Source organism: Apodemus sylvaticus, chromosome 12, assembly GCF_947179515.1.
Source record: "Apodemus sylvaticus chromosome 12, mApoSyl1.1, whole genome shotgun sequence".
NCBI lineage: Eukaryota > Metazoa > Chordata > Mammalia > Rodentia > Muridae > Apodemus > Apodemus sylvaticus.
In genome coordinates, this window is record NC_067483.1 from 38,642,093 (window position 1) to 38,712,913 (window position 70,821).

Sequence of the window (70,821 nt, forward strand, 5' to 3'; positions counted from 1 at the left end):
TCCCACCCTCTCTGTGGAGGCCGGTGCCAGGGTCAGGTGGACAGAGCTGGGAAGCGGGTGGGGGATGGGGGGAGGCCACACCAGCCCCAGAGAGCCATGTTTACCCTGGTACCAGCGTCAGAGTGACCTTGCATATCTGGGTGCCAGCCTCAGGACCCTGAGACAGGGGTGACTTATCAGCCCTCAGGGATGATAACACCCACAGGGAAAAGGGACATAGGGGCTAGGTCAGAGTTCCAAAGACAGAGCACACTCCACCACCTGCCAGTTTAAGGCAACCCTTTCCAGATGGGGGGGATGGGCAGGGGGCTGGCTGAGGCGGCAGGAGTACATCTTGGAGTAGCAGACCACTTCCGGATGCAGTCGGACACAGGCAGCATGCTGGTGCTTTTTAGCCTTGGTTCAAGCCAGAGGGTACAGGGCTTCTGGCAAGGAGGGGACAATAGCATCGCGGGGGTGGTGACAAGAGGAGGCACTACTTTTTCTGATACTCCAGGGATGCCTGCCTTTGGGTGGGGGTCAGCACACACGTGGACACAATTCCAGGGTCCCAGGTCGGGTGCCATATTCCTCGTTCTCAGAGGGGAAGAAGATGAAGTGACGGCCCAAGCAATAAGAAGGGGGTTTGTCCAGCCAATGGGACTGCAGGAGCGGGGAGGGGGGCACACTCTCCTGCACTGCCGCTGGGAAAGGGTCCCAGGGACCTCCTTGGCCCCACCTTCCTCTCAGGGAAGCAGCTCACGGCCCATCCCACAGTGGGTGACAAGGGGAATGGTGTCCGGTAGAGGCCACCACAGAGCTGTGTGGCAAGCAAGGGAAGGAGGCAAACGCTACCAACAGGGCTGCCGAGTGGTCCTCCAGACTGGCCACAGGCATTCATTGTTCAGCCCTCTGATGGCCACACAGGCCCCATACTTCCTGAATTCATGTTCCGTGTGGCCTCTCATCCCTCAAGGTGCAGCAGGGTGGGCGTGGCTCAGAAGATGCTCTGCCGCCGGTTCTTCCCTCGCCCTGGAGAATGGAGGGAGCTGGGAAACAACAGAGGACTGGGAAAGGGACCGAAGGGACACCTGTCCTTCACGTGCTCTGATCCAGGGAGCAAGGGCATACACATGATTCAGGTCTCATCTCTGTGACTTGTGTGTGAGCTTCGTGAAGTTGTGACTTACCCTCCAGGGCCCTCAGGTTCACTGACATGGAGACCGTGTGTGGTGTGAACCCCACCGAGTGTTTTAAAGACTACACGAGACAATGCATTGGAACTGTTGTGCTAGGGACACAGTCTAGACTGTCCGGGAGCTGGGGTCTTCACAGAGTGCACACCAGGAACAGGGTGTGCCCTTGCCAGGACTACCGTGAAAGGCAGCACCCCATCTGGGCGGGATGGGGTGGGGGAGGAACCTCCCATAAGCTCTATTTGGGGAGGGGGTGTTGACTTCCCATCCCAAGGGCAGACTCTGGGCCCATCTCTTTCTCAAAGAAGAGTCTCCACTGGGGAAGACTGGGGAAAGGTGGTCTGCTTGGCTGCTTCTAGCAAAGGACACGGAGCGGGGCGGGCATGTGGTCCTACCTGGGTGCTGGAAGCCCAGGCCACGATAGCCTGGGTCCTTTTGGAGCTGGATCTCCTTCAGGGAGAAGATGGAGGCAGCTAGGCGAGAGAAAGGGGTGGGAGAGGCCTGGGTGGAACCACACGCCCATACCTACCATCCCCACAGAGCCGAGGCACCCTCCAGTCAGGACCTGCCCGGGAAGATCCACCATCTCAAGTGGAATCCACCCCCTTAGCTCCAAATGAGAACTAAATGGGAAGCCACGTGCCCAAGACACTCCGCTGAACCCAAGGCTCTGTTACAGCTCCCACCTGTACTGGCTGCCCCCTTTCCTGCTTCTGGCCGGTCCCTTGGCCACTTACTGTCATCGAGCTGGTGTACTCGTTCTCCCAGAGACTGGAAGTAGGGGTGATTTAGGGCCGCCTCTGCTGACATGCGACTCTTGGATTCATACTGAAAGGCACAGGGTAGGCTCTTGGGCCCTGCTGGAGAACCTTCTAGAAAATGGGACTGCCGTGCTAACTTAGATGGCTGAGGCGGGAGAAACTCCTATCTGACCCAAACCCGGCAGTCTCAGGCCTTAGGATACCAGGGTTTAGACACCAGCGCTTCCTGAGTGAGTGATTACATCTTGGGATGAACACCCGTGAAAGGCCATGGCTATCATCTCCTGAGCATCAGCTCTAGTAGATGGCACCGCTAACTGCTTGCTCTAAAGGATGAACTGATATCCGACACGGAAGTTGAGAAAACTGAGCCATCTGTCCCTTGAAAATGCCGGACCAGGTCTTAGGCGCCAAACACAGAAACTAGTGCTTTGGCATCACAGGAAGTGTCTGAACTACCATGGCTTTCTTTAGTTGCCGCTCCCACAGTAAGGATGGGAGGAAACTCACCAGGAGGAGGCTGGTCAGGAGGTTGATGCCTTCAGTATCCAACCTGCAAGGAGGAGGCGCTGGCACAGGCACAGCCAGGGGCAGGCTGGGGGCCCAAACTTCTGGGAGGGAGATCACAGCGCGGGGCGGGGGCGGGGGCGGGGGGAGCAAGGGGCCTGGCAAGGGACTACCTGGGGGCGTGGCTGAGCAGCGGCTGTGGCAGGTACCGGGGAAAGTTGTAGGCTCGAAACTCGGAGATGGACGTCACACCCGGCCACGACTCTTCTGTAGGTGTCCCTAGAGACATGGGACCGGGTAAGAAGTACGAGTGAAGGGCTGAGGCCGATATGGCGAGGGTGCAACATTAAAGAAGACAGCAGAGTAGCCAAAGCTAGCAGCCCCCATCCCCCCACCTCGGTTCTCCTGGGTGGACAGAGTTCTAACGCCCCCTGGTGGCGAGGTGGAGAGTACAGAAAGAAACTAACCCAGGAGACGGAAGATGAGGTGCAACTCCTCCTTGACAGTAGAGCCGGGGAAGAGGGGCTTGCCGGTGGCCATCTCATAGAGGATGCAGCCCACGCCCCTGCGGAAGCAAGGGCAACAGTGAGGCCAGGCAGCACAGACACGCCTCCGAAGGCTGCTGTGTGAGGGATCCAATGGTCACATCTGGGCTTGAAAGGCTTGTAAAACCAACCCGGCTCCCACTACAGAGACCCTGTTTGCAAGGCCTGAGTCCCCTTAACTGCTGGGCAGAAGGAGAGATTCAATACTTAGTCTGAGGGGTCTGGGGCTTGGCCAGACACCTGTGCTGGCTTTAAAGGTGAGTTGGTTTTCATTTTACACCAAATCATACATTTTAACAATAAAATAGTATGTCCCTTCCAAGATGTTCCAGGGGAAGACGCATCTAGCTACCCTCTGGTAAGTCCCACCTCCACCCCCTGGGAAGCAGCATCTCAGATGTATAGCATTAGAGGCTCTATAAGCTCAGAGAACCTGATGTATTCCAGACTTAGTTTGCTAACAGCAGTACGGCAGGGAGACGTGAGGCCTAATTCACTCCTGTCTGCAGCTCACTCACCACATGTCAATGGGAGTGGAGTACTCTGTGGATCCCAGCAGCACATCTGGAGGCCTGTACCAAAGCGTCACCACCTCATTGGAATAGGTCTTTGTAGGCACTGATTTGGCCCGGGCCAGGCCTAGGAACAGACATGTCACTGAACCTCCGCTCAAGGATCCTGAGGAGTCACATGCTCAGACATCCCCCAGAATCCCTGCACACTGAGGCCGCGCAGCCCAGTGGTCAGACCCACCTGCCAACCCTCACCCTGACCCTGGCATCAGCCTCACCGAAATCAGCCAGCTTCAGCTCCCCCCTCTCATTGATGAGCAGGTTCTGGGGCTTCAGGTCACGGTGCAAGATCTTGCGGCGGTGGCAGTAGGCCAGGCCCCGGAGCAGCTGGAACATGAAGATCTGGCGAAGAGAGGAGAAAGGAGAAGTTTGGTGGGACTCAGTCCCATGTGGGAGACCCTGCACCTCTGTCTCAGGCTGGAGAGGAATCGGAAACCAGAACAAGTCTCTAGAAAGGCTCCCCGGTCCTGTCACCCCCTGGGGGACCTGTAGACACCAGGGATGGAGAGGAGGTTGGAGCGCTCCCAGGACATGAAGGGAGCAGAGTGAGCGAGGGTCCCACAGGTGGGGATGTGTGTGCTCAATTTTCAGTCACTGGGACCGGCCACCCACCCTCCTAGCGTCTCATAAGCCTCTCGTCACCCTGGCAGGTAAACTCAGGCTTGATAGTCAGTTAGAGAGGGATCTGTATCGGTCGCTAGACAGAGAGGAGGGTAAAGTCTGGGTACTTGGCTGGGGTGCTCAGAATGGCTTCTAGACTGACCCTTTCCTCCTCCCTGCATCTGAAACTCCAAGTGACCTCAGCATCGGGTGACAAGGGGAGCGCCCCAAACTGGGCTTCCTGGCAGACGGCTGCCACGGTAGGTCTCTACAGGCCCTCACCTTGACGTTGTGCATGTTCATGAGGTTCCCACAGTGGTCTAGGTACTGCTTCAGGTCACTGTCCTGGAACAGACAGACAGGTTCAGCCCTGTCCTCTGCCTACCTGGTGGTCCAGGCTCAGGCTGAAAGGAAGAAAGCCCTGTCCAGTCTGGGCCCATGCCTGCTGGCGGCACAGGGCCCTGGCTCTGAACCCTTGGCCCACTTCCGCATGAGAACTTAATTGGCAAACAAAGGCTTGGGTCCTTCCCTTGCCCCTCCCAGTCCCTCCCTCCCTCCCTCCCTCCCTCCCTCCCTCCCTCTCTCCCTCCCTCTCTTCCCCACCCCACTTCATCCACCCCCACGGGAAGAGGCCGCCAGTCCCAGTCCAGCTCACCAGGTACTCAAACACCAGGGTGAGGGACCGATCTGTGTGAATGAGGTCATGCAGGGTCACAATATTGGCGTGTTTCAGGTCCTTCAGCAGAGACACTGGGGAGACAGGACCACCTGGGTCCCCAGGCCCACCAGTACCTCCCACTATCCCTTCCTGGGGCCAGCAATGGCCCTCCACCCAGGCTCCCGCCAGATGCAGGTCTCTGAGCCCTTCGTCCCAGAGGCCCAGGGCGCAGACCCGGACATTGTACCCTCTCGAATAGCAGTGCAGGGCGCCCCTTCCTCGTGCTCCAGCCGGATCTCCTTCAGGGCCACGAGGTTCTCTGTCAGTTTGCTGCGCCCCTTGAAGACGGTGGCATAGGTACCCTGCGGCAGGGCATCCCTGGTCAGCGCAGACCATCCTGCTCACGCTCTCCCTCCCACCCCTTACACTTCTGCTTGGGCTAGGATTCAAACTGGGGGGCCCTACTCCAATTCTGTCCAAATTCTGTTTGCTCCAAAGTCTGCTTTTTCTTGAAGTAGCCCTATTAAGTCCCCGGCTGGAATGGACTGTGTTTGTTCCTCAGTTTCCACGATGCCATTTCTCTGTTAGTGTAACTCTGTCTTGTTCTTAGATTATGGTGATGTAGCCCTCAAGACACAGACCATTCTTCCCCCTCATAAACCTGTACCCACTCCAGGCCACAAAGCCTGATGCTGAAGCAGTTTAGTAACAGTGTCCTTGCTGTGTGCCAGGCACTAAGAACCGTACACAAGCATCCTCTGGTATCCCTCAGTAATTACTTTCGTCCTTTGACAGAGATTGAAACCGAGGCATGAAGAGAGACCATGGGATATGCTAAGGTCATGGAGTTAGCAAGTGGAAGAAATAGGATTCAAATCCAAACCATAACTACTTGAAAGGAGGAAGAAAGACTAGAGTCTCTGCAGAGGCCTCTGTCCTCAAGGGCAGGGCCTTAACAACAGCTCTGGAGGCTGCTTGGCCAGGTTAGTGTGGCTCCGTGGGCCAGGAACCATGAGGGACAGAACAGAGTCAAGACCATCCTACCTGCTGCCCAGAGAGAGCGACATGGGCCTCTTACCTCCCCCAGTTTGTCCAGTTTCACGTATGTTTCCAGTTTCCCAAAGCCGATATCTGACTGGGAAGGAGACACAGGAGACTGTGAGATTCAAAGCCCCGGCAGACCTTCCTAGTCAATGTGAAGAAGTGAGACGCCCCCATTGTACAGAGAGGAACCAAGGCTAATAGCTCAAGCAAGGACAGCTTCAAACCCTTCATTTTCTTCTTTTCCCTGTTCCTTTGGAAAGGGGGCCCCTTCTTCCATGAGTCAGAGATGGGTACACTGAGCTGCCCAACCTGCGACAGCCTCCCAAGGAATGCTGGGAGTACAGACATGAGTCACAACACTGATTTATTGGTCTTAACTGGGAAGACTCTGGAGCTCCCAGCGGACTTGGGAGGTAGCTACTTGGCTCTATACATTGACTTAGAAAGACCCCATATTGAAATTCTCAGGGGGCCAGCAGGTGGCGCCAGAGGCATAGGAATTTTTCTGGAAACCACTGTAGGCTTCAGCTGGGTGGGTGGGTGGGTGGGTGGGTGGGGTCTCACACTCTTGGACTCACCAGGGAGGCACGACGGGACATGCGGGTGAGTGGTTTGGGCAGCCCTGGGTTCTCCAGCTGTAACTTCTGCAGGAATTCCTGGGGCAGGCGGATGTCCACGGGCAGAGAGAGCCTCTTGTTGAGGTCCTGAGGTGGCAGATGGGATGAGAACATCATGTTGGCCCCCAAAAGGCTCTTGCCTCTCATTTTGGTTCTATCTATCACAGGCCATGTGACCTCAGGCTCACAGCTACGTGAAGGGCATACATTTGTGAACCTGTAAAGATTACTGTGTGAACCTTTAGAAGGTTCCTCCCCCTCTCTAGGCCCCAGTAGAACAGCAATCTCATGCCATCACAGACAACGTAATTTTGTAAGCACATTTTTTTTTCTATACTTGGCATGGGTATGTGGGCTATAAAAACAGTCAACTGTTTAACCAAGAGTGTTTTAGCACCTGACATACATTCTCACTGAATCCCCACAACAAGCTGCAGCAGTTTGAGCCTCAGTGACAGGGTCTCCAGCCACCGCCCTGCTAGGTACGCTGCTGTGGACGAGCCCAACCCGTGGAGCCCGGGAGGGGCACCCTCACCTCCATGGAGAATCGGCGCTGGCTCTGCCGGTGTTGATACTGCATGCCAGGAGACAGCTGTCCAGGCGCCTCTCTGCCATCTGTGGGGTAGACCATGCCTGGTTACAGCCCACAGGACTGAGTGGCACGTCTGAGTGGGAGGAGTGGCAGTCCCCACCTCCCACTCCACAGTCTGTGTTCAGCCCAGAGCGTCCCACCCCTTCCCCCTAATGTCAGTTAGTCAGCAGGGGTCACGGGGAGTCTGGGCGGCCTGACCCTCACCCTCATTCCTCTGAGTGTGGAGCTGGTTAAACTGCTCAGTGAACTCAGCCAACGACTCCTCAATGGTCTCTGGGCGGGGCACGGACAGGGAAAGCCTTCGCTTGAAGTTCTTCATCTTGTTCATGATCAGCAGGGGTCCAAGATGGGTCCTGGGACAGAGAGAACAAGGCAGTGTGGACAGTCTGGACCCATGGGGGTCAGGCTCTGCACGTGGCAGGCTTAGGTCACCCCTACCAGGGCCACACAGTTCCACGACTGCAGGATCTAACCCTGCTTTCTCCAGTGACCCTCAGCTATCTTCTGACCATGACTGCACCCTCCCCTGCCGCCACAGCGTCAATGGCTAGAACTGCAGGGTTGCAAGAGGCCACCACTCCAGACTTTCAGCCTCCAGCTGGAGGCAGGCGTTCTGGAGATCCCTGGGGCAGGATGTGGGAACTGCTTGCCCCTCGGGCCATCTGCTCTTTCTGAAGGAGCCTAAGCGACTGGTGGCTGCCAGGCACCAGCCAACTGGTTCTAACTCCGAGATCCCTTCTACTGATACCAGAATGTCCCCTCTCTGGAGATCCAAGGACAGCAAATGCATGGCCCGGCTCCACCTCTGCTCTAGAAGCAAGTCGGGGACAGCATGGGAAACTCAGGCAGCCCAGGAAAGGGGCAGCCTGTGTCGCTGGTCCCTCTGTCACCTCAGTCCTCTGAGCAGACCTGGGTTCCCTGGACTAAAGGAACAGTGGGGAGGGAGCTGCCCTGTTCTATGGCCCTCTGTAAGATGGCCTCTTCCGGAGGACACCACTATTAATGTTAACAATCTCTCCACGGGTGGGTACTTCATTCCCCTCTCTCTTTCTCCCTCTCTCTCCCGCTCCTCTCTTTTCTGAGATAGTCTCACTATGTATCTCTGCCTGGCTTGGAACTCATTATATAGGCCGGGCTGGCTTAGAACTTACAGCGATCCACTCGCCTCAGCCTCCTGAATGCGTGGATTAAAGACACGGACCACCACGCCTTTCCTACAGGCTCACCCTCCACGGGCTTCATAAGCTCTCTTTCACAACCCTATCTCCATCCCGCTGGGCCCCACAATGCCTTCACCTAGAGTGGGGCTGCAGGGGCCAGAGGCTACATAACCCCTTTTACCTCTCCATCCTGGCCAGGAAGGCTAACCCTGCTTGGGAGGGGCCACCTGCACTCTTCCCTGGGCCTACTTATAACCCACTTCTGAAGGATGCTCAGGCCTGCGGCTGGCTAGTACCCAGTTGCCAAGGCAACCAGGCCCCTCCTGAATCCTCCTGGTTTAAAGGATTATGGGTCAGTAACATGTTTGCTTTGCTTAACGATCATATCCTCCATCCTCTGTGAGCCTTGAGAAGGTCTGCTCGCTCCCCGGCACCCCACACTCCTGGCTGCCTCTACCACAACTGAGCTGGGCCCTCAGGCTCTCCTGACCCAGGCCTGTGCCTTTCCAGGCAGAAGGCTCTGGTCTGCGCCAGCAGCTGAGCCCTCCTCTCTGAGCAGCTTGCAGTGCAGATCAGTTGAGCACACACCACTGGTGGGGCATCTCCTGCCTACAGCGTGGCGCCGGACACTAGGTTACAGTAACTACACAAAATCCCGGCTCCCAAGGTGACTCTGGCGAATGATGGCACACTGCTGAGGGCTCTTCCCAGCTTCCCTGACTTCCCCACCTGGGTCCCCCCACCCCCCGCCGAGTCCTACTAATTTCATTTCTTCTTACAGCCTCAGCCTGCTTTCTGCAGAACTCTGGGGGAAGGCTCCCGGAAGACAGCTACCCTGCTACATGCCCGTATGTGTGGCATCTAGCTGAAAGGGCCCATGGAGGCTCTGTGGAGGTAACAGGACAGATGGGCTCAGTGACGAGAAGACTTGTCATACCCTGCCTGGTAACTCTCATTCCCCGCAATACCGGAGGGAGGCGATCTCTCCAGGTACACGTCCATTGTTGTCCGAGTGTGCTGGGTGCTGGGATGACCAGAGACACCAGAAAAAAAAATAAATCCAAACTACCAGCTTCTGGAACTGGGGCCTGAGCTGATGCTTGGGATTGAGCCCAGGGCCTTGCAAATGGTAGGCAAGGAAAATGCCACCTTCTGCTCACCGTCAAGATTTTAAAAAAATATGTATGTATGTGTATATATGTACATGACACATGTATGGAGGCACCCCTGGGGTCCAGGGGAGGGAGGTGCATCCTCTGGAGCTGGAATTACAGGCATCTGTGAGATGTCTGATATGGGCTCTAGGCAGAGGACTTAGGTCCTCTAGCAGCCCTGCAAGCACCATCAACCACATTCTCCAGTCCATTCTCCTTTTGCAATGGGTATTTTGATAGAGCCCTGGCTAGCTTTGAATTTCCAGTCTTCCTGCCTCAACCTCTCCAGTGCTAGGATTACAGGTTTGTCCCTCCAAAACAGGCAGAAAATATACTTTTTAAGACAGTGTCTCCAATAACCGGCACGTAGAGACACGGTTGGCAGGATCAGGGGTTCAGATGTTCGAGTGAGGGCTGACTCTCAGCCCACCTTTCCAAACTGTCATGTGTGTCGGGAGGGGAGCCCCAAGAGCTGTAGAGGACACAAGAAGGAGACAGACACTATGGCAGGAGTCCCATAAAAGGGGACCTGCTCTGACTGACAGGAGAACACATTTACAGTCTAGGAGTAAGCCGAGAGGAACAGGGTGTGTGTGTGTGTGTGTTTGTGTGTGTGTGACCACAGCTGAAGGGACATGGGGCACACAGATGGCCAAGGCCATTCTAGGGGATGCAGGGGACACATGCACTTAGCTGCTCATGGCTTCAGCTCTAGCAGGAGGAACCAGAGCTGTCTTAAAGAAGCTCTCTCTACAGTCATCCTACGGTGTGGGCTTATGGGATTGTGTGATGGATTGCCAGCTCAGGGAATCTCCCAGTAGCTGCCATGATTTATACCCAGGCTTTTGTTCCAGGTGGATGACCTCTTCAAGACAAGGAGCAAGCCAAAATTCCATCTGCTCTAGGGTTCAGTTAGGAGCAAGGAGCCAATAGCTAGCTGGCTTAGGACAGAGCAGGGGCTGGAAAGGAGAGGAGATGCTGGGAATGCAGGACGGGGCCCAGGCTCTAGGCTCAAGGCGTGACCTGAGCAGTGTGCCGGGCTACTGCACAGCGATAGCAACCAGCTGTTCTCTCTGCTGGAGTAGCGGCCAAGAGGAAATGGCTGTCACTACAGCCTGAGGAATGGAGGTTGGACGTAAGGATAGACTTCCTGACGGTGACATGAGCACAGGCAGCGGGAATGGTGACCAGAGCAGAAAGCGACTACTTCTCTCTGCTCGGGACAATTAGGGCATTGAACCCAATAGGGTCTTGGGTGTGACAGGGCACTCGGGGCAGTGAATGGCTTGTTGTTCCCAACTCAAGACACAAGATGCTCTGATAGAAGATGCTCTGTCACTGTCGCCTTGGGAGAATCAGCTCCTCAGATTTGGGGCGGAGGGGGAAGGGAGACAGGAAAAGGGCCTGTCACCTTGGTGCTGTCTGCCCCTCATCCCCAACAGAAAGGGACAGAAAGGCTCAGTGTGACCCAGCCTGAGGCCCGCCCAGGGCCAGGCACAGTGTGGCCTTTGTCCCCAGGCCAAAGAGCCATCTGGGTCTGTCCCCGTGCAACTGGTGCCAGGGAAAGAGAAGTGTGGTGCAGGGGTGCCACCCAGCAGGGTGTCATGGGGGGAGGTCACAGCAGAGGCCCCTCTAGAGCTGTAGACTGGGCAGGCAGACCCTAGCCAGCCTGCCTCCTACCTCCGGCCCAGGTAAACCCTCCTTATCTCCTAGACACACACCAGCTGCCAGCACTTCCTGTTGGTGCCAGAGACAAGGGTGTCACAGGGGAGGGGAGGAGGAGCTAGGCCTGAGGGAAAGAGAGGCCTTGCTAGGCCACTGTACACCATGAGAACACAAGAAAGGCCAGACTCTGAGGCCAGCAGGGAGCCAGGGAGGAGGAAAACTGTTTTTGAAGAACTTTTAGCACCCACAATCTACAAGAAGGGATCGACCTATTCAAATTGAGGTAGCAATTTCTGGGGCGTCGAGTGCATCACGGAGACCATATTGTTCCCCCCTTCTAGCTGAGGTCCTCCCTAGTCCTGTCCCCTCCCTGAGACCTAGGATGCAAATGATCTTTCCTACCTCAATCCTACCACTTGTCTTGTACCTTTTAAGGGGGGAAGGGTGTACAGCCAGTCAATTGAGCAGGGTTGCAGATGCCAAGTGCAGTAAAGGAGAATCCAGTAGGAAGGAGGGAAGAGCAGAAGAGGTATGAACTTAACCAGGGTGTTCAGAAAGAGCTCCCTGAGGCTGGGAGGGGGGTAGCTCAGTGGTTAGAGCACTGGTCACTCTTCCAGAGGACATGGGTTCAGTTCCCAGCACCAACATAGCAGCTCATGATTCCAGTTCTAGGGGATCTGATACACACACACACAGACATACGTGCAGGCAAAACAGCAATGCATATAAAATAATGTGAAGGGAGCAGGCCAGTGTGGGAAGAGCAGATACAAAGGTCCTGAGGCAGAGCTGAGGGCTAGAGAGAGAGTCTGAGGTTGGGCTGGGGTCAGGGAATGCAGAGCAAGCCGTGCTGGGAATCTCAGCGTACAGGAGGATGGGAGCGGATGAGCGGCCAGATCCTGCTGACGTCTGAAAGGACTCTCTCGGACTGCCGTGTTAATTACAGACCGTGCGTGGGCAAGCAAGAGACACAGGACTCCCGTAGAGACCCAAGTGAGAGACACAGGACTGGGCCCGGCATGGCAGCAGTGGGGGAGGGAAGTAGTGGCTGAGAGAAGTTTTATGTAGGGGTGAGAAAGCGGTCCAGGGCACGCGCACGGCCTAGCAGTCAGAAGCAGGGAGCAGTCCTGGCCCCCTGGGTTAGGGTGGAAAGACCAGAGGATGGAGGAAACCGTCCAGTTTTGACATCGGATGACCTCTGAGTCTGACTTGGCGTCTCACACGTAGCATCAGCATAGCCCACGATGGTGGCTCTTGGTCCCGCTTCAACACAGCCCTGCCCACTGCCTCTCCCCACTGGACTGCTGTCCCACAGCCCAGGACCACCTCAGATGTTGTCTATCTGCGTCCTGGGTCTGGGACCCTATCCTGAAGAACATGGAGGCCGAGGAGGTTGGCGGAGCACACAGGGCACTGGGAAGGAGCCAAAGGCAGGGCGAATGTTACTTCATAACTTCGGAGGCCAGCCCCGAGAATCCTTCCGGGCACCCTGGGGCCTCCTACCTGAACTTGACTGCAGTTACCTGGCCTGCGCCAAGAGCTGTCAGGATCTGGGCCTTCCTGACCGACCTCCCATCCCACTGAGCCATCCTGCCTCCAGCAGGCTTGGTGCGTGTACTTTGGGTCTTTTGGATCTTCAGTTTTGTCAACTTCAGGCCCAGGACAGCTGGATGCCCTGCCTCCAGTGGGGCCTAATTTAGTGCCTGTCCCCTCACCAAGCCCCCCACCCCCACCCCCACCCCATGATTCCTGTATGTGCCAGCACCATACTGCAGGCACACGTGAACACCTGCTCCGTTCATGGCAATGGGGAGGGGGCTGTTTTGACATCAGTCCTGGCCTACAGCCAGAGACTGAAGAATATAATTCGGGGCTGCCCCCTTTCTGAAGTTCAAGGTTTGACCCTCAGTCCCAAAGGCAGACCAACAACTGGGGACTTCCTGATGCCCTCTGCTCCCTCCTCCGGTCTCCATCTCAGGCGCTTAGCCACTGTGTGCCTCGGGGGAATTTTCACGAACTAGAGGCAACGGCTGACCAAGTCTGCAGACGTCATAAGCAGGGCCTCAAACGCATTCAACCTTCAGGGAAAGCTGTACTTCTGGGAGCTGGCAGATCCCACAGCCGCCACCTGACCCTGACAGAGGATGAGGCACAGGGAAGTTGGCTACCCTTGCTGCCTGGAGCAACAGCAGCCGCCAGAACTCTCCTCACTGACACCCTGTCCCAGCTGGATGAGAAAGGCTATAGGCCTGGGGCCTTCAGGGTGGCCAGAACCGAGAGGGACAGATAGGCCTAAAGTCACGCTACTAAAGAACAGAGGCTGTGGACAGTGACTGAACTCAGAGAACATTCCTACAGATTCTGGAATGCAGGAAGCAGGAGAAGGTCTTCTGGGGCCAAGCTGGGCAAAACCTACAGGAAGTCAGGTCAAGAGGCTACGTGTTGGGCCCTGGACCCTTGCAGAATCTTTGGTTTTGGTACTGGGATGTGGGTCAGCGGTCAAGGGTGTGCAGCATTTCATTGTGGCCAGAAAGACCTATGGTGAGAGCCACATGCTCTGAGCCTTACTCACCAAAAGTCCCCATTGGTGTCTAAGAGCAGCCTGGCAGCGCGGCCTGGAAGGCACCTATGTCTTAGTCTTGTCTGGAAGCAGAGGTGACGCCTAGCCTCTAATCAAACTGTGATGGGCACCTGTGCTCAACCTCAGCATACTTCCATGACGCCCAGACATGTTAGACAGCTCTCAAGTGAGCACAGACCTCACAGGAAGCGCAAACTCCAGGGGACAGGACACAGGCCGCTGGCCCTGCATCCCGTCTCCTCCTCAAGCCCTTTTTCTTTTAGTGGTGTTTTTGAGACAGGGTCTCTCTAAGCCATTATGGAGGTCATTATGTAGACTAGGCTGGTTTTGAACTTTCAGAGTCCTGCCTCTGCCTCCTGTGTACTGGAATCAAAGGTGTGCGCTACCATGCTTGGCCTTCCAGAAGGGTCCTATTCAGTTGACTCTACTTGCCACACCCATGCCCTTCTGCTCTGTTGCTCTGTACGTGACACCCTTCTGGAATGTCCTTCCTCATGTTCCCCCTCACCCCCATGGAGTTGCCACCTGGGAATGGAAAAATATACACAGGCCCACCTTCGTCCCCCAGGTAAAGCGAGAGGTGCTCTCCTGTCGCCATCAGAGCAGCCTGCAGACTCTCAGAACCAGGCACGCTATACTTCAGGACGGGAACAGGACCTGAGTCATTGTCCCTACTGCCTTATACACAGCAGCGCCCAGACTCCGCAGCTCCCCAGAAGGAAGATCACTGAACCACCGACTCACAGCTTGAAGCTTTTTTCTTCTTAGATATACACAAATTTTAGACTCCTCAAGGACAGAGACTGTATACCATGGCCGACTGTGAGCTCCAGGACCTTCTGCCGTGGGTAGTCAAGGGCTGGTGCCCTTCCTATTTCTTTCGGGCAGCTGGAGAGCTATTCCTAGGTCAGCTTCAGTACAGGAGGGTTGATCTAGTCCTGCTCTCCCTGGGTGCCCTAGCACAAGCTGTACAGCCCCCCTCCTGCCCCCAACACTGGACTCTCTTTCTTGACTCTCTTTGGCTTAAGAGGGGCCTGGACTGCAGTGACGGGCAGACCAGGTACCAGAGGAGAGCCAGCTACTCGTCCTCCAGAGGTAGAGTATGACCTTTCCCCCCAGCATCCCTGACATCTCCAGCCTGGGACTATAGTGTCCCCGGCCATGCATTGTGGCACACCTAACAGAACACCTGACTCTGCACAGTAGCTGTCTGCTCCTTCATTTCCTTGCTTGCCTGTGCATAGACAAGGGCTGGGTCTACCCACTGCATCCCTCCACGACCATGGTCTGCCCAGAGCCACCTGTGAACATGCAAAGGCTGGCTCAAGCGCTCCATTATGCCCTAGCTCTCCTCGTCTGCATCAGGGGCAGTGGGGAAGGGAGAGTGGAGCAGCAGGGACAACTTCCTGGCCAGCAGAAAGTCTCACAGGAAGTCCCATGTGGAAGCTTCCCAATGAGGGTGTGCAGTGAAAAGAACCACATGCATCTGGCAGTCTCCGGGGCTGCGGGAAGGGGCTGGCACTGCCCTGGCCTCTTCCTGGACTCCTGTCACTTACAGGCAGATAATACCAGAGGCTCATGGGGCAGTTGCTCCACTGGGCACCAGAAGGAGGAGGAGCAGGGGCAGGAGCACCAGCAGGAGCACCAGCAGGAGGAGGAGCAGGAGCACCAGCAGGAGGAGGAGCAGGAACAGGAGCACCAGCAGGAGCAGGAGGAGGAGGAGCTGGGGTCAGAACAGGAGGAGCCAGAGCTGGGGCAGGAGGAGGAGAAGGAAGAGGAGAAGTAGCAGGGGCAGACGCACCAGTAGGAGCAGGAGGAGGAGCAGGAGGAGGAGCAGGAGGAGGAGCAGAAGCACCAGCAGGAGCACCAGCAGGAGCAAGGTAGGCCCAGCCCCCAACACCCACAGCCTCCGCTCCCACTCAAAGCTCTCTTCTTCCTCTCCTGCTCCTCTTGGCGGTCCACCTTAAAGAACCTCTTTGACCTCACCCAAAAGAGTCCCCAAATCTGTGACCCAGCAACCTTGTTGTGGGGTGTATATACCCAAAAGGAGGGAAATCTGTCTGAAGAGGTACTCCACCACAGCAGTTACTCCAAATGCCCAAGGACGCAGGAATGGATTTAACATTGGGATTGCTATTCAACCGTTAAGAAGGAAATCTTGCCATCTATGCAAGTGGCTATGCTTACGGCTGGTGGAGTAAGTCAGACGCACAGGCAAACGGGAAGCTGCTCTTACCAAGGAGAAATAGAATGGGGGGGGGGAGTGGGCTGGGGCAGGGGGATGGCAGGAGAAAGGAGAATCAATGGGACAGAGTTAGACCGGGGACAGGTAAATCCTACTGCTGTGCACAGGACGGAGACTAGAGCTGACGAAGAGAGACTCTGTAACGTGTTCCCACTGCAAGGCAATGCTAATACCCAGGCTCGATCACTATCTGACACGTATGTGTAACACAACATCACACTGCGTCCTCAAAACACTCCTAATTCGGGGCTGGAGAGATGGCTCAGCGGTTAAGAGCACCGGCTGCTCTTCCAGAGGACCTGAGTTCAATTCCCAGCAACCACATGGTGGCTCACAACCATCTGTAATGGGATCCAATGTCCTCTTCCGGTGTGTCTGAAGACAGCTACAGTGTACTCATATAAAATAAATAAGATAAATAAATCTTTTTTTTAAAGGGAGGCAGGGCTGGAGAGATGGCTCAGGAGTTAAGGAGCACTGGCTGCTCTTCCAGAGGACCTAAGTTCAATTCCCAGCACCCACATGGCAACTCATACCTGCCTGTAGCTCCAGTTGCAGAAGATCTGACGTCGCCACACAGACACACACAGGCAAAGCACACGTACGTAAAAATTTTTTTAAATCTGAATTCTGCAACCTTATCTAGGTTTTCTTAAGAACATCTCTGCAGACAGTATCACCACTGTCTTCACAGCATCGGAAATAGAGGACGTTGAGTTCAGAGCCCTTCGGTGTCCCCTGGTAGCCCGCCACGTCTCACTCACGCTTTGTCTCTGTGCCTAACTTTAGTACGGAAGGGGCCTTTAAACACTAGTGTCCCCCGGGACCTCAGAGTCCCACAAACAAGGAGTGTGTATATGAGGGGAATTTCCTGCCTCCTTTTAATCGCCGTCTGATTTATTCTCCACTCCCACCAGCCTGGCCTGCACTAACCCCTGGCCACATTCTGAGGGTCACTCTCTTCTAATGTCCCTTGTTCCCCTCAGAGTGGCTGGTCTGAAACAACAGAGGCCCCTCTGGCTAGCCCAGGCTTTGGGTAATTACCCTACCCTCTCACCTTCTTGAACTCCACGCGGCCTCCCCTCAGCAGTCCAGGTGACCACGCTGGCCTGGGCCCATTTCCTGCTCCTCCATGCCTCCTCTGGAGCGCCTCTGGTCAGCCCTGGCTCTTGCCTGTCTGTGTCACTCAGCGGCCAGGGCACAGGCCCCTCAAGGGCTGCTTTCTACTCACTGGCCTCACAAGCACACTCCCAGCTCCAGGCCGCTGTCATGCTCTGCGCTTTGGACTCACTGCTCACTCTCAATAAAGAACCCAACCTCCTGGGTCTCTTCCACCCTGTCCCCTCCCCCCAACCCCCATATTTAGTGAACTCACTTCCTCACCTGCCCCTGAGGCAGCACACCCCAAGTTCCCTCTTTGGCTCTTTGCTCTTCCTCTCTACAGCAGATATCCTGGGTGATCTCATCCTCTCCTGGGGTGGAAACCACAACCCCCGTGCTGGTGACTCGCAGAGCCACAGCTCCAGGCCCTCTAAGCTCTGGGCCTCAGCACGCAGGGTCAGCTATCTACCAGGAACCACTGGCCGAATGTCTCTCCTGAGCCTGGCACGAGAGGTATTTTCAAGTGAAAAGGGCCGCTGGGTACAGTCTGGGAAAACTGCATGCCAGGGTACAGACACCACCCAGACATGTTCATATAAACACCACCGCGGCGGATGTAAAGCAGGCAACGGGTCCAAATGCCAACAGTGGTCACCCGGGCTCTAGAGCCGTGGGCGGTTTTCATTTCTTCCCATCTGCGTCTCCTAACATCTCCATAATGACCACTTACTGCTCACCTAGTAGGAAAGCGGCAATACCTCTTTGTAAATAAAGAGTATTTTTAGCTTGAGATTCCAGAACGATTGAGAGAAGGCCCAGGGAACAGTGTGATTACTTTGAGCAAGGGTCAGCAAGCTCTTCCTGTAAGAAGTCAACCGACCACTCTTCCCAGGCCTGTGGCAAGGCGATGCCACCCCTGTGAAGGAAGGAGTGTGTTGTGTTCTAGAAAACTTTGATTTAAAGACACTAAGGTCTCAATTTTACAAATTTAAGTGCCATAAAATAGTATTCTCTTCCTTTGAGTTTTTCTCCACTTAAAAAAATTATTGAAGTTACTCTTAGATCTTGAGTGGTAGTATATGCCTATAATGTTAGTACTCATAAATGAGAGACTGGAGGATTGCCTCAGGTTCAAGACCAACCTGGTCTACACAGCAAGCTCCAGGTCAGGCAGGGCTATATAGCAAGATGCTGTCTTGAGAGGGCAAATCAGGCCTGCAGATAGCTCAATGAGCAGAGTTCTGGTGGAGCATCCAAGGCCCTGGGTTCAATCCCAGTACTACATAAACTAAATGGTGACATTTGCCAAGAGAAGAGAGGAATAGAATTTCAAGGTTACCCTCGGCTATATAGTGAGTTCCAGGCCAGCCTGGGAATACATAAAACCCTGACTCAAAAAATAAAAATAAAAACCATTCCTAGTTCATAGACCATTCAAAAGCAGGTGAAATTTGGAAGGGACTGTAACTCACAGTCCCTGCCCTTGAGTATCTGGTATTTATAGCATTTAAATCCTGTGCGCACTTCTTTGGTAGTATTTTTGTCCTCCAACATGACTCGAGGGTGAGGGCTCCTTGACTTGCTTTGCCCCTCTGAGCCATGGCAAGGGTTGGGTACCCAGACCCTAGTGACGTGCCTGTGCTGTGAAGTTTGGAGGACTGCAAGGATAAGAACCTCCTGGGGCCTCCCGACACAGCTCACGGGTTAAGGACGGTGGCATCAGAGAGCGTGGTGGGCTTTAGGAATCTCCGGTCTATGCGTCTGTTTCTGAAGACAAGAAGATCAGACTAAGAAAGTTATCTGCCCAAGGCTCGTCAGAGTGACAGGCAGAACTGAGACCAGAAGTGAGCTTCTGATGAACAGCTCAATGTCAGAGCCACTGGGTACCAGAGGTGGCCTCTCTGGCTGCCTTGCTTGGAGAGGAGGCCTCAAGAGAGAATCAGCTCAGAATGGGCTAGCCAGCATCCTGGAGTGGCTGGCTACACCTAGCCTGGAGACCCTGCCCTCCAGCCACATGTCCACCTCCAGGCAGGGAGTCCCACCAGCACATGGAAGGGATGACTGTGTCGCCTAGGTCTAGTCACCCTGCGAGAGTCTCCTTTGCTGGGTGGCTGGGATCAGAGGAAAGTAGGCTTGGTTTCGGAAGGGGCTCCCCAGACTGGAGAGGGGGTGGGTAGACTGGAAGTGAATGGGCAGAAATCACGCTGGAGCTGTCTCAGAATTTCCTGTGATGATAAGGCAGAGCGAGGCAAGGAAGACTGTAAGAGGATTCTCCTCCTACCCTGGGGAAGGAGTCCTTATGTCCCTACTGCAGAGATCCTGCCTTCAGAAAAGGCTCAAATGCAGGTCCAGCAACTCCCGTGCACCATCGGCCCTCCATAATGACATCAGGTGAGGCAAGAAGCTAAGGCCTGTGGGAGACATGACCTCACTGCAATCCTCAAAACCACATGAACCACTTTAAATTTGGGAGGCTGAAGCTTGTGGGGAGCAAATTGCTTACCCAAAGGCAACCAGCTATTGAGTTGCGGCAGGGGCAGGGCTATCCAGACAGACGCTGGGCTTTGGCCTCCAGCAGCGCTAGCAGGAGACATGCATAGCATGTGAATAGTGAATGAGAAAACTAAACAGCCTCTTTGGGGCCAGTCTTTCCATTTTGCCTGTTTCCAAGAAAGACTTCAGCTAATGGGGGGTGGGGGAAGGACAGGAGTTCAAATCCCCAGCATCTATGGGAAAGCCAGGGAGAGCAGTGCAGCCTTGTAACCCCATTAGTAGACAGCGGAAACAGGGGCATCCAAGGACAGGTAGCTGGCCAGTTAGTCCGATCAAAAGGGTGAGCTGCAGGCTCAGCATGAGCCTCTGTCTCAAGAAAAGATTAGGGCTGGTGAGATGGATCGGTGGTTAAGAGCACTGACTGCTCTTCCAGAGGTCCTGAGTTCAAATTCCAGCAACCACATGGTGGCTCACAACCATCTGTAATGAAATCGGATGCCCTCTTCTGGTGTGTCTGAAGACAGCTACAGTGTACTTACATATAATAATTAAATAAATATTAAAAGAAGAAGAAGAAGAAGAAGAAGAAGAAGAAGAAGAAAAGATTAAAACCCAAATCAAACCAAACCAAGCCAAAAAAAAAAAGCCATGAAGCAGGCTAAAGAAGACACCCGAATCGGCCCAGCATCCAGAATGGTGGCACATGCCTTTAATCTCCCAGCATTTAATCTCCCAGCAGGCAGAGGCAGGTGGATCTCTGCGAGTTCAAAGCCAACCTGGTCTACATAGTGAGTCTGAGGACAACCAGGGCTATAAGGAGAGACCCTGTGTCAAAAGGAGGGCATGGCATATCTGGAGTGTACACACCCAGAAACATGGTATACATCACCATGGTTCCTCCCAAAGTGTGGGTCACCATCTTCCCTGGCAGAGTGTCCTGACTTACCAGGGTCCTGCTTGCTACCAGGCTCTCTGTGACCCTTTCCAACTCAAAGCCAAACCTCAGACCCTGCCTCCTGACCCCACCCCCTCAGCCGACAGGGCCTTGGGAACATCCTGCCCATGGCTCCGGCAGATTGACCAGGTTGAAATGCACCTGCATCCTCTGTCCTTCCCCCGATGCTCCTCTGCCACAGGCCGGTGCATGCTGGGCCTGGCCTCCAGCCCTACAGTGATCCATGGCCTCTGGATCTGTGTGTGTGTGTGTGTGTGTGTGTGTGTGTGTGTGTGAGTGCGCGCACGTGAGCACATGCAGCTGTCGTAGGCAGTGCTAACCTTGGTGTGTTCCTACCCTCTAAGATGAGAAAGTGTCAGCTCAGCGGCAAATGCCTAGAGAGAGAAGGTGAAGGGTCCAGGGAAGAAGAGAGAAAGGGTTACTGGGGGACACGCAGCCCAGGGAAAGAAATGTGACTTATTCCCAAAGGAGTGGAGCTAAGCAGGTAGGTCTGGAACTCAGCCAGCCGGTCAGTCCCTCGTGGATAACAGAGCAGAACAGCAAATAATTAAGTACCGGAGAAGGGTCCTTTTACCCCAAGGTCAGGGTCCTGCCAAAGTCCTGCAGCCCACCTGACCCACCAGTGCCTAGAAGGCTATAGCACCTAGCACAGACTGCTAGTCCTTCCTGGCATGTTTACATACACACACACACACACACACACACACACACACCTTCTCTTCTAGAGAACTCTCTTCTCCAACCCAAAGGGACAACACTTCTAGCCAAGGCCTTGGCTGGCCAGGGTTTCATGGTCTTCTGCCTCATGGTCAGTCCTGCAGCGTCACTAGGGAATCACCTTTCCAGTCCTTACCACTACACGGTCACCTCAGCTTCCATGTGTTATACAAATAATCACCCTCCCTACCAGAAGCTCCTCTCCACACAGGACACTGAGCAAGTTCGAGAGTTTGCTGGGAGCCACAGAATCAACAGGATTCCAGGAAGGGCTTAGGTTTGGCCATCCTTTCTCTTCTTCAGGTCCCAAACTCAGAGAAGGAAAGATGGAATCAGGAAAGGAGGAGGAAGAGGAGGAAGAGGAGGGGCAGAAGAGGAGGCTGCAGTGAGTAGTGCCCCTCTGGTAAAGTGGGTTTCTGCCTGGGGAACCTGGTTACTTAGAGAACTACCCCCATCCTTCCTGAGGGTTCCAGCACAGGTGGGGCAGGGGTGGCGAGTGGGCTTGGGGTCAGACAGCAGTGGACCAGATCCAACAGATCTATCACGCTCATCCCCGCCCCTCCCCCACCCAGTCTGTCCCTTGGCTAGCCAAACAGTGATAATAACACTCATGAACTATCAAGACATTATGATGACACCTTGCTTGGCACACAGCAGAGATTGGAGGCAGGTGCTTAGCTGGGGCAGAGGGAGCCTCTCTCTGGGACTTTGATGATGCAGTCCAAGCCCACAGCCACGGCTACCTGTTGGCCACACCCCAGAAGCTATCCCAGGCCCAAGGCATGATGCAAGGATTTGGCTCCCCCAACACCCATACCCCACCTCACTATGTGCTCCATCTCACATCTGATAGGGTGGGGGGCAGCTGGTAGTGTCTGCGACCCACAGGGCCCAGGCCACACACCACAACTGGGTAGGCTGGGGAAGGTTGCTGAAGGCCGAGCTGGGATGGCAAAGAGGGGGCAGATTAGAATCAGTCAGAGTTCAGAAGCCTCTGTCCCACAATGCTACCTCTGCTCCACAGAAAGGCTTAAGAGAAATATATGAGGCCCCTTGGGGCCTAGAGGGGTGCTGACCCCTCAGTACAGGAAAAACAACCACAAGGCCTGTCTCCCAAACGGGTGGAACAGGGCCTCTGGCCCACCCCATTTTCAGAGTCCTGTTTGTGTTTTCCAAACATAGCAGTCAAGCCATGTGTTTGAAGACCGAGCCACCCACCCTCCTTTCCCACACGGTATCAACCGCTGTCCACAGCTGATGAAGAGGGGAGGATCAGTGATTCTCTGGACTGTGCCCAAGAGAAGTGACACGTTCCCTAGCGACTCTAGTCACCACGCAGCCAATGTTACGGACTTCACCTGTCCTCAGTTTCTCCCAAGACTCTGGCCTATCAAACCCACGGCCTGTGGGGCTGGAAAGTTCACTAAAGCTCAGAAAGCCCTTCGAGGTGGCAATCTGACCCTATACTCTCCTGGGTCCCTTCTTTATCGGGACTCCTGACCCTTGTCCTTCCCATAAGGAAGGCACTTAGCGTCTGGCTTGTGCCGGGAAGGGAACTTTTGCTTTTGTAGGGTTCCGACGGAGCTCAGGGCCAAAGGGAGTCGGGAATCCGGAGTCCCCGCGGGGCACGCGTTCTGCCTCGGCACCTGGAACTTGGGAGTGGCTTTCCCAGGGCATCCTTCACCCCACCAAAACACAAGCGCGCCAGCCGAGCGCCCATCGCCTACGGCAGCTCGGGAATGTTGCCCGAATCTCCAGCGCAAAGGCAGACGGCCCCTTTAAGGGCCGCCCCGCTTACCTTTGCTCAGCTTGCCCGGCGCGGTGCCCCTCTCCGGCCGCCGCCGCGGACTCTGCGCGTGTCCCGGTCGTGGCGAGCCGGCTCCCGCCCTCCGCGGCCGCGCTGCCAGCCTTAGGTGCCCTGTCCCGCGCCCCGCGCCCTGCCGGGGTCCCTGTTCGGGACCCTGGCTCTTCCCGGCTCTGGAAAGGTGAGTGGTTCCCCCCCAAAGAAGCTGCAACCTGAGCTGTGGGAGGAGGGAGAAGGGAGGGGTGCAGGAAGGTGGGTAAGAGGGGGAGGAGGAGGAGGAAGGCAGAAGGCCGGCCTCAGCCAGAGTTTTTCACGTGTACAAGTTGACTCCGCCTTTGTCCGACCGGCCCTGCCCACAGCCTCTGCCAATCCCCTGCTCTCCTGTCCCAGGGGCCACCCCTTTCTCCCACTCTGGGAACTAGGGCCGGTGCTTCTTCCTGTTCTCCCCATAAGCTGGCCCTAAGTAGGGTGAGGCCCTTTGGCCTGGACCACACCGGACAGATCTCTAACTGTCTCTACCCAACCTGCTGAGTTCCAATTCGGCCCCCAGCCCCTAGTGCCTAAGAGCTAATGTGCGATCTCAGGGCACAGGGCCTTGGCTATTCTTCTCTTCTGGAGTGTGAAATTGTCACTTACCTGATACTATCTCCCTGAACCCCTCCCCCAGCTCTGCCTCTCCATGGCCTGGAGGAAGAATTCCTTCACACAGAGCATCCCGCTTCCACTGTGAAGAGGAACTCTGTCCTTTTGGCCAAGTGAATCTTTGCAGATAGCTAATGCTAAGTCAGTTCCCCCTTTACACAAGGGGAAACTGAGTCTCAGAAAGGAGACTGAAGAAGCCCAAAGTCCTGCAAGGTAGTCATCGAGGGTAAGGTTTAGAACGCAGGTCAACCATCATTCTCCCACGCTAAGTTCAGGGGGTCAAAAAACACCCCCAGGGGCTCTGGAGAGATGGCTAAGCAGTTCCGAGCGCTTGCGGCTCTTGCAGAGGACCCTGATTCAGTCTCCAGCACTCACGTGACTGCTCACAACTCTCTGCAGCTCCTGTTCTAGGGGATCTGACGCCCTCTGGCTCCATGGCACCAAGAACATATGTGTTGGATACACATAGCTGTGGGCGGAATGCGGGGCCCTGCTATCCTTGCTTCCTAAGCTCTGTGGGGACTCCATCAAAGAGGTCCTGGCCCTCTGCTCTCTTAGCAGATATGCCACATAGCTTCTGCAATCTCCGTGCCCTTGAGAAGGGTGTTTTGAGTCAAACTCTTGGCTTGAGGAGAACGTGGTGTTGGAAGGAGGACAGTTTTCCTCTAAAAGACGTAGGCCTGAGGTCACAGCCACATGAGAGTGACTTACGTGTGCTTGGCATCCACAAAGGGCCCTCAGCTCTTTGCTACTTTCTCTACCAGGGCATGTAGATTTTCGTGGGCATGAGTGCTTTGTGCAGCTGTGGCTGCTACGAGCTGAAGAGCGGCCAAGGATGCCAGCAGCCCAGCCTCTGGATTTGGGGCGGAGGATAACCATCCTGTGCCATGCGTAACTAAGAAGACCCGGGCTTAGGCAAGGTGGTGAGGGCCTGCTGTAGACCCAGCCCTCGGGAGGAAGAGGCAGAAGGATCACTTATAAAGTCAAGGTCAGCTGGTTTCCCCATTCCAGGCCAGCCAAGCAGTGAGACACGCTCTCTAGAAGAGGAAGAGGAAGGTGAGGGGAAGGAAAAGGAGGGAGGGGGAGGAAGACGAGGAGGAGGAAGTGGAGGAGGAAGAGGAAGAGAAGAGGACAATAACAAAAACAGGGAGCAGGGAGGATCTGTCAATGCCAGGGACGGCTGGAGGCCTGGACTATGGCTAAGAATCCAGAGGATTAGAGAAGATGGGGCCAAAGGGTAGAATTTCAGAGAGCCAGGGGGTAAGGTCAGAAGGTCTCAATAAACAGTTTCTGAACATCTTCTGCATGTCAAGCAGTAATCAGGCCTCTGAGCACAAAGGATAAATTCAAACCGGAACTCTACCCTCCAGGAGTCTATCCGGAAGGGGAGAAAATGGGAAGCTCAAGTCTGCTTCCCGCTCCTATAACAAACGCCTGAGGTAATCAACTTATAAAGAGAATGTGGAGGGGTGTCGGGAGGGAGAGAGAGAGAGTGGGGGGCATGGCTTTGGAGGTTCCAGTCTGTGAACAAATGACTGTTATTTCTGGAACTATGGTAGCGTGTGTCACGGTTGGGAGCAGGGGGAAGACTGATGCCACTCCTCTCAGGGCTGAGTGGAAGAGAGGAGAGGATGGATGGTCTGAGGTCCCACTCTCCTCAGGGATCCATGCTCAGTGGCCACCAGACCCTGATCTTCAGGGTTTTGTCACCTGCACTGCGGCCACAGGGTGGCAACTGAGCCTTCAGAACATGGTCCCATTGTGACACTAATGCAGTGCAGAGGTCAGTGCTGGGTGGCCCAGGGACAGTCCCTGCGCTCTGTCTGAGCTGAGGGTCACCAGAAGAGAACAGAGGCGATTCCCGAGCCAGGATGATGTGGAGGCGAGTGGAACATCTCAGGAAAGAGATCTCACAAGGTCACTTCAGGACACCCTCTCCAGCGGCCCGGGGGCAAGGTCAGAGGTCAAGCTTAGTGAAGACTGATACAGTCTCAGACTGTGGCAGCCCCGGCAGTGGAGAGGGCTGACCTGATTTGAGGGATGGTTAGAACATTCCCAGAACTGTGCTACCAGAAAAAGAGATTAAAGAGTCAAGGTTGGAGTAGCAGTGTGCCAGGCTGGACAGGGCCCTGAGGCTTCATCAGGGTCCTTCATACTCGGAGTTCTCTCTACTGCTATGTGATCTTGGGCAAGTGACCTAATATTTCGGAGCCTGATTTTGCACCCTATAGGACAAAGACACCAAAATCAATCTCATGTGGCTATGGTGCATATCAGAGAAATGTGCTAAAGGCCTAGTCTGGGGCTTGGTTCACAAAGACTTGACAAACAGTAGATCTAGTTACCACCATTTATCTACCCAACAAGCATTTATGAAGCCCTCGTGCCACTGGTCCTAGAACAGGGCTCAGGCCCTGCTCTCATGCAGTTCACTGTCCACTGGGGGGAGAGCTGCGCAGAGGGACTGTCACATGTCAAGACAGCATTGGCTGGGGCAGAGGACAGAAGGCTTATACTGTCCCAGCACAACTTCTCAGAGGACAGATGACAGTGGAAACAGTATAAGACCAGTGACCTGGCCCAATACTATCAAATCATCCTCTGAGCTCACCTCCCTTTTAAGGGTGTTGTCTTAGAGGGGCTCATGGCCTTAATCCCAGCTCCTCGGGAGGCCGAGGCAAAAGGGTGGGAAACTCAAGACATGTCTGGTCTAGGGAAGGCGTCGAAGCTGGATGTCTAAACGGCACAAAGAGCTAGGGCTGTAATTTAGTGTAGAGAGCTTGCAGAGCGGTCACAACGCCCTAGGTTCAAATCCCAGTACCAATAATAAAAATGATAAAACATTTAAACAGAGGCATTGTCTTAGCTGTGTGTGGCGGCACACCTGTAATCCCATCTCTAGGAAAGCTGAGGTCAGAGGGTAATGAGCTGGAGGCTAGCCTAGACCACTTAGATCTTGTTTCAAAAAAAAATAAAATGTAAGGGCATCAATGGCTTCAGATGGATATCTATATGGAGCCCAGTCACGCAGGGCCTTGGCAGTCCCTGACAAAAGCATGTAAGTGGAGAGAATGGCTAGCTAGGTAAGAGTGAGTGTCTGATGTTGGCAGGACTCCAGCCGGGCCACGAGTGTGCAGTGAGCACTTCATGCCCATCCAGGCATAGGGAGTGATCTGAGGAGTTTGAACCGTCATTTTCTGCTGCCCGTCTGCATCCTTCCAAGACTTCCTTCAAAGCTCCAGTGTCCCCCACTCAATGGTGCCTGTCTTCATACCCATGTCTCTCAGACAGCTCAGTCATTGTGGTGCTGCAAGCGAAGTCTGCCACCTTGGTCTGTTCTAACTCTGGCTTGTTTTCTATCTGCGTGGGGGATGGTCGCGGTGGTCCCTCTCCCATGGGGCTGCTATGAGTTCTGAGATGGACATATGCCCCCCCATTGGTACTCCTCCCCTTCTTCACAGCTTGTTTACCCCTCTCCTTACAGAGGATCAAGCAATTGGTAGTGTTCCTAAGAGCCCCACTCCTGGGGTCCTTCCTTCAGCATCCCTTTCCTTTTTCCTGGGGAGAACCTGAGGATTTGCGGGAGGCCAGAGTGGTCCTTGCAGTGCTGTGATTCTGGCAGACCTGAGCACCACAGGGTCAGAGTGAGGAGCGGGTCAACCCCTCCCTCTCTGTTCCCAGCAGCATGTCACTGCTCTGCAGATAGGATGACATCCTTAGGTGCCTGAGGGATATATGGGGAATCTGGAAACCGCTCTGCTTCACAGACTGTGTGGGCAGCACATTTGCATATTTTCTGTAAACCCAAAGTTCAAGCATGTTCTACTTTCCCCAGAAGGCCCACAGCATCCAACAGGGAGAGCTTTTGGCCAGCTGTGAAGCTTTTCTGGCACACACACACACACTCACACACACACACACACACACACACACACACACAGAGAGAGAGAGAGAGAGAGAGAGAGAGAGAGAGAGAGAGACTCCAGAGCACTTTAGAGACCTTTGGAAGACTGGACACCTGACTCTCCCCTGAAAACGCAAGAGACTTCCATCTCAATTTTTCTCTTCAGCAGAACACAGTATGAGTGTTCATATCTTGGGGCATCAGGATTTAAAGGACTGTAACTCCCATAGGCCGGGTGAGCTGCAAAATCATCTGCTTGAGGCTTAGGGGTTCAGTGAATATTCAGACGTAGGAAATGATCTGAGCAGCTTACCCTAAGAGCCGCTATGTCCTTGGCAGGGAGGACAGAGATGGACTGCAGACACCTGAGGATAGACCAACCTGCCTCAGGCCAAGTGGCCACAGGACTAATAATCAGTGGGGACAACATGACCTGGCTGGACAGAGCCTATCTTAATCCTTGACCATTGCATTCCTGTGATGTATAGACATAGGGAATAATTTGAAGAAAAAACGGCACTTCTGTGTGATTTCAACTGAGTTAGGGATTTTTGGCTGTACCAGGTGTCTTATCCTGCCTTCCCCATTGTGCTAAATGTCCAGACATATGTATGCTCATGCATAAACACACACACACACACACACACACTCACACACTCACACTCACACACACTCACACACTCATACTCACACACACTCACACACATACATTCACACTCACACACACACTCACACACTCACACACACACACAAAACCTTGCATAACCACTCTAGACTTCAGTGGAATGACAGCTGTGTCCCCAGAAGGCTTTAAGACAGGTTAGACACACCTGCCTTGTTGACCCTGGCAATCATCAAATTAGAACCCCACCCCTGCATCCAGCGGTAGTCCCAACACTTACCACACACAAGAGTATGTTCTCTCTCTCCCTCTCCCTCTCCACATTGATGCATTGCCATGGCAACAAAGCCATCCCACAGAGCCTGAGTAAATGGGAAGGTGTCCCTTAGCAACAAGACCGGAGCAGTGGTTGGTGAGGACGCTGGTGAGGCTGGCAGGGCAGGCAGGCCACTGAGAGGCTCTCTCGGCAGGGCTGGGTAGGGCAGTTCTTGGAGGGGCTGGGGCTCGCTCACCCCTGGAATAGGGTCGAAGACTCATCCTTGTATTACTGTGGGTGCTCAGAGCGAATGATCAATAAGGATGGAAGTCATAGATTATCTTCTCAGAAAACCTTAAGAAATTGAAACTTTTGGATAGAACAATCGATTGATTGCTGGAAAGACCTAATGCAAACCCCAAAAGTCATCATGTAAGTTCATTGTAGAGCAGGCTTCAAGTCCAGTGGAAAACATCTGCTCAGTGATCTACTCTGAAGAATCCAGGTATTGGTTCTAGATGTGGTCAGGTGTACTGGGGCGGGGTGGGGGGGGTGGGGGGGCAGGAGAATATCCTGGTGAGAACTTAGGGACATGTTCAGGAGCATATTGGATGAGCCAGGGGGCAGGCAGATGGAGGTGGCACACTGCCCTGGAGACGCCGAGACCCATTGGCTGCACTTGGAAACTGGCCCCGGCATGCACCTGTTACAGCTCTTGCTCCAGCGGGCCGCCAGACACTATGACTGAAACCAGAGCTCTGACAGACGGCTCCCCACCACCACCACCACTCCAGTCGTTCCCAACAGTGGCTTTGGAGTCACCAAGCATGTCTTGAGAATCTGATGGCCCGTTACCAACATCAAACCCACATATACACAGCCTTTCCCCTTCATCTTCGGGCTGTGGGCCTTGTCTGGCTCAAGCAGGGGCTTTGTCATAGAGGCATGACACAGCAGGCCCTTTGTGACCTGGCCCTGCCTTCCTCATCAGCTCATGTTGACTTTCTCCCCCTTACGGTGCACATCCAGCCACATCAAGTCTCACTCTCTCCTCTTACGTACAGCTAGCTCTATGTACCACTCGTATGCTTCCCACATATCCCTCGCCCACCAGAGAGGCTTTCTCCTTCACCCCTAGCCTAGTAAACTTCTATTCATTCTTCAAAACCCAGCCAAGTTACCGTCTCCCTGTCACACATGGTTCTTGATGCTGTGTAGACAGGCTTGGTCAGCGTGCAGCCTAAAGCACTTGTATTCTACAGAGTTCACGTTGTCTGTCTTCCAACACAGGCTCTCCACATCTTCTCTCTTTCTCACTCGTGAGCTTCTAAGACCAGAGACTATGTCTTGATCCATCATATCCCTGATGTCCAGCACAGAACGAACTGGGATTCTCCAGGGTCTGGAGAACCAAGATGGTGGAACTGAAGACCAGAAGCTAACCAGAAGAGAGGAGGAGGAAGTGGGAAGGTGGGACAGGAGCCATGAGGAGAAAGAAGGTCGTGAGGGAAAGGGAGTCAGGAGGAGCTAGAGGCCCAGGCTGTTAATGACCACCAGGCAGCACTGAACTTGCCCACTTGGAAGCTTTGGGTGGGTGTCCCGCTGCCTTGGTTTACTCAGCCCCTGCCCGGTCCTGGCATGAGATTGGCCTAGTCGCCTGACTGGTGACCTCGTCCAGGACAGATGTGGAGTAAGGAGCCTAAGTGCAGGTCTGAGAGGCGAATGGACGGTCACAGAGGAAGACTACCAGTGCTGCGGGTGCTAAGTTGCTTGTAGCCAGAGGAGGAGGAGCCTGACACCGTGCCAGCCTCCCCGGTCATCTCCTGCCTTCTTCCCTGCAGAGAAAGCAAACAAAGCAGGAAAATCCTGTTCACACTCAATGGCTTCCTCCTTAATGCCAGGCCCCAAGCCCCCGCTACCTGGGTCAGTTACTTGCCACCGCTTCAGCCCCCACAGGACTAGTGCGGCCCTGTGTCTTCTGACACACTGGGCCAGAGTCTGTGAGCTTTATTCAGTTGGCACAATGATTCCTGCTAGAATGAAGGCAGCTCTTCTCTGTAGAAGAGTTGTCTAGAATCTTGCTTGGGGGCCGGAGTGTGGCTCAGAAGCAGAGAACCTACCTGGCATACCTTTGAATTCCATCCGTCTCCATATATCTCCAGCACTACGCAAGCACACGCACATTGAATTGTATGGATGGCCAAGCATGAAGGCAGGGATGGGCCTGCCTGCTTCTCTCCCACCTTCCCTTTCCTTCCCGTAGTAGACACTATGTTCTGTTTATTTAATGGTTAAGATGGCATACCTGAAGAACTTCTCCTGGGGACCCAGACTCCTAAACCCTAAGGGTGGGGAGTGTATATCCCTGAACCGTAGGAGGGCTCCAGATATGACTTCAGCAAACAGTACAAACTCGTCCTGTAGACTTAGAGGGACATATGAAATACAGGGACAAGAGACTTGTTCACCTAAAGAGAGTTTCTGTGTATTCCCATGCTCAGGCAGACGTCTTGCTGGGTGCTAGTCTATCCATGTAATAAATTGCTATTTATCCTCACTCTCTTAGTGTGTAGGGTGGGGTGGATTTATGCCATTCTTACAGGGTCACATGATGGTAGATGGTATGAATGAAATAACTCAGTGCGGTTCTTGGAATATTTAAGTCACTGTCCTCTGAGCCAGCAACTCAGAGCCCTCAGATTTCCTCTGAGAACAGTTGTGCCTACTTTCGACAGTCCATCATGGTCAAGGCCTGTGAACTACCAACATTCCCTTCTGTCTTAGGGTTTATTGCTGATCATGACCATGACAACTCTTATAAAGAAAAACATTTACTTTAGGCTGGCTTACAGTTTCAGAGGTTCAGTCCATTATCATCATGGCGGGGAGCATGGCAGCGTCCAGGCAGACATGGTGCTGGAGAAGGAGCTGACAGTTCTACTTGAACCCTAGGCAGCAGAAGTGAACTGTCTGAGACCTTAAAGCCCGCCCCCACAGTGACACACTTCCTCCAACAAGGCCACACCCAATCCAACAAGGCCACACCTCCTAATAGTGCCCACTCCCTAGGGGCCAAGCATTCAAACACATGAGTCGAAGGGGGCTGTTCCTATTCAAACCACCACATCTCCTAAAAGGATAAGATGGGTCGTCATTGGATCATGCACTCCTCCCAGCTAATCATATGCAATTCTGCCCAAATTATATGCAGCCTAGGGGTCTCAAGTAGGGACTAGAGCTCATAGACTGGGAAATATTAGTGGAGAGGAGGCCATCTATGCGGTTATGGAGAAACCATAACCATCTAGTCCAGCTGCTTTGGGTTACCCGTGATCCTGTCAGGAGCCCTCATCCGTGTTCTACAATGAAATCCAATAAACTCATTGGGTGAAGTGTGGTAGAACGGAGCTTTGGTCTATCATCAGGACCTTGGGAGGAGGGACAAGGTGTTTGCGTCTCCCCCCAGGGAAGGAATTTTAGTGACAGACTAACCAAGATAAATCACTAGCTGTTGTCAGGTTTCAGAGAGAGAGAGTTTTTGTGAGGGTCTCAGAAGGCTGTCAGAGCTCCACCCCACACACACATCCGCTGTAGGTGACAGACCCCTTGCTGATTGTGGCAGCTTTGAGGCAGGTGCTGATGAAGATTTGGTCTGAGGTGCAGTGGGGACCTTGACTTTCCTCTCTGCATCATCTGTCACCAAGCAGCTCAGGACACTGTCTCCCACAGCCACTTGGAATTCGAGGCCACTGGAACTCACCTGCGGTACCACGGAGAAGCACCGCCTTGCTGCAACACGTTAGAGAGAGGCCAGAACTCAACCCCCAACCCTTAGTTGAGTCAGAAAAAGTCAGAGGCGTTTGCCCTGATCAAGTTAAAGGCGCTCGCCGCCTCTGCAATCAGGCCCCTAAATTACAGAGCCCACCTGCCAGCTGCCTGGTACCATCTCATTAGCTGGGTGCGGGGAGAAGGTGTCACACGCCCTACGGGAGCACCTGATAGCCAAGTTGCCTCTCCATAATTAAACTCAAAACCCCAGCCTCACCCCCACCTACCCCTCTGGGGTAGGGAACAGCAAAGTTGAGGCCTTTCCAGCCCTGCTCCAGGGAAGGAAAACTAAAGGTGTGAATTATAAGCTTCCAGGCCGGGGCCTCCCGTGACTGTGGGATCGAGGGAGACTTAGGGAGGTGAAATAGAAGGACAGGAGGGAGCCCCGAGTCTTGACACATGGATACCTGGAACCCAGCAAAGCCTGAAGGATGGACCGGCCTCTAAGGGGTTCTGAGGGTTCTGTTGGAAGGGAGGTCCTAGGGACAGGGGTCTTAGGGTAGTGACATGGCTCAGCAGGTAAAAACCCTTTCGTGTAACCCCATGTCCCCGAATTGCATCCCATGGAAAGAGAGAATCCCTCAGCTCCTGAAAAGTGTCCTATGACTTTCTACTGTGTGCTATTGCATGGCAAGCACCTTCACTGTACATACATAGCACACCACACACACACACACACATACACACACACACACACACATGCACATGCACACACTTATGCATGCATATATGCATGCATGCATTCTACATAAAAGTAAATTTTAAAAAGATGAAGGGCGGGTGGGGGAAAGCCTGGGTCCTAGAACAGTTAAGATCACCTACACACACATGACCTCCTCCCATCCTGCCCCCCCCACTCCCTACTCCACTGAAGAAGGGATGGATGCAGGGTGACTGACAGAGTCATCTGTGATACTCCAGAGCCTTATAGCCACAGCTGTGTGAGATGTGTCTGGCTGATGGGTGCACAGAGCACCCTGGCCAGGAGCAGAAGTGTGGTAAGAGAAATGGAAACCCATGGGAGTACAGGTGAGTGTCCCTCCCCTCGAGAGAATGGTGAACTGGCCTTGTCTTTGCTGAGTGAGCCAGCTAGGGGAGGTTTAACCGGACCACAGCGAGCCCAGAATTCCTCGTCCACTCCGTATGATATGTAGCCCCTCTTCTGAAACTCTAGTGGACGAACCTTTAAAAGATATTCTGGTGAAACGGTACCAAGTGAGTAGTTTGCTGGGGATACTGCCCTGGCTCCGGCCAGCCATGACTACCAGCCGGAGAACAGAGGAACGGACAACCCAAGCTTCTAACTCCTATGCAGATTCTACAGCCTAGAGAAAGAATGGGGCTGGGGGAGAGGAGAAAGGTCAGTGGCCTGGGCCTGAGGAGAGGTGCCTTGTTCCCATCCTCGTCCCAGAGTTCTCTGGTCTGAGCCTCCTGGGCTTGCAGGGCGCCACACTCCATGCTCCTGCTCTGGATGTGGAGAGAAGACGACCAGAGCTATAAAGAAAACCATCCAGCCGAAGGGAGAAGGTGAATTCACTGGGGTGGAAAGGATCAGGGCTTCGGGTCCTCTGCGGCAGAGATGCTAGCGGTGGCTTTGGCTGGCATTATAATTGTGTGGCATTTTATATTAAAACCAAGCCCTTGATTGTGCTCAGAACCCAGCCAGAGCCCAGGAACCTGCCTCTGCTGTTTCAGCCAGGAAGTACCCAGAACCCTCTCCTGCCCTGCCACTCCCCAGGGTGATTCTGGCTTTGACTGGCACCATGCCAATGATGATTTTTGTCCCCACCCCACCCCCAATCTGAGGCTAGAGAGAGAGGAAGATAGCCATGTGGTCATGAGTCACGGCCTCTGAGGGTTAACACAACCAGAGACATGCCTAGGCAGGATGTGTCCCCTTGCTCAAAGTTCCAACTCTTGGACATAGCTGGGCTAGGCCAGACTGGACCTAGGGCCAGGGAGGAAGCTACTCTGAGGCCCAGCACTAGACCTGCTGATAGCAGGGAGTCCTTTGCAGTCACAAGTGAGCCCAGCCTTGGGAAGACTGTAGCCTGGAGTCATTGCCAATTTCCCTAATTTCTTTCCAGGCCAGCTTCCTGGTTTCTCTAAAGCTTAGGAGCCCCTGGGACCCCACCCAGCACAGCCAGGTGTGGCTTGAGGGGCAATCAGGGGTCAGCATCTGGGGTCGCAATGAACAGGTGTAGGATACTAAAGAGTGAGGAACAGGAAGGAGTTCAGCTTCCTATCCGGCTTCGTCTGGGATGAGCTCTGTGACCTGAGTACAGTAAGCCACAGGTGTCTCCCAGGAACACAGCCTGACTACATGGTGTGACAGATACCAGCTCTGCTCACTGGGATTCACCTGAACAATCAGCTCAGCGCAGGGACCTTATACCTGAATGACCAGGCACGTCTGAATGCGCGGTCACTGACAGGTGACCAAACGACGGTGGCGTGACCAGGTACAATACCTAAAATACCAGGCTGTCCTGAATTAGACACGTGCCAAATGGCCTGGCAAGTAACCGACCTCTCCAGAGGCCTGCATTCCAAGCGCCCAGCCCAGTCTCACAAGTTGGTGGCATCCGGCAGAGGGTCACGCAGCCAGGGGAAGGAACGGTTTTGTGGCCTGTACTTCTCCAGGACTACTTTTATGCCCCAGGGAGCCTGCCCATGGGTGCCCCAGGGCACTGCCATCTCTGAGTACTTCTTCCCAGGATTCCCACCACTCAGAAGCTTTACTGACTTTGCTCTTAATTAAACAGCTGGTAAGTGAATTTAATCCAATATTTACTCCTGGAGAGAGGAACACACGTCATCCAGGCAGCCTGGAGGTCAGTTGGCCGAGCTTCTTCCCCTCCTGGAGTGCCAGCGCAGTGACCTGACATATCTTCCACCTATATCCACTTGCCTTCTCTTCCCGGCCGAGCAGGAAGGACCCGGAGGGGATCTTTGTCCCCAAGGAGAATGAAAGCTGAGAAGATGAGGGATTTCAAGGCTCAGCAGAAACACAAACTGCCCTCTTGAGACAGAAAGACACCCACACCAATCCTGGCTCCCCACAGGAGAGGCCTCTTTCCCCCACCCCCTCAGAGGAGACAAGGTGCAAAACTGGAGCCTGGGTGAGGCCTTTGTTGTAGAATGGAATAGAACGCCCTTCAGGAGAGTATCTGAGGTAGCTGTCCCCTCAAGAGGGAGGGCTGTGGGGACGGTAAGGATCCAGCACTGGCCACATCCCCCATAGTTGATATCTTTTTTTTACTACCCCCTGGTGTGAGTAGCGGTAGCCCTTGAAATCCCAGGGACGCTGGCAGCTATGTAAGGAGATTCCCCCCCCCCCCCCAGTGCACCTGGGCAGGCAGAGTGCGGATCTGAGGGTGGAGGAGGGCGCTGCCCTGAAGAGACACAAGGCAGTTCTTCAGCAGGTCACTTTAGCCGAAGGGTTAAACAAATGCTATGATGTCATTTTAGAGATAAGAAGGCTGGGCTGGCATTGGTGAGCGGCTTGAAATCCGGAGCAGGTGTGTTCTTTGTGGCTGAGGTCAGGTTCCAGGTTTCACTGCAAGGCAGCCAGGGGCAGGTCAAACTCCAGGATGTGTGCATCTCTGCCACACATCAGGGTACAGCCCCATTCCTGAGGAGACTCTGTGAATCACAGACCACAGAGCCACTCAAGAGAGAAATGATCTCTGACCATAGGAGAGTCTGGCTTACATGCTCTCAGGATTCCTGTGGCCTTGGTACTGGGGTTCATTTCTCCAATCCATGCTTTCCATAAAGAAACGGCGGTCTGACTACTTCTAGGGTTGTGTGAAAGTTCAATAAAATGTTGTTTATGAACCGTCTAGCATGGGCTGGGGCCATGGCTCACTGCTGTGCGGTCACGAGGACCTGAGTTTGAGTTCCCAGCACAATGAAAGCCCAGCGTAGCTGTGCACACACATGCCTCTAATCCTAGTGCGGCCGGGGTGGGGGTGGGGTGGGCAGGGACAAGGGAGATCCCCCAGTCGTTCTGGCTAGCTCTAGATTTCAGTGAGAGACTCTGTCTCAAAGGAAAAGGTGGAGGTCGATTGAAGACACCGGCCCAGCATCTTCCACTGGCCTTTTGTGTGGCTGTCCTAGAACTCACTTTTTAGACCAGCCTGGCCTCAAAGTCAAAGATCTGCCAGCTTCTGCCTCCTGAGTGCCGGGACTAAAGGCGTGAGCCTACACCGCCAGCCCAGCTTCTGACTAAATTCTTAAGACCACTGGAGAAAAGCCCCTGCGCTTTCTCTTTCCTGCGTGTCCCCCTATTATTTTGCTCATCCTGGATCCCACTTTGGGTTCAGTTCCCTGGGACCCAGAAGGTGCCCAGCTGGAACCAAGGCTCTATCTCTCCCTCTTGTGATGACCCCAGCACGCGCATGCGCAGTATTCTCCAGTATACTTCCGGCACTTAGAAGAACTCAGAGCCAAACAGAACTGCATCTGCCTTTGGCCATCTGGACCCTGCAGAAGGATGCTTCCGAGGAGAGGGGCTTCACCCGAACCTTGAGCTCTGGTACCTGGTAATCAAGAAGGATCTCCCCAAATGCCACCTGCTTGATTAGGGATCAAGTGCCTTTTGGAGTGAGCAGTCTACGGGTCCCGGGGTACTGTGGCAAGGGCTGCTGGAAGGGCAGACCGAGAGGCTAAAGCGTGTGGTCCGGAGCCAGTCTGCAGGACTGCAGGAGGCTAGCCCACCACTGTCTTTCTTGATTTTTTTTTTTTTTAACTGCTGCAGGCCTCTGCCCTCCTCTGTGGCTTCTTAGTTGTTTTTAGACTTCTGCTCCCAGGGGTTTCTGAAGTTGCTAATTTGGCAGAGCGGGTCTACTGATTCCTGAGAAGGCCGACTGCCCGGGAGTGGGGGTGGGGGATGGGATGGTGGTGGGAAGGGCTGGAGCAGGAAGGGAACCGGACTGGGCTACTTTCCTTTTTAACCAATTTCTAGCTCTAGGGGCGGGACCCTGGAGTGCCACCCACTGTGAGGGCTGAGGGAGGAGACGGACGAACAGTTGCCTCAGGGGAATCTGCAAAGCCTGGGAGGGAGAATCTCAGGACTCCAAGATAGGAAATTCTTGAGCAGAAAGTCACCACTCTCCGATCTAAATCGAGCCTGTCCTCCGGCCAGCGCAAGCTCCGTGTCTTTTTGCATGTCTGAATATCTGATGCTGTTGGAGGGCAACACGTGGGTCAGGAGACCTGGGGGCAGCTTCTAGCCCCAAGTCAGAATTAGGAAGGAGTCTGAGCCAAGCGTGTCCCTAAGGGTAGCAAACGGGATGATTCAGGGAGGGAGGAGGGGGAGCTGACCCCAGCCGCCTGCCGGGCTTGTCCCCTCTCACCATCCCAAACCCGAGGCTCCGGCGGTGGCGGCGGCGGCGGCGGCGCGTGAACAAGGCTGCTTCTGCCCGAGGCTTAGGGGAGCCCAGGCTTAGATCCTGGGTGAGGGACCGGAGAGCTCCCATTCAGTAATGATCCTTAAAGATAATCATCTTATGTCCGACCTGGTGGCGCAAGGCAGGAAAGTTCAGAGCCTGCCCAGCTATAGAATGAGTTCCGGGGTTAGCTCCGGCAACTGAACATTCTCAAAATAAAAGTTAAAAAAAAATAATTAAATGTTATTACATGTTTCTAAGCATTCTCCAAGCGTCAGATATGTTCATGTTTACCCAATACTCAATCCCATGAGCTGATGCCATCAGTGCTGTGTTTTATAAAAAGAAAGAGAAACCAGGAATATGTTTGATGGAGGTGTGGTGAGGGACCAGCCACGTGAGGGTATAGAATAGAATAGAGTTTATTCAGGGCATGGAGAGGAGATTTGAGAGAAAGGGGGAGAGAGAGTGAGAGAGAGTGAGAGGAGGAGGAGGAGGAGGAGGAGGAGGAGGAGGAGGAGGAAGAGAAGGAAGAGGAGAAAGAGGCCGACCATGAGCATTTGGAGAGAGGGGGGAGGGGCAAGCAGCCCCTTCTATGGTGAGTCAGGCACACCTGGCTTTTGCCAGGTAACTTTGGGGCAGAGCTTAGACTAAATGCCAACAATCAGCGTTGTCCGTATATATACTCAATTGTTGTTTATATATCACACATATCCATATTTTCATAATTAATTAATTAATTAATTAAAGTCTTAAGCTGGCTTATGAACTCAAAACCCTCCTGTTTCGATCTCCCTAGCATTGGGGTCACCCACATGTTCCACTGTGCCCTGCTCTTTGCCTCTAAGAGAAGACTGAAACATGGACACAAGGCCTCATAGCTAGTAGGCCTTCCATTTGGGATTTGGACCCAGGCAACCTGAGTGTGTGTGTGTGGGGGGGCGGGCACTCTCCCCAGCTCTACTCTAAGGATTGTGGCTTTGAGTTCCATATACCAGTTGAGCTTATCCGGTAGGTTTTTAGTTGAAAAGTCGCAGAACAGCCAGTTCCCTCTGATTTATGTCCCTTTCCCTGCCTTGTGTGACAGTTGCCCAAATGGGAGAGAAACCTAAAGTTTAGGAAAGCAGCCTCCCTTTTCAGGGCCGGAGAACCCTCTTCAATGGCCTCTGCTGCCACCTGCTGGCCATAGGGAGTAAGATCTGTCTTGGGGCATTTTAAAATTTTCTCTATGTGATGTCATCCTTTCTCCTTAGCTATGGGACCATTTCTGGTGTCACTAGGACTATTTTTCTCTCAAGCCTTCTTCTCTTCTGAGATCCAGGTTAGTATATCCCAGTGCAAAAGGCTCTACCCCGTTAGCATCCCATAATCCCACCACCATCAAGCCGCCAGCTCCTGAGTGTAGAGTAGGTCATGGGACACCATATTCCTCACACCAGGAGTTCCCCAGAGGGAAATGACACAGACCCTGTGCAGGCTGGTGGTGAAGCAGGGTTCAGATCCAAACCAGAGAGGTGATAAAGCTGTTGCTTTCTCTAGCATCCTGTGTCACTCCAGGGACCCCTGAACCAAACAGAGATGTAAGTGAGCGGCCAAACGTTTTGGAACGATTGGGCACAGGCACTGTGGCTGAGGCGTGGCCTGAAGAGGCTCATGCTGAGGGCCCCAAGCGGTGGAAACGTGAAATGAATAGGTCCCAGGAAGAGAAGACAGAGTGGGCGTCAGGACCACGGGTTCTGGTGAGAGGAACAAGAGACAGAACAGTGGAAAGGGTTCAAGAAGGAACAGTCCGATGGGAGTAGAACACGAATACGGCGGAGACTCCCACATCTTAGAGCGAAGGTTGGGGGTTATAGCCAGCTTCCGGTTTTTGTTTGCCTGCGAGCTAAGAGCAGTTACTGTTTTTCTTTGAGTTCTAAAGATCAAACCCACAGGTCTGGACAAGGTCTCTCTCTCTCTCTCTCTTTCTCTCTCTCTCTCATTTTTTGTTTTGTTTGTTTTTTCTTTTTGTTTGTTTCGAGACAGGGTTTCTCTGTGTAGCCCTGGCTGTCCTAGAACTCACTCTGTAGACCAGGCTGGCCTCGAACTCAGAATTAAACTTGCCTCTGCCTCCCAAGTGCCGGGATTAAAGGCGTGCGCCACCACTGCCCGACCTCATTTTTTTTTAATGCTTGAAAAAGATACAAGATAATTGTTTTAATGACTGAAAATCGTACGAGGCTCCAATTTCACTGTTTTATTGGCTCACAACCAGGCTGTTGTGCTTTGTCCTTGCCTAATTCCCTGCTGTGCCGGTGGGCAGGGGTGGGTCATTCCAACACATGACTCACCGGCTTAAAGCATTTTTTTTAAAGACTTATTTATTTATTATATGTAAGTACACTGTAGCTGTCTTCAGACACTCCAGAAGAGGGCATCAGATCTTGTTACAGATGGTTGTGAGCCACCATGTGGTTGCTGGGATTTGAACTCAGGACCTTCAGAAGAGCAGTCAGTGCTCTTAACCGCTGAGCCATCTCTCCAGCCCCCAGGACTAAAGCATTTATTATTTGTCCCTTCACCGCAAAGCTCGCAATCCTATACCCTAGAAGAAAAGGGTGGTGAGCCCTGGGAAAGCCATGGGAAAGAAGGGGGACCTTGGGCTTCCGATGGAGGTCGGGGCACAGGAGCAGTGGACTCTCCAAGAGCCTTTCTAGATTCTGCCACAATAAAAACATTCGCCTGTAAGAACCTGTATCCTCCCAGCCCTGTTTCCCACAGCCCGCTCCACCACTGTGATGGCAATTATATACCTCTAACTCTATCAGCACCTCGGGAAAGATAATGCAGACCTTGAAGGTTTGTTGACACTTCTGAAAGGTAACAGCAGCTAATCGGATTGCGAGGTGAATGTAATTCCAGGCTCGGCCACTAGGGGGCAGGAAGGCCCTGCTGGCTGCTCGGAGTCTGCAGGGGTCTCGACCTGGGGAGAGATGCCCTCCCCTGCTGTTTACAACTGTGCCCTTTGATCAGCTCACAGCCTGCCAAGGACCAGGCTAATGCAGAGCTTCCCCACTGGGGCGAGGCAGGTTTTCTTCTTCCTTTTCTCTGTTTCTGTCTTGCAGAACGGTCTGACGGGAAACATCAAGGCAGATGGTCCCAGCACAGGTCTGTTTGCAGTTTGCAGTTTGCAAAGCCCTTTTGTTCTCAGCTCTTCGCAGGATGCTCCGATGATTTGGCAGAATTGGTTCAGAGAGGCTGATGACTTTCCCGAAAGCTTTGAGCTGGCGAGCAGGGGCTGGGGGTGGGGTCAGAGCTTGGGATAGTGATGCCCCGAGGCTGGCCTTACTGAGCACACTTTCCAAGGAGACCGACTCCATCTTCCTTCTATAGCTCTGTGCTCCTGCTCCCAGGTTGGGAGGAAACCTGGCAAAACTTCCCACCCACAGGTGCTTCAGACACAAGCTCATTTCTGCAGACTCGGGGTCCCCTGGGATTGGCCACCAGGGGTGGTTCTTCAGGAACTGAGAACACCAAGGGAGAGACGCACTTACACTCACAGACACACTCAGGCATTCTCACATTTACACACAAACACACAAACAGGTATATCTTCAAAGTCGCAAAGACATTCATTCCTAGTCACATACACACTCCCACATACACATTCATATGCACTTTTACACACATGCATGTACATATGCACATGCATACTTACACATATGGGCAGACACACACTCACACACACACACACACACTTGCAAATGCACACAGTCACAAACACTTTCAAAAACACATGTTTACGAGAATAGTCTCTCTCTCTCTTACACACCACACACACACACACACACACACACACACACACACACCAAAGGCCAGACATAAAAAGGGAAGCCATGGGGCTGAAGGGAAGGTGGCCGGGGCAGGACAGACAGGAAGAAGTATCACGTAAAGGTCTCTTCACTCACACCCTAACACTGGGACAGTTCGGCATAAATCTAACTCCATTCTCTCTTCAGAGAATGGCCTGCCCCCCTCCCACCAGCCCATCCTTGTTGGAAGGGCTGGGGAGCCCGAGGAGGACAAGTGGGTGAGGGAGATCAGCAAGAGGGAGGCAGACGAGTAGCTGCAGATCCCGGGGCAGAGGCAACGAGGCAGCGTGCACCCTCCCTCAGCAGCATTGTGGTGTAGCAACTGACTGCTGAGAACACACCACTGGTGCTCAGGGGTGGGGGGTGGGGTGGTGTCGTCTCACCCACATACCCTGGCATGGCCAGAACAGCTCCAGGAACCGACCACTTTAGCTCAGAGAAGTCCCAAAACATCTCACTGAACCAAGGGAGCCCACTGCAGGGCTGTCCTGTGGGCTCTCTGCCCTACTGGAGGGTGAGCCAGTCAGGAGAATCTAGGCTGTCTGTTCTCAGAGGAAGGCCCTCCCAGCTCAAAGTGCTGCCTGGCATACCCCCACCCCAACACCCCTCCACCCCAGACTTCATATTCCCAGCTTCTTCTATCTAAGCACCAACACGGGAATGCCCTCTGGGACTCCTCAGTGGGCCACTTTGCAACTCCTGTTGCAGACCACCACAGAATCTCCTTTAGTCTGCCTCATGTTCCCTCTGGGGTTAGAGTCTCACACTATGATCTTGTTACATGGAAAGAGATTGCGTCCCACAATATCAGAGAAAGCTACATCCCGCCCCCTGAAGGACAGGTGGAGGGCCTGTCCTGCTCCTACAGAGGAGACACATACAGCAGGGGGAGGACCCCACACCAGATGAGCAGAGGGCCTGGGAAGGTCAAGGTTCTTCAAGAAAGAGTGGTTCTGCTGTGAGGGGCAGGGGACTGGAGGAAATGAGAAAGGGAGGGAGGTACGGGGAACACGAGATAACATCTCTCTCTCTCTCTGGGTGACCCACAGGCACCTCCCAGGTAAATGTGTCCCAGGCTGAACCCAGTGACCTCCTGAAGACCTTTCTCTGTTCCTGCAGCCTGGCTGGCAGGTGGCACATCCTCCTCTAAGCACCCTGCCAGGAACAGGCGAATCCCCCTTGTACCTCCCTCTTTCCAGCTTCACTTTCGTTCTTTGCCAGCTCCACAGTTTGCCAAGTTTACCTCTCAGTTTTCTCAAATCCACCCCAGCAGCCACCCCCCCTTTGCCTTCCCCCTGCCTGCTCGCAGCAATGGCTGCCTGCCTTCCCTAACTGCACCTTTGGCGGGGGGGGGGGGGGGGGGACGCAGGAGGCTCCTGGGCAGCGCTGAAGGGATCCTGTACTTTGCCTTCTACCTGCCTAGGTAGCACGGTGTGGGGTTAGGTGCTAAAGCCAGACATCTTAGGTTCAAATACACCCTGCAGATTCATACCTGGGCAAGCCTACATTGTATCTAGAGAAAGCGAGTCTCTCTCAGTAGCAAAATTAGAACTTAACAAAATAGGTCTCAGATCTGCTGGGAAGAACAACGGGCTTTTCCTTGTGTGAGCTCCTAGCTGCGCCTTTATTTCCTCTCCTGCCTGGTGCTCAGTCAGTCCTCTTCTTCCTCCCCTGTCACACCTCGCAGTGGGGCAGCATGTTCTGAGGAGTCTGCTCATTGCATACGCCTGCCCCATCATGGTGCCCTCCGTCCCTGGCCAGTGGCCATTGACTTCTTTTTACTCTCCCCTGTAAGAGCGAGTGCCTCCGACCCGGCTCCCCAGAGCTCTCAGTCTAGTTTGCCTTTGCAGCCACAATGCTTGCAAGCGCTAGGGGATTGTGTGAGCTTTCATTCCAGGTATGCTTGCAGCCTGTAAGCACCGCGCCCCACCCCACCCCCAGGCTCTGTGCCTGCTCCATTGCTTACGGCACCAGGGATGCTTTGAGGACCACGAAAGAAGTGATTACATCATGGCCTCCAGGATCCCCTGGAGGCTTCTAAGCAGAGCGGCCAGAAGTGAGATAGGGCAAAAGGAAAGGAACGCCAATCTGGTGTAAGCAGAGGCTTCTGCCTCTATCTTTCCAAGGCCCATGAGAGGGTCCTAGGATCCTTGGGACTGCTCCCACTGTGCTGCAACAATGTTTTCTGGGCTGGCTAGCTTCTGTGGGCCAGGGCTAGGATTTGTTCATTCTTGCTTCTTCACCCATCTAACCCATCCTGCAGAAACTTTGTGCATATGTGAGTGTGCGCGCGAGTGTGCCATGAGCACGGAGACGCCAGGCCATCAACTTTGGCCATCTTTTTCTCAGATCCTGGTAGCAAGCCCCCAGGATCTGCCTGTCTCTCTCTTCCGCATGGCCGGACCCTGCCTTTTATGCGAGCGCTAGGAATCCCACCTCATGTCCTCACACTTTGGTAATGTTTATGTTACCATGGTCACAGTAGTCAGTCACTTCCGGCAATGGAACCCACCCATCACACCTTGCTTGCTAGGCAAGCGTCTCCAGAGATTCATTCCTAGTCTCACTCACTAATTTTATTGCATCATTATTTGGGGAGCTGGGCATGGCACTAGGTACAAGAAATGGTAGACTGGATAAGACTTGCTCTACACTGGCCCCCTCTCAGAATGCACGCATCCTGAGGGACAAGTGTCAGGGAAGGAAACTGCACCGTGCACATCACAGTCCACGCAGTGTAGAGCTCAGTGCCTTAACGGGACGGGACAGCAGGCTGTCTGCCACTCACTGGTGATACCGTTGCCTAAGACTGGCTCTGCAGTCATCCAGGGACAAGGCTCAATCCTGACCTGCAGGATTTAACTTAAGGTAGTGTGATGACGCTACGAGGCCCTTCTTGCTGTAAGAGTCCAGAGCCAGATCAAACTGATCAAGGTATGTGAAAAGTAAAACCCGAACTCCGGCTGTTGCCCAGTTGCCCCAAAGCCTCTGCGCCTCTCCCCTGTGTTCATCTAGAACAGACCAGACATTTTATAAACATTGGCCCTGCAGCTGGACAGCCTGGATTTTAATATCACTTCAACCCTTGACTAGCTACATGACCTTGGACAAACCCCCTCACCTCTCTGAGCTGCAGCATTGCCCAGTAGCGCCTGCGTGCGGGTAGCCAGCCCTGTTTACTAGGACCGGCCCATGGTTTTCCTGCATTGTGCACTGTGGGACAAGGTTCAGGATAGTTTGCCACTGCCGGCTTCAGTCTTCTTCAAGCCCTGGGGAATGGCATGGAACGTCCCTTAGAGCAGGCTGGCCCCAAAATACTTGTTGAATGACTTCAAATGGTCAGTGTGAGTGTTGGCTGAGGACTTTGCACCTTGGCTGCCCAGGAGTGGGCAGGGGTCCTCTGCAAGTCACAGGGAGCTGGCAGGGGCGATGCCTGGCCATCTGGCAGGGCAGGGCAGGGTAGGTGCATCCTTTGAAGCAGGTGTCCCAGGAAGGAGAGTGGTGCCAGCCTAGAGGATTGACTGACCCACCACCGAGCTTCTGGACCTGGGACAGAGAAGGGACAATCCACATGGCCCTTCTCAGAGGAGGGCAGCCTGCCAGTTAGGTGCCGAAAAAGGCTACCTTAGGAATTCTCAGGCTCCAGGAAAGGCAGGGTACACCTGGGAGTTACCACAATAAAGAGGGAAGGAAGGTTGTGCCTTGTGGACAGAATATGGAGTGGGGCAGAGCAGGCCTCCAGAGAGGCAGGGGGTGGAAGAGTCCTTCAGGGTCCCACCGGCTCAGGGCTCAGTCACCTGTGCTTCCTGGAGCACAGAGAGGCTGCCCACGCTCGGGTCTGCAAGCTCAGGAGATCCTTGAGTAAGGACCCTCAGGCAGGGCAGGGGCTCTTGGCACATCACCTGGGAGGACCGTAGCACATCCTCATGGGACTGTGTTCTGAGTAAGTGAGAACTAGGTTTCTTCTTGTCTAACATGTATGAGGTAAAACAAAACAAAACCAAAAAAAAAAAAAAAAGATAAAGCAGGGTAAAGGAAGGGAACAGAGGGGTTTCTTTGCGAATGGTCAAGAAAGATATGGAGTGTTTGATTTCAGGTTAAGGGCTGTCTTTTGCCTGCCCATATCTGCCCATACCTGCTCATACCTGCCCATACCTGCCCAGAATGCAGCTAACACCACCAACCTCCGTTTTCTTCTCTCAGCCTGTAACCACAAGAGCTGGAAGTGTGGACTGGACCAAAGGAGCCCAAGAGGCAGAGACTCTGAAGGATGTGCATCTGCCTTTCATCCATCCATTTTGTTACCCTGTATTAATTTATACATTAATGGACATGATTTCTACCTTTTGGTTATTATACATTCTACTTCTGTGACCACGTGTGTACGAGTACTTGTTTAAACATGTTTTTCAGCTGGGAGTAGAAGTGTGGATTATAGGCTAATTCCAGGTTTTACATTTTAAAGAAATTGCCAAACTGCTTTCTTTCCTTACCTACCTATCTACCTATCTACCTATCTACCTACCTATCTACTATCTACCTATCTACCTATCTACTATCTATCTATCTATCTATCTATCTATCATCTACCTATTCTACCTACCATCTATCATTTATCTATCCATCTGTCTGTCTGTCATCTATCTGCCTATATCTATCCATCTGTCTACCTGTTTGTTATCTGTTTGTCCATCTGTCTGTCCATCCACCCACCCACCTACCTACCTGATTATCTACTTTGGGTTTTTGTTTGTTTGTTTGTTTGTTTTTTGAGACAGGGTTTCTCTGTGTAGCCCTGGCTGTCCTGGAACTCACTCTGTACACCAGGCTGGCCTCAAACTCAGAAATCCGCCTGCCTCTGCCTTCCAAGTGCTGGGATTACAGGCATGCACCACCACTGCCCGTCTACTTTGGGTTTTTGAGACAGGTTTTCTCTGTGTAACCCTGGCTGTCCTAGAACTCACCCTGTAGATCAGGTGGCCTCGAACGCAGAGGAATCACCTACCTCTGCCTCCTGAGTGCTAGGATTAAAGGCGTGCTCCACCACTGCCCGGACCTAACTGCTTTCAAAGCATTAGTACCACTGTGCACGCTCATCAGCCATGGCTGAGGCCCTGCAAGCTAGGTAAGGTTTTCTTAATTGGCCGGTTTGTTTGGGGTTTATTTTAGATCTTGATTTTGAGAAAAGGCCTTGCTCCATCTCCCTGGCTGCCCTGGAACCCTCCACACTCTGCCTTCATCTTCCTAGCACTGGGATTACAGAGTGCATCAACACACCCTTGCAGAGGTAAAGTCTTTGTAGAATTTTATTTAAGGAGAGATCCCGGAAAACAGGTAGAGTCTGGAAGGAGAAGGGAGGCAGTTAGTTTCCAGTCAGTAACAGTTACTGAGTCATGGAAACACCAGACTACTGCAATGACTCTGAAGGCAACACTGGGAACTTGAATGTCAGCATGGAGAAGCAGTCAGGAGATGGATACAATGTACCCCCCAGCTCCTGCAGCTCCTGGCTGGGGACATCTGAGTGTGTGTGTTAATTTCTGCTAATTCTCTTTTGCTAGATGCATAGGTAAGAAAGCAGGCTCTGCAGGAGAATCCCACTTGGCAAAGCGGGAACACAAACGTGATTACTGTGGCTAGGCAGAGAGGAGTGGGCACCTTCAGCACCCATAACGCGGCAGAACCCAAGTTCTTTTACATGTGGGGTTTACATTCTCCTGAAAGAGTTACAGACAAACATATGGGTTATAAAGCCAGGAAGCAGCATGGGAAAAGAAAGGTGTGGGCAATGGTGGTGCACATCTATAACCCCAGCACTTGGGAGTCAAGGGAGTCGAGTCAGGAGTTCAAAGCTACCTTGACTATATAGTGAATTCCGGGTCAGATTGGACTACTTGAGACCCTGTTTCAAAAGAAAACAAAAATGCAAGCAGGTACGTGTGCAGATGGCAGAGTGGGAGGCCGCAGGAGCTCATGGTGGGCATCCCTGCATCTTCCAGAAAAGAGAGATGTCAGCAGAGACCCTAGTGAGCACTAGGCTGCCGGAAGCCCTGCCTGTTTGCTTCAGAAGCCCGGCGGTGGGAACAGCAAGAGTGAAAGCATCCGCAGAGCAGATCTGTGAAGTCTCTGGAAACTCCGCAGCCTGTGAGGCAGAGTCCAGAGGAGAGAGCAGAGCTGAAGGGGAGGAGAGGGGGTGGGGTGGGGCTCAATTGTGCTGGGAACAAACTAGATTAGATTGCTGAACCCTTTTCTTGAATTGTTTGTTGTTTTTGTCTTTGAGACAATGTCTCACTCTGGAGCGTTGACTGGCTACAAATTCACAGCTGTTCTCCTGCCTCAGCCTCCTGAGTGCTTGGATTACAGGCACCTTCCACCATGACCAGCAATTGTTTGGATTTTGTTCTAAAGGTAACCAGCCACCCGGTAGATATGATTGATCTTGTTTGTATATATGTTTGTTTCCTGATGTTGGATTTCAGAAACTTGGGAACTCCAGGCCCCAACCTTTTTCAGTTGGCCTGTCAGGTAGCTAGCTCTCCTGCCAGACACAGATAGCTCTGTTGCCAGGATCTGGCCCTCAGTGGGGGGGGGGGGGGGAAGGAGAGGAGGGCTGAGGGGTAAAACAGAGTGCAAAAAAACCCAGCTTGTATACCAGCAGACTCCTTCTGGGAAGCAAGCATGCAGTGTCCAGAGAAGCCTTTGTCCCTCCTCCAGAGAACGTGTCCCTTCCGTTTGTAACAGAGGGAAAGCCACAGCAGAATCTCCAGGGTGGGCAGGAGACAGGGCTTTTGAGTGAAGGCACAGGTTGGGCTCCTGAGCTGATCCAGGCACGCAGCCTTGAGGGGGAGGGGTTTGTGTGTGTGAGCAGGACAGGGGAAGGGGGAGGAAAAGGGGAGGGGAAAAGGTAGGGAAGGATAAAGGGGGAAAAGAAGGAAGGAGAAAAGGAATGGGGAGGAAGAGAGGGAAGAGAAGGAGAGAGAGAGGAGATGGAAGGGGAGGAATGGGAGACAGACAAATGGCAGGAAGGGAAGATGGAAACAAGGGGAAGGGAAAAGGAAGAAGGGCAGGAGAGAGAGAGAGAGAGAGAGAGAGAGAGAGAGAAGGGCGGAGGGGAGGGGGAGAGACGAGGAAGGGCCTTAGGGCTGACAACCACAGGGGAATATTGATGAGCTTTCTGGCAAGAAGTGACATAGCTGGTCGGGGTAGTGTAATGAAGACAGATGATCCCGGGCCAGCCCTGCCAGCTCCCCGTGGCGGGGAGAGTCACAACTTAGGGTAGGGTGGGTGGGGAGGGCCTGCGGTGTCCTCGCCTCTGGTTCGCAGCTCAGCAGCTGCCCCGGCTTCAGACCGCCACTGTGCCCTCTCCTCAGCCAACCTCCCTGTCCTTCCCTCCCCATCCCCCTTCCCCAGGATGAGGCGGCCTCTCTACCTCACCTCACAGCCTCCAGACAATCCCAGAAGAGCCCGAGAGGGGCCTATTCTCTGCTGAGCAGCCAATTCTCATGCCGCCTCTGCCTCTCGGCAGTGTATTGACTGTCCCTGGGTGATGGCACTCGCCCACAGCCTATAAACAAGGAGCAAAGAGCCTGGAATTTAATTTTTCCCCCTTATTCATTTACCCTTTGTGGTTGTTTGCTTTCCTCTTCTTTTTCTTTTTTTTCTTTCTTTTTTTTGGGAGGGGGTTGTTTGTTTGTTTGCTTGTTTTTGTTTTTGACGAGGTCTCTTGTAGCCAGGTCTGACCGCAATCTCTTGAAGTCCAGGATGACGGTGAATTTCTGAACTTTCTGCTTCCAGTTCCTAAGTGCCCGGGTTGTGGGCGTGCACTGCCAAGCATGGTACATGATGCAGGGTTTCGGGCACATTAGGTAAGCACTCCACAAACTAAGATACATCCCCAGACCTTTCTTTTATTTCTTTAAAAAAAACTTAAATATTTTATTTTACAGACGGTGCTTGATATATAGCTACAGCCGGCTTGGATCTTGCAGTGTAGAGTACACTAGCCATGATCTTGCAGCAATCCTCCTGTCTCTGCCTCCCAAGTACTGGTATTACAAATGTGCCTCAGTGTCCTAGTCTATCTGTCTTTCACTGTAAAGATTTTTTTTTAAATGTGTATGAGTGCTTTGTTGTAGGTATGTATGTATACCACATGCATGCAGTACCTGTAGAAGCCAGGAGAGGGCACAGGATCTCTGGATTTAGAGTTTTAGAGATTAATGAGGTGGTGTATGGGTGCTGGGAACACCAAGTTACTTTTAGAACTCCCACTAAAAACAGTAAGTGCTCTCAATGGCTGAGCCAGTTCTCCAGGGCCCCCTTTTCTTCTATTATCTGTGGTAAAAATACCTCCTAATATAGAATTTATTGTGTACATTTAGTGGTTTGCATACTGAGTGATTCTGAAAGGCTCAAGTATCAAAGGCTTGAATGAGATGGAGCACAGACCACAGAAAACTGTTTGTTATGTATATAAGTACACTGTCGCTGTCTTCAGACACACTAGAAGAGGGCATGGGATCCCATTACAGACGGTGGTGAGCCACCATGTGGTTGCTGGGAATTGAACTCGGGACCTCTGGAAGTACAGTCAGTGCTCTTAACCACTGAGCCATCTCTCCAGCTTCCAACCCCAAAGAAAACTTAATCCCAGAGTGGTACCATTGGGAGGCTGTGTGACCTAGTGGGATATCTTTGAGGCAAGGGGCTTTTCCATGAAGGGGAGTGTGGCACCCCAAGTGTTTCTCCTCCTCCCCTTCCTCCTCTTCCTCCTCCTCTTGATTCCTACCTATGGAATGACCAGTTTTGTGTCCATCTCTACCCCAACATTCTGCCATGCAAGTTACTCTCCACAGGCCCAAGCAACAGGGCCGACAGGCAAGTTCCCTCAGGGGTTTGTTATAGTGAGGGAGGGAGCGCTGACTGACAGGACATTTCCATGTGATATCATCAGTGTGTATGCCTAACTGTTCATGACTGACAGGACATTGCCATGTGATATCATCAGTGTGTATGTCTACCTGTTCATGACTGACAGGTCATTGCCATGTGATATCATCAGTGTGTATGTCTAACTGTTCATGACTGACAGGTCATTGCCATGTGATATCACCAGTGTGTATGTCTAACTGTTCATGACTGACAGGACATTTCCATGTGATATCACCAGTGTGTATGCCTAACTGTTCATGACTGACAGGACATTGCCATGTGATATCACCAGTGTGTATGCCTAACTGTTCATGTCTAGCTTCCTCTATTTAATATGATATATTAAAAGTTCACCCTTGTTTTAATACATGTCAACACTTTTTTTTTGTCTATCTAAAAATTTTCACTGTAGGATTATGCTATATTTCGCCAGTTTTGAAACATAAATCCAAACACTATGATTCCTGTATTTATGTGGCCATGAGTAGCCCTGTACCAAATATAGCTTGAGGCTTAACAATCATTTTTATTGCAGAACTTAATGAGGCATGCCTTTCATCCCAGCATTGGGGGGGGGGGGGGCGGGGGGGGGGCAGAGGCAGGTGGATCTCTGTGAGCTCAAAGCCAGCCTGATCTACAAGGTGAGTTCCAGGACAGGCAGAACAACGCAGTGAACTCTGTCTTGAAACTCACACACACACACACACACACACACACACGCACACACGCACATACATGCGCACGTGCACACATACACATACACACACACACACACACACACACACACACACCAGTTGAGGCAGAGTTATACTGTGTAGCACTCCTGGTTTGGAATTCACTGTAGACACTAGGCTGTGCTTAAACTGGCAGATGCTCCTCTTGACTCTGGTCCCTGAAGTCTCTGGGACCACAAGACTGACCCAGTCTTGACATCCATCAATAGAACCATGCATGCATCTTTAAATCACTGCTATTCTTTACAGCACAATGGACAATAAACTGTGGCTCACCAACTGGGTCGTGCCTCTCGCTCCCGGGACCCTCTTCCCATTTGATACGGAATTTGGGATCTATGTGCAAAAAAGGATCCAAAAGCCAAAGACAGTTGAGCCAATATCTACTGCTTTGCCTTCTGTCACCTAGATCACCTTAACAGTTCTGAAAAACGTTATTCCTTTATGTGTACAGGTGTTTGGCCTGTGTATCTGTATGTGTACCGTGTATGTGCAGTGTCCAAGAAGGAAAGAAGAATCAGATCCCCTGGGCCTGGAGTTACAGATGGTTGTGAGCCACCATGTGGGTGCTGGGAATCAAACCCAAGGTCTCTGGAAGGCTATCCAGTGGCCTTTTGTTTTGTTTTGCTTGTTTTTTGTTTTTTGAGACAGGGTTTCTCTGTGTAGCCCTGGATGTCCTGGAACTCTGTAGACCAGGCTGGCCTAGAACTCAGAAATCCACCTGCCTCTGCCTCCCAAATGTTGGGATTAAAGGTGTGTGCCACCACCACCGGGCTTAGCCATAAAGCCACAAGGTGAATTCCAGGACAGGCAGAACTACACAGTGAACTGTCTTGAAACACGCACACACACACACACACACACACACCACACGCACACGCACACGCACGCACGTACGCACGCACGCACACACACACACACCACTTGATACAGAGACACACTGTGTAGCACTCCTGGTTTGGAATTCAGCCCCTCATCTTATCGGCTTTACCACACATTGATTTTTAATCTTTAATATCTTTGAAATAATTGTCACACAGCCTGGAAATGCTCATCGCTTTCTCGGGGTTTGACTGTGCTTATTACAGTCATGGTTCCAGGTAAGTATGATCTGCTAGGTGCGGGAACAAGAACCATCCCGGTGGGAGAGAGTCTGTCAGCCTGTCTTCTGGCCTGTGAACTCCCTGCTGAATGAGCTGTGTGAGGTGGAAATACTGACTTACTCTAGCTGACATGTTGTCAACCTCATTTTCAAAGCCAAGCGGGCACAGCTCTCAGGCACCAGTGTTTCTAAAGCACACGTCTGCCTTGGCTGCCACGGCCAAGCAGGGATTCTGTGAGAAATGGGAGAGAACATTGTGAGCTGAGACTCTGGAAATGCCAGGATGGCTCCTCCTTCAACTCTCTTCCGCAGCCCGTGCTCCTGCCCCGCCCTCCCAGCCCTTTCTTCCTGCCCCCACCCTCCCAACCCCTCCTCCTGCCCCGCCCACCCTCCCAACCCATCCTCCTGCCCCGCCCTCCCAGCTTTCTCCCACCCCGAGAAGCAACATGCAAACGTGGAATACTTTTTGCCTTCATTAAAATGGGCCAGATATTGTAATTACTTCCCAGGGAGCAAAGGGCTTTGCAGACGGGAGGAAGGGATGTGGTTGAGAGTCAGCACCGCATGCAGAATTCATGAGGAGGGCTAATTGGACTCCACTCAGAAGCTGCTTGGGGGAAGAATACCTGAACCTGACTGTCCTGACCCTGCTCAAACCTCGATTCCTTCCAGAACCTTCCACGGGGTCAGGGAGCCTCTACATTTAGAGTCTGAATACATGGCAGACCAACAGTCAAACCTTAGTCCCCGAGGCACCTGGAGTCATCTTTTTGTTTGCAGCCAGCCAGTGACCCATAGGTATATAACGGAACAGGTCTGGGGAAAGGTCAGAAGACCTTCAGTGTCACCCAGGCCACCTACACACACTGCCATTTTGCCTGCCTTGGCAATAAGCAAAATCCCCAGGAATCCCCCCGAAAGATGTTGGTTTAAGTGGGAGGAGGCCCCACTGTTTATCAAGTTTCCCGGGAAATAAGCTCAGTGAATCGAGAGCCCTGCAGAGGTCGGCCATGGAGCTGGGGGATCTTGGGGTGCTTGTCTTCCCTGGTGGCCTATTATGGCCTGAAAAATGAAATGTCTTCCAAAGAATCACGTCTTACAAGCTTGGTCCCAAACTGGTGATTGGCTGATGAGGGCTCTGACTTAATCAGTTCACTAATCATTGATGGATTCATAATTTGGTGGCTTTATTGAGAGGTGATAGGAAGCAGGAGTTGGGGCCAGGCCGGTGGGAGATCACTTGAAGGGTGTCTTGTCCCTGGCCCTTTTCTGTCTTTCCGATTCCTGGCTGCCATGGGGCACACCCTCCTCTGCCGTTTGCTCTCCCTCTCCTTCCCGTCCCGCTTCTCTTGGTGGCCTAGGTGTGTGCTTTTCTGTGCTGACATCATCTGATTGATGGCAAAGAGGACGTGGGATTCTATGAAGAAAGCGTGACCCAGGCCAAGTAAGTGATGGCAGTGCCTACACTTAAATCCAGCATGCAGGAGGCAGAGGGGGATCTCTGAGTTTGAGGCCAACCTGGTGTACAGGGTGAGTTCCAGCATGGCCAGAACTATACAGAGAAACCACCTTGTCTCGAAAACCCACAAGAAACAAATGACCTACAAAGAAAAAGGAAAGCACAAACCAGTTCCTTTACTGTACAAATGACAGAACCCAGTCCCCCTGCCATCCCTCGTGAATTCGTCCTGACACTCCGCCATCTTCCTTCTCCAGTTCCCACAGCAAGAGGGGCCTGGCCTCCAGCCTGTGCCCTCATAGCTCCCTGCTGGGTCCTTAGTGGAGACTCAAGCATCAGGGGAAGTCTCCAGTGCCCCAAGGTTAGCTACTCAGTCACCTCCTGGGGCCCATTGCATGAAGAAAAGTAGATTAAAAAAAAAACCAGGCCACTATGCTGACCACATTTTCACTTTCTTCATCCAAATCCAGAATTTCTCCCATGGGCTTGCTGGGAGCAACTCAGAAGAAACAGAGTAGAAACTACCTCTAGCCCTCCAGGAAGAGGAAGCCTCTCCTGGTGGTTGAAGCTCTTCCCAGCTGAGCTACTGCAATGGAGACCAGGCAGGATTTAATGTCTCTGAATCTCTGACCTTCAGTCAGTCACCACCTTTGCCTCTCTACTATGGGAACTCTGAGCCCTGCCCAGCCAGGGCAGGGACAGCCTGTTCAGGTCACCTAAGTCCATTTTCCAGTAGAAGGAAGGGATCTTGCATAGCTAGCATTCTTTTAAGTCGGGGAAAAGTGTGTGTGTGTGTGTGTGTGTTATATGACACTATGTAGACAGAACCAACCATCAGATGGAAGAAACCAATCAGATGGACAAACCATCAGATGGAAGAAAAATCTTAATTAAATTAATGTGGCATCATTAACATGCCATTGGATTGTCTTTCTGTTAGCCTTTTATAGCAGGGAACCCTGGGACTAGAGATGGAGATGTGAGGTTTGTTTCTTTGGGGTCTTCCTTTGAGTAGGGAAGGCACCAGGCCAGTCTGTCAATCAGGCTGTGCTGGCAGAACGATCCCTGAGTCTCCATGAGAAGACAGGCCATGACTGAGGGGGCCTTATTCATTTCTCAGGACGACCCAACGCAGGTGCTGAGCTCATTGTCATTATAGATAAGGAAACCGAGCACTAAAGGAAAACTTAATCCTATGTCAGGTACAGACCCAGAGTTGGCACCAAGGCAGATGAGAAAATAAATGAGCCCACTCTTCCCGAAGGGCAGGCAAGAAGAAAGGAAAGAGGACAGGGGAGGGGCTTCATGGATCCCTGTGAAGCAAGATCATCTTCTGCCATCGCGAGGCAGGAAGTGCCAGGTGTGGTGCAGGTCTGAAAAGGCTTCTGCAGTTCTGACACAGGGAGATGTTCTCAGAGACACCATGGTTGAGAGGAGGGGGGCTCAGCAGATGGTTTTCCCTGTCACCTGTGACAAGGAAGGGTCATTGTCAGGCTTATGCAGAATACACTCATTTTTGTTCTTTGCTTTTTGCTAGGTCCCTAGTACAGTGCCTGGGGCACAGTAGCAAACGGATCTGCTTACTAAACATTAACGAGCTCTGACCACACGCTTGCTTTGAAATAGAAGCTGGAATCCAGCAGGAGCAAAGGCAGAGGTCTGATATATTATTAGGAAAGTCATATTGTAAACACAGAAAGCAGTGAATGAAGCGATTGCAGGTAAGGTTGTGTACACAGTGAGGTAGGGTAACGGGTAGACAGTACCGTGAGTGAGCATGGGGGGCGGGGCGTTTCCTGGGGTGGCTCTGCAGCCTGGAACAGGGAATGAACAAAGGACCTCCAGGCAGAAGAACACAAAGCACAACTCCCTTGGTCACGAACAACCTGGAATATTCCAGGGAACTAAGAAAGGCTGGGCGGTCGGAGAGGAGAAGGGGGTGGGGTGTAGGAAATGAGAGGAGAGGGGTCAGGCCGTGTAAAACCTCATAAGCCCAGTTAAGAAGCTTGGGTTTTATTCTAATTCCAGTAAGAACTCTTTGGAAGGCATTAAACAGTGGGAGGGCTGTGATCTAATTTATGCCTCATGACATTCATTCTGGCTCTAGGGGGAAAGTGGACCACACAGGGAGGTGGATGGAGGTGGGAGAACAGGGGTGGTGTGTGTGGGTAGGGGGAGGATGCAGCAGCTCAGGTGAGAGAAGGTTCTAGAAACTGTGGGTATGGGAGGTGGGGGCTGGCTTGGGGGCCAGGTCTTAGCGATAGATCCTATGAAGGACGAAGGAGGGCGATCAGGATGTTCTCCAGCTTTCTGAACAGAGCTGATGGCACTACTAAATGTGATGGGGGGAAACGGACAGGTGTGGGCTGGAGGCAAGAGGGGTACTATTACAGACGTGCTAGGTTAGACGTACATAGTAAGTAGACTGTGGTTGTGGGCTCCCTAAGAGCATGTGTCCGAGTCCTTATCCCTAATAACAGTGAGCACAACTGTATTAGTCAGGGTTCTCTAGAGTCACAGAACTTATGTCTCTATATAGTAAGGGAATCTGTTGTGATGACTTACAGTCTAGTCCAACTCCCCAACAATGGTCTGCTGTGAATGGGAAGTCCAAGGATCTAGTAGTTGCTCAGTCCCACAAGGCTAGTAGATGCCAACAGATGTGCTGGCAAGCAAATGAAAGCAGGCAAAGAACATATCTTCCTTCTTCCAATGTCCTTCTGTAAGTCTCCAGCAGAAGGTGTGGCCCTAATTAAAGGTGTGCACCATCACGCCTGGATCTGGGACTTGTTTTGTCCCAGGCTGGCCTTGAACTCAGAGATCTCCTTGCCTTAGTCCCCTGGGATTCATAGCCACTATGTCTCAAGATCTCCATGCCAAGATCCACGTCAGAAACTTGTGTCTTCCAGCCTCTAAATTTGGATCACAGGTGAGTCTTCCAATTCTGGATTGTAGTTCATTCCAGATATAGTCAAAGTGACAACCAGGAATAGCCATTACAGCGACTTTACTCAGCAGTCAGAGAGTTGTGTATGTAGCTCAGTTGGTAAGAGTGTCTGTCTAGCATACATGAAGCCTTGGGTTCCATCCTTGGCACTAAATGAATCAGGTAGAGTGGTACATGCCTTTAGCCTCGGCTTGTGGGAGGCAGAAGAGGAAGACTAGAAGCTCAAAGCCATCCTTGAATACACAAGGAGTTGAAGGCCAGCTTGGGCTACAAGAAACCCTGTCAGAAATAGAGGGTTGGGTTAGGGGAGGGAAAGAAGAAGGAAAGGAGAGAAAATATAAAGTCCTTGTTGGATAATAAGTCAGAATGGGAAAACTAGAGTGGTCCTGACCTAGTATGATAAACATCTTTATAAGAAGAGAGATCCTGGGCTGAGTGAGATCACTCAGCAGTTAAGAATACCAACTGCTCTTCTGAAGGTCCAGAGGTCAGATCCCAGCAACCACATGGTGGCTCACAACCATCTATAACAAGATCTGACGCCCTCTTCTGGAGTGTCTGAAGACAGCTACGGAGTATTTACATATAATTAATAAATCTTTTTTAAAAAAGAAGAAGAGAGATACTGGCCAGGCAGTGGTGGCGCATACCTTTAATCCCAGCACTTGGGAGGCAGAGGCTGTCAGATTTTTGAGTTCGAGGCTAGCCTGGTCTAGAGAGTGAGTTCAAAGACAGCCAGGGCTACACAGAGAAACTCCTTCTTGAAAAACCAAGAAAAGAAAAAGAGGGATACTGGTCCCAGGTACCCACACAGAGGATGACATGCAAAGATACAGGCACAGGGGGATGACCACCATGCCAAATGGAGATGGTGGATTGGCATGATGGTGCCACACGGAGGAAGAGAAGACTAGGACCACCCGAAGCTGGGAGAGATAAGGAAGAATTCATCTCTAGAGACTCAGGGGAGTCAGTCTGTCAGCACGTTGGTTCTGAATTTCTAAGTTCCACATCTATAAGACAGTAGGTATCTGTTGTTCCAAGACACTTGATCTGTGCTGACCTGTGACGGAGGCACCAAGGAAATAACACTGCATTTTTAGCAGAGAGGTTCAGTCAAGCCTAGGACTCCGTGGACACTAGCTTTGTTGTTTGTTTTTTAATGATTTTATTTATGCGCTTTGGCTTCATATATCTGTGTGAGGGTGTCGGATCCTTTGGAACTGAGTTATAGACAGTTGAGAGACACCATGTGGGTGCTGGGAATAGAAACTGAGTCCTCTAAAAGAGCAACCAATGCTCTGAACCACTGAGCCATCTCTCTAGTCCCAACAGTTGGTTTTTAAGGCCACTCATAGGACTAGATAAAATTATCAGAGGATTGAGTGAGGGAAGCTGGGCAGAGGGTCTGGTGGGGAAGGCATAGGACTGGCCAGAGAGACAGGGCATGAGGGCATTTCAAGGAAAAGACAGTCCTTTGTGACGCACAGTGAGTGTGGTTCACATCAGGTTGCTTTGACCTTCAAATTTGGCAAGATGGAGGCTGATTACAAGGAGTGCTCGCTGTGGTGTTGGAAGCAGATGCTAAACTAGAGAAAGCTGAAGAGACAACACAGCAAGGAAGCGCGGAGTAACTATAGAGATCCGGAGTATTGCTGAAAACTTACCAAGAAGGGTTTGGCTCATTGGCAGAGGTCTCGCCCAGCATGTGGACAGTCTTGGGTTTCATCCTTAGCACTAAAAAAGGTTGCTTAAAAGAAAAATCTATATGGGGGCTGGAGAGATGGCTCAGTGGTTAAGAGCACAGATTGCTCTTCCAAAGGTCCTGAGTTCAAATCTCAGCAACCACATGGTGGCTCACAACCATCTGTGATGGGATCTGATGCCTTCTTCTAGTGTGTCTGAAGACAGCTACAGTGTACTTGCATATAATAAATGTTTTTTTTAAACCCATTTATATATGTATTGGTGTGTGTGTGTGTGTGTGTGAGAGAGAGAGAGAGAGAGAGAGAAAGAGAGAGAGAGAGAGAGAGAGAGAGACAAAAAAATGAGGCTTCACCTGGAAAGAGATGAGGGAGTCATGGGTAGGTAGTTTTTATTTTTTCTTTATTTTACTTTTTTAAAAGGTTTGTTTCTGTTTATTAAATGTGTATGGATGTTTTGCCCGCATGTATGAATCTGCCTGGTGTTTGCAGAGATCTCTGGAGCCATACAGTTAGTAGTCACAGTGTGGTTGCTGGGAACCACACTGGGTCCTCTGCAAGACTGCTAAGTACTCTTCACGCGAAGGCATCTCTCCAGCACCCGGATGGTAGTTTTGAGAAGGTGGAAAACTTGAAGGCATAGTTTTCCATTCATGGTAATGACCTTGGGATGAAGAACAGATGGATGCCTGAGGTGCACAGGAGATGCCACATGAGAAGCAGAAACAGAAGGACCCAAGGACACAGATGGGGACCGGCCTCAGGATTAGAGACTTCACCTATCATGACTGAGAGGATGTGGCAAATGGAGACCTCTCAGGATAGGGCTAGATTTTGAGGGGAAGCTGAGGAAGCCCCGTTTGTATGAAGTCATCTTGTGGAGACTTGAAGTGGGAGAGGACTCGGTCTGTGGAGAAGGGAAGAGCAATATTCTGGGGACCTGTAGAAAGCAATGGGGGGGGGGGTCCGGGGAGGGCTCCGTGCTCTTTAAGATCTAAAATGCTGAGCTCAGACTGAATCCCACCAAATGAGAGCAAAGACCTTTACCCAAATATTTTAGTCAAATTAAACAAGTTCCAAAGTGGAGTTTGAAAAATTAGCATCAAACACAGGAGACAGTGGGGCTTATATAATCCCCCAGAACTTCAAGACTAGGGTGTTTTTAAAGGTTGGGGGATGTCTAGAGGAATTTTGGTTACAATGGAACTTAACTGATAATTTAAAAATTATTTGACAGAGCCTCTTATCAGCGTAGAAGTCAGAGTATAGGAACATGCCAAATTCCAGAAAATGGGTCAGGACATGGCCAAATCTGAGTGTTACAGAAGACAGGAATCAACTTATTTTTTGACCTTGTTGTAAGATGGCTTCTAATTTTAAGATGTAGTCAGGCTGGCCCATCACTCCTACCTCACCTTATGTATCCCTTTCAAATCCTTGGTGGGGACTGGTCATTTCTATCTGTTGTATGGCCTGATAATGCCAGGGGCGGAGGAAGTATTTTACCACTGTTTTACTTGGGAAGGGGCAAATTTTTATCATGCTAGATAGGGTTTCTCTATGTCTGATTGGCTAGCACAGGAAGTATATATATTTTAAAACATCCTCTTGGGCTGGAGAGATGGCTCAGTGGTTAAGAGCACTGATTGCTGTTCCAAAGGTCCCGAGTTGAATCCCAGCACCCACATGGCCTCTCACCACCATCTATAAAGGGATCTTCTGGTATGTCTGAAGACAGCTACAGTCTACTCATATAAATAAAATAAATACATCTTTAAAAAAAAAGAAAGAATGCTTAATACTTTAAAATAAAATAAATCATCTCTTTGTTTTGCATAGAGCAGGCCAAGTACCTTATATCTTAGAACCATTTCCACTAAGCAATCTACCTGTTGATAGATCTTGTTCTGTTTGATTTTAACGGGTACCTTTTTGGCAATGAGAGAGCCTGGCATGCCAACAGGCATTATATGTAGCTATTTCATCCCCTTTGCTAGGAAGTTTCTTTTGGATCTAACATTCCAGCCATTGTTGAGGATAAGGGGCAACATATTTTCTTCTGTAACTGCGTCTCAGCTGAAGTTATGATGTTGTCATCAGGAAAGCTGGAATGTTACTTAAAAGACAGGAGGGGATTGAAACAATGGGACATTAATCGGAAGCATCTGATTGCTGGCTCTGCTGAAAAGACAGAGAACAATTATGTCTGGGGTAGGGACCAGTTCGTATCGGCTTTCCGCAGGTAGAGCTACCTGATGCTGGTGTGGAACATCCTTGGAACAATTTGCAGTCCATAGTTGATTATTGGATGTTGTCTGTCAGCCAGGTGGGTGACATCTGCTGGGACAGATAAAGACGAGGAATAGGAATGGAAGTTGAGAAACTTACAGGCATCCATATTTGGAGCTTCCCTTTTAGGAATGGGCAATCGGAAGGAGAGCTCAGGTTGTTGATTGACATGACCTTTGATTGACCGGAGTACTGGTCTGGCATCCATTTCACCTGTGTCAGGTGAATTCAGGTTGTGATTCCTTGAAGTTTATATGAAAAGAAGATAAAGTTTTAGATATTTGTATTACCATTGTTTCTAATCTGTACTGAAATCCACATCGTAGAAAAAGCAGCTAACGGGTGTGTTAACATTCTACCCCGTCTGCTAACAGCCAACAAGTCTTAGCAAGAACTATGGCTTTGGGTTAAAAAGCAAGAACGTTGTTTTTTCTTTTCTGTCCAGAGGGCTGGATATAGATTGGACAGAGATGTACTTAGCACGATGAAAAGCATCTTTGAGACTCTATTTAGAAGACAACAATAGCATAAAAGGGAAAGAAATCTGAAACATTTTTAATTTTTTCAAAACAAATCTTAAGGGGGCTGGAGAAATGGCTCAGAGGTTAAGAGCACTGGCTGCTCTTTCAGAGGTCCTGAGTTCAAATCCAAGCATCCACATAGTGGCTCAGAATCATCTATAATGGAATCTGATGCCCTCTTCTGGCATGCAGGTGTACATACAGATAGAGCACTCATGTCTAAAATAAATAAGTAAATCTTAAACAAAACAATGCAACACATATACTAAACTATTTCCTTGGATCTTAATAACTTCGATTTATAGTTTTAGACCTTTGTAACTTATTTAAGCTTTTATATCCTCAGACTTTCATAACTTGTATTTACCTTAGAATACTTTCTTAGAAACCTCATAACTTAACATACATAAACTTAATACCTTTAAAATCCAACCATTGCCAGGCAGTGGTGGCGCACGCCTTTAATCCCAGCACTTGGGAAGCAGAGGCAGGCGGATTTCTGAGTTCAAGGCCAGCCTGGTAGGACAGCCAGGGCTACACAGAGAAACCCTGTCTTGAAAAACCAAAATAAAAAATAAAAAAAATAAATAAAAAAAAATCCAACCATTTACCACAAGACCCGGGTGGTTGATTACTGAGCACAGTCATTGCAAAGCAAGTTCCTTTAAATAGTAAAAGTTACACATGAAATCCGTTTGTCCTTTAATATGAAGCCTGTTGGGAAGGCAAGCCTGTCTATGAGTTTGCCCTTTTCATCAGGTGACCTAATATCGCTATGAAAGTAAGACCTGGTTTTTATAAATGAAATGAACTATGAAGATAACTACAGGCTTGGGAAGAGAGCTGCCTGCCACTGACAAATGGACAGAGCTACAGTTGGCCATCAATGTCATTAGAGACATGAAAAGGATAGATTACAATAAGAAGAATAAACCAAACGGACTCTGTAGCAATTAAAATGACATAGACTTACCAGCTACTTGGATGATCACCCTGATAGGCTTCTGTGGTCTCCGTGGGTTCACTGGGGGGTTAGAGATCATAGGTCTTGGCTCTCACACAGGACTGCATTGAATCTTAGGTGCTGGATCTTAGGACAGCATGGGCCTTAGGCTGACAGACATGGAAGGTCTGAGAGACTTTCCTGTGGAGGAGGAATTTGGGGAAACTGGCCCATTTTGACCACTCTTAGGGAGAGTAGAGTAGTCAATCAACCCAATATTTTCCACAGTTTGTGTAGGGCTCTGGCAGGGAGCAAGGCATGGTGGTTAACGTCACCACAATCCCAGTCTGTGCCCCATCTGTCATCTTTGGAGACCTTAGGGTCGCCTCTAGGCATTGGAATTTTTGTCTTATTATAGAAAGCTTTTTCCATTAAGCTTATTTTGACAAGATTTCTCTTTGTATCCCTGGTTTCTCTGGAACTAGCTCTGTAGACCAGGCTGGCCTCCATCTTACAGAGATATGTCTGTCTCTGCATCCATAGTGGTGGTATACCAATGGTGCTGGTAATAAAAGACACCAGCACCATTAAACATTTTAAGTGCCACATTCAGCAGATCTCTGAAGTTTTGAAGGTCATCTATTTATTAAGTATACCTGATTTTTAGATAAACTTTACTTGGTTTAAGTTCCTGGTTTGAGGCTTAGTCTAGAAAAATGACACAGAAGCTTCAATACAGCTTACCCATGTAAGTGAAATGCATTTGCAATTAGCATGACTATAAGTATAATTTTGAGCACATTAAGGAATTTGATCATTTATAAGGCTAATGTATAAATGGCTATTAACTTGCATGTCTTAATTTCCTTATAACAAGTTAGTAGCTTTTATAAGATTAATATTCAAACTCAATGCTAAGACGATTAGCATTTTCATTTAACACTAGCTGTGAGAAAGAACTTGCAGTGAGTTTTAGACTGGGTGCTGTAAGCACAGTAGAATGTAATAGAAAACATAGTAGCGGGCTGGAGAGATGGCTCAACAGTTAAGAGCACTGACTGCTCTTCCAGAGGTCCTGAGTTCAAATCCCAGCAACCACAAGGTGTCTCACAACCATCCGTAATGGGATCCGATGCCCTCTTCTGGGGTGTCTGAAGACAGCTACAGTGTACTCGTATAAATAAAATAAATAAATCTTTAAAAAGAGAAACATAGTAGATATGGATGCCCTCCTTATTCCAGCAGTAAGAGCCAGTCCTTAGCTTTCGGGCAGTTTGCTATGCGCACACCGCCTGCACATCAAAGCATCCGAGCTTTCCTCTGTTACATAGTCCTGCAGAGCCAGCAGCAGGCTTGTGCACATCACCAGAGTCACCATTTTTGTTTCAAGGCAAGACAAACATTAAGATGCTGTCTTCCAGCCGGGCAGTGGTGGCGCACGCCTGTAATCCCAGCACTTTGGGAGGCAGAGGCAGGTGGATCTCTGAGTTCGAGGCCAGCTTGGTCTACAGAGTGAGTTCCAGGACAGCCAGGGCTACACAGAGAAACCCTGCCTCGAAAAAAACCAAAGCCAAAAATCCAAACAACAACAACAACAACAACAAAAAAGATGCTGTCTTCTCTCTAGAGCTCCCTGTGGAACCAACTTTTTTTTCCCCCCGAGACAGGGTTTCTCTGTGTAGGCCTGGCTGTCCTGGAACTTACGCTTACGCTGTAGACCAGATTAGCCTCAAACTCAGAAATCTGCCTGCCTCTGTTTCCCAAGTGCTGGGATTAAAGGCGTGCGCCACCACAGCCCGGCTGGGACCAACATTTTTAAAATCCGCATTCCCATCTCAGTTTCTGTTTATTTTTGTTATTATTGTTTTAATCCATCATCTTCCTACTGTTCTGGAGACCTTTTTAGCCATTTTCATTTAGATTCTTAGTTTGGGAGCCTGCTTCTAGGAGGGTCTTTTAAGATATTCATTGGCTCGTCCCACGATTAAAATCGAATGAACATTTGTAGATAGCTCAGGTTACCTGGAAGTGATTTCATGTAATGTTCTGGCAATGGCTGGTGGCAAAAGACACCCGTTTTAATATGTGTGTAAAAATAACAAGGCGCAATTAACCCATGAGGCAGAGAGAGAAGCTCACTGGGCTCAGTGAGACCTCAACTGGGCCCCTCTGCTTTACCAAAAACAAAATATGCAAAATACCTTGAGTTTTTGTGTGTATACCTGTAGCCCTCTTAAGCTTTTTTTAAAAATTTTTTATCTAGAATAAAATATATTTTTGCTGTCTTCCTTGGTCCAAAACCCTGGCCAGATCCTTATCTCATGACATGAAACCTCTGCGGATCATTCTAGGTTATAATTTAATCAGAAGACCCAGCTAAGGATGCCAGGCCCTGGTCGTAACTGTTAGGTTAGCATCAAAATCTGGACAGAGAGGCAAGCAGCCCTAGGCCAGGAAGTGACCCAAGCTGATTTTTCCCCACGAAACAGTTTCTTTTATCAACTCTCTTATTTGGTTTTGCTTTTGGCAGCAATTTTGTCTTGACTTTATTTAATGGATTATTTTTCTCTCTGGTTTGATAAATGCAGACTCTGAGTTTGAGGACATTTGAGGATAAACGTTTTGGCTCAATCTGTACATTTGAGGTAGAGTTGACATCCACAAGACCTGTTATTTAATTTCTTTGTAAGCTCTAATAGTTATTGACCATAGTAAATAAAACTTCATTTTTGTTACTTTTAATGAGGAATGAATATTATTAAAGGCTTTTGTTTACATCTTTAATTATTATTGTCTTTTAGTGCTGTTTCACAAATTTTTCAAACAAGACTTGTATCCAAGTCATATACACAGTATGTTGCAAATTAAAATTACCCATGCATAGATTAAATATTAAACCTTTTTGCTATAAGTTTTTTTAAATATTTATTTATTTATTATATGAAGGAAGTACACTGTAGCTGTCTTCAGATACACCAGAAAAGGTCATCCACTCTCATTACAGATGGTTGTAAGCCACCATGTGGTTGCTGGGATTTGAACTCAGGACCTCCAGAAGAGCAGTTAGTGCTCTTAACCACTGAGCCATCTCTCCAGCCCCTTGTTATAAGTTTTAAGTTAACCTTTTGTATAGACTTTAATCATACCCAATAAATTTATAAATCTTGAAGTACAGAAAATTCATATAATAGTTTTATAAATCTTGAGATAAACTTACATTTTAGCAAAAGTCTTAGAAAGTCAAATGAAGCCAGTAGTCAATTTTTGTTGGGTTTTGTTTTGCTCTCTCTCTTTGTTACAAAATCAGGCGTCTCGCCTGTCATAGGACAGACAGGAACCTTTCAAATGAGCATGCTTGGGTCTAGAGAAGGAGGAGCCAGAACCCAGCTCCAGAGCCAGGTTTTCAATAAAGCAGAACTGTGTAAAACAATATTTCAATATTATCCATATCTAAGAATTGAATTCAGGGATCAGGGAAAGCAACCTGAGAACAGAGGAGGCTCAGGGATGGAAATTCCAAGTCCTAGTTATTCAAGCACAGTGGCTAGCAGCCAAAGCCGCCCCCTCCCCTCCCCTGCCCTCCCCTCCCCTCCCCTCCCCTGCCCTCCCCTGCCCTCCCCTCCCCTCCCCGAGTGTGCTGGTGCTCAGTCCTCTCTCACCAGCTCAGCTCCTCCTCTTCCATTTTTGGGCTGCAGTTTTTTCTCCCCTTGAGTGCTTTCTGCTGCTCACCTGTCTGCCTGCCACGGTGTGGCATTTTATCCCAGGCGCACCCAGCAGCAGACCCAGGAGAGGAAAACAAAGCAGCACAAAAGTTTTCAGTCCCTCCACAGCAGATTTAAAGAAACAGATGGGGGGGGGGAGGAAGGAAGGAAGGAAGGAAGGAAGGAAGGAAGGAAGGAAGGAAGGAAGGAAGGAAGGAAGGAAGGAAGGAAAGAAAGAAAGAAAGAAAGAAAGAAAGAAAGAAAGAAAGAAAGAAAGAAAGAAAGAAAGAAAGAAAGAAAGAAAGAAAGAAAGGGAGCCGGACAGTGGTGACGCACGCCTGTAATCCCAGCACTCTGGGAGGCAGAGGCAGGCGGATTTCTGAGTTCGAGGCCAGCCTGGTCTACAGAGTGAATTCCAGGGCGGCCAGGGCTATACAGAGAAACCCTGTCTTGAAAAAAACATTCAAGGGATAGAGAGTCAGCAGAAATGCAACCAGTAAACATAGAATGCAGACCGTGCACATTAGTCTAAGACACCCGTGTAGCCACTTTCATTCGTCCATTGAACCACACTTGGCCAATTTCCATCTCAGTTCTCAGTATCCAAGAACCAGGCAGGCAGAGTGCCTTAACACTAGTGCCCTGGGCACGAGACAAACACAACACAGAACGCAACACAAGAACCGGGTGCAAAACAAAAGCAAAACAAAATAAACGAAAAAACAAAGCACACACAAAAAGAAACAAACCAACCACTGCCGCCACCAGCAGCTGGACCGTCCGACATCTTGCTAGTGTCTGGACAGGATTTTGAGGTATCTATCTATACCCCAGACAGGATCCCAACAGAAACAGGACCTGAAGACATAGAAGGAGATTCTTCTATGACTTACTGATGGATGCCTCCTCAGACAGGTGCCTGCCCACTGGCTTCTTTTTAGTAAGGCACTTTGCTCTAATCTCACAAGCCAAAACCATGCCTTGGAGTCTTGGATCATCTTCAAGATACACACCATCTCTTGAGGCACATTCTGGTCTGGTCCCAGAGACTGGGAGTGAAGGTCTGGATTGAGGTCTGGATCTTGTTGGGGCCTCCCATTGTTAATCCTACTGAATGAGACTAAAGACTTTTACCTAGATTGTTTGGTCCAAGTAAGCAAGGTTTATTTTCTGTTGGATGGGACTATCTCCCTAAAGTGGAGTTTGAGAAAATTAAACACAAGAGAAGATGGAGTTTATATAGCTCCCCAAACTACAAGATTAGGGGATTTCAAGGGCCGAGGTATTTCTAGAGGATATCTGGTTATGCAGGAACTTGGCTGAACATTTCAAAAGTATTTGGCAGAACATTTTATCTTATCAGAGTGGAGGTTAGGGTATAGGGTCAAGCTAGAAAATGGGTTAAGTCCTAGTAAAATCCAAGTTTTACAAAAAACAGGAATGAACTCAGGTTTTGACCTTGTTACAAGATGGCTTTTAATCTTAAGATGGAATCAGGCTAGCCCATCAACCAGTCATTCAGAGTGATGGTGACACTTCCTTCAGTACAGAAGGTTGAGAAGCTGCCTGGATTTAACCAAAAGAGGATCTTTGTCCAGCAAGTCAATGGAGGGAAAGAGGCATGAAAGGGAAGAGGTATAGGAACCACAGAGGCTGAGCGGATGCAGGGAGGGGCTCACGTGGGCGTGGCAAACGGTGAGGTTTATCCATGAATTAGATCCCTGTGAGTTGGAAGGAACACATCCAAGAAAGATAACTGAGGAAAGGCAGGAGAATCAATGACAGATGCCTGGGAAGAACGGTATTGAGGATACCGAGAATGGCGCTCCTAGACATCAACAAGTTTCTGGTCACATGACAAATGGCCAAGATGGCAGCAAAGTAGGTATCTAATGCACTCCTGTGAGGGATGCTGGTGTTTCTGCAGGAGGAGGTCAGCAAATGACTTAGTGAGGTGGCTCACTGTTCTCTGCACTTCAGCCCCTGTGTATGGGAGGAGTGTCTAGTGTCATGAGAATTTTGGTTTCTTTAAATACAGGAATGTTATAGGGATATGTTTTTGTATTAATCCTAGGTATGGGAAATGGGGCTGGTTTAAACTGTCCACAGCAGCAGACTATGATTTGCCTCATGCTCTGGCAGGGGTGTGATACCCTGCAGCGGCTGCAGATAGTTTCTGCAAGCCTGTGACATTTGAAATTCTGGGGACTCTTGAGAGGGTATAGAAGTGCTAGGGCCCCAAGAGGTGCATTTACTGCTGCTGGTTACTGCCACTGTTTGCTGTTTGCTGGTTGTCTCCTGACCATGGCACCCTAACCACCAGGAAGTTGTCTAACAAAATCGACACTCCCTTTCCCCTCTAATCTTCTCTCTTTCCACCCCAGTGTCGGGGAGGGTGTTGGAAGGGAATTGGGGTGGAGAAGGTTGGGTAAAAAGAGGAACCCATGAAAATAGCCAAAAGTCTGTTACAGTCTTCGGTGGTCAGGCAGGGTCAGCATGACAGGACAGAACAGGGGATGCTAAAGCCAGAGTTTAGGGACAGTTTCAGAGGATGCATTAGGAAAGGTTGAGAAAGCCATGGGAAGCGGGGCATGGAGTTTGACCAGCAGCTCTTCTAGAGAGGACACAGGAGAGCATAGGACATGTGACAAGAGAAGTGGCGAGTCTTCTCCTGACTCCGTTGCTGAGCAATGTGGCTCATCAGTTAAAGCTACACACAGGGGATCCGAACATGGCTCAGCCTGGGATGAATCCTCGGAGTAAAAGCTAAAGCACAGTTCAAAGTTAGTTAAGTTGGCCGGTGTGAATGAAGCCTGGTCAGAAAGTTGAGGGAACTGATTCTTGTGCCTTGTGTCAGGAACTGTGCCAGGTATGTGGTGTATTCACTAAGCTGTGGCTGTATCTAGATATTCACGTTCTCAGTAGAAGAAGCAGTGTAAGGCCTTAGTGCTGCTGTTGGTAGAGGCCCCAGCCCCAGGCAGAGAACACAGCGACTTCACAGAATCCTATGGGTGGTGATGATCTCTAGGTACCTTTGCCTGCCTAACATGGGAAAAATTGTAATTTGTCCCTTCCATGAAAGTCACAAATGTTTTCAAAACTGAGAGCTGGCCTCTGGTTAGATTTTGCCTTAATTAGGACAAGGCAGACAGGAACAAACAAACAAACAAACAAACAAACAAACCAACCCCCAAACAGGGAAGGAAATGCAGTGTTGAAACTGCAGTACCTCACCATCTTCTGACCGGACCCTGGCCTACACTAAAACAACCTAGCCTCAACACAGGGCTTTTTCTGGGAAATTGCTAAGATAGAAAACTTCTTTCTTTCTTTCTTTCTTTCTTTCTTTCTTTCTTTCTTTCTTTCTTTCTTTCTTTCTTTCTTTCTTTCTTTCTTTCTTTCTTTCTTTCCTTCCTTCCTTCCTTCCTTCCTTCCTTCTTCTTCTTTCTTTCTTTCTTTCTTTCTTTCTTTCTTTCTTTCTTTCTTTCTTTCTTTCTTTCCTTCTTCCTCCCTCCTCCCCCTTTCTCTCTTTTTTTTTAAAGATGTATCAATTTTATATATGTATGTACACTGTTGCTGTGTTCAGACACACCAGAAGAGCATCAGATTTCGTTACAGATGGTTGTGAGCCACCATGTGGTTGCTGGGAATCGAACTCAGGGCCTCTGGAAAAGCAGTCAGTGCTCTTAACCACTGAGTCATCTCTCCAGCCCAGAAGATGTTTTCTTCACTCTGGAAAATAACCATTCCAGCCCCAGGCTGCTCACGTATTTATTTTTTTTTGTTTGTTTCTCGTATGAACTGTTAATTTATATATTCATTTGAGACCTCCCTAGGCCTTTGACTTTGTTTGTTTGTTTGAGACAGGGTCTCACTGTGTAGTCCCTGCCTGACCTGTAATTTACTATACAAATCAGTCTGGCCTCAGATTCACAGAGATCTGGCTGCCATTTCCTCTTGAATTCTGGATTTAAAATAATATACCACCACACTTCAACCCTCTCCCTTAAAAACAAACAAACAAGCAAACAAGCAAACAAACAAATGAAATAAAACAAAACAGATAGAGGGACTGGAGAGATGACTTAGCAGTTAAGAGCACTGACCGCTCTTCCAGAGGTCCTGAGTTCAATTCCCAGCAACCACATGGTGGCTCACAACCATCTGTAATGAGATCCGATACCCTCTTCTGTTGTCTGAAGACAGTGACAATGGACTCATATACATACATTTAATAAGAGGTAGGGTCTCATTGTGTAGCCCAGGCCTAGAACTCATGATTTTCCTGTTTCCGCCTCTCAAATGTTGCAGTTACAGTGCTGAACCATCATACTTGGCATTTCTATGGAGGGATTATTCTACTTGATATTGATATGTGTGTGTGTGTGTGTGTGTGTGTCCAGTGTATGGAGCGATGAGTCAGTATCATGTGTCTTCCTTTATAGCTTCAGTTTTTTAAAACAGGATTTCTCACCAAACCTGAAGCTCACTAAAATCACTGAACTCAGACTGGCTAGACTGCATGCCATCCCCAGGGCAGTACCATCTCTGTCTCCCAGGACTAGGTGCAACCCATCTCTCCCCTGTCTTCTAAAAATGTGGGCAGTTAGGATCCGAATTCAGGTCCTCAGGAGTTACTCACCAAGCCATTTCCTCAGCCTTCTGTACTTTTTTCTTTCTGTGTATTGTGCATTTTTTCTTTCTGTGTGCCCGTGTGTGTGTGTATGTGTGTGTGTGTGCTGAGATCAGAGAAAATGTTGGGCATTCTGCCCCATCACTCACTATCTTATTAGATGGAGTCTCTCACTGAACCCAGAGATAGGCTGGCAGCCAACGTGCCCAGTAACCATGTTGTCTCCATCCACACACAGTTATAGGCTTAGATTTTCCCTAAACTTACTTTATTTAGGGTTATTAGATGCTTCAACCTCCCTTCTAGCCCACTGACCAGAGGTAAGGGAGAAAGAAGGTTGATGGGAAAAGGGGTCTTGGATCTGTTTAGTAGTAGTTCTTCGAGGTGATTCAACTCTTTGTTGTCTGGATACCAGC

At 50.9% G+C, this 70,821-nt stretch overlaps 1 protein-coding gene across 2 annotated transcripts; it reads right to left on the minus strand.

Moving 5' to 3' along the window:
- Positions 1-314: 314 nt before the first annotated feature.
- Positions 315-23,234, minus strand: Cdk18 (cyclin dependent kinase 18). Of its 2 annotated transcripts, none has more exons than XM_052200913.1 (16): positions 22,941-23,234; positions 7,276-7,424; positions 7,015-7,094; positions 6,441-6,566; positions 5,897-5,953; positions 5,066-5,180; positions 4,816-4,910; positions 4,443-4,505; positions 3,779-3,902; positions 3,507-3,627; positions 2,911-3,008; positions 2,617-2,722; positions 2,447-2,489; positions 1,913-2,003; positions 1,571-1,648; positions 315-1,011 (listed from the first exon to the last, which is right to left on the minus strand). In XM_052200913.1, exons 2-16 carry the CDS (start codon positions 7,397-7,399, stop codon positions 977-979), a joined length of 1,356 nt encoding a protein of 451 aa, XP_052056873.1. In that variant the 5' UTR covers positions 7,400-7,424; positions 22,941-23,234; the 3' UTR covers positions 315-976. The 2 variants fall into 2 exon arrangements, with proteins under 2 accessions (XP_052056873.1, XP_052056872.1); XM_052200912.1 differs by having other exon boundaries at positions 315-1,028.
- Between the last annotated feature and the right edge of the window lie 47,587 nt (positions 23,235-70,821).

Excerpts from the sequence above, each read along its gene's own strand:
- Cdk18 (XM_052200912.1), bottom strand. The coding sequence starts at position 7,399 with ATGAACAAGATGAAGAACTTCAAGCGAAGGCTTTCCCTGTCCGTGCCC. Across the intron at positions 3,009-3,506 it reads TCCACTCCCATTGACATGTG|GGGCGTGGGCTGCATCCTCT; the intron begins GTGAGTGAGCTG and ends TTGCTTCCGCAG. Across the intron at positions 2,004-2,446 it reads TCCTGACCAGCCTCCTCCTG|TATGAATCCAAGAGTCGCAT; the intron begins GTGAGTTTCCTC and ends TGTGCCTTTCAG.